We start from the raw sequence: 72,089 nt of genomic DNA on the forward strand, positions 1-72,089 counted from the left end.
CCGCCCGATGAGATCTGGGCAATCGTCTTATGATTCGACAACGGTTGGGACTTTCCGATCCCACCACCACTAACAATGGCAGTGACGGAGTTCTTCGTTGGCAAGATCATGACGGAGCTCTTGAAAAATTTAATCGTCATCTCCCGCAAGTCATGCAACAGTAGAGGAACCGCCAAGGAACTCAAAACCTCAGTTGAGCAGCTCCTCCCCATAATCCAAGAAATCAAGTACTTCGGCGTCGGGCTACCGGCTGAACGGCAGTTCCAGCTCGACCGCATGTCGGAAGTTCTCCAGAACGGCATAGAACTGGTCTGAAAAGTCTTCACGACACCATGTTAGAACTTTTACAGGCACGTTCGATTGGCGAAAAATATGGAGGCTTTGGAGAAGACAGTGTCCAGATTTCTTCAGGGCCCATTACAGGTCCATATCTTGGCCGACGTCCACCACATTGGGCGGAGGTGGATTAGCTGTTCGAACGGCTTGATTGGTCGAACCGGATGCTGGAACAGCGACTTGGGACCTTAAAGATTGGAACTTGCGGGGGTGGGGGTGTTGGTGGCGGGTGGATGGAGGAGGTTGTGATGAGGGTGGAGGAGGAAGGGCATATGAAGTGGGAGGTGAGTAGTTCGGTGGTGTTGGTATTGAGGGTGGGGATGAAGACAGTGAAGGGAATAATTTTTGGGAGGGAGGATCTGAGGCTTTGGGATTTGTGGGATTGGTGGCTTTGGAAAAACCACTCTCGCTAGGAAGGGAGGGTTGTTTGGGGGTTGCGGGGGAGGTGGGGGTGGGGTGGGATGGGGTGTTTGGGTTGCGGGGAAAGGGAAGGGCTCGGGAAGAAGATGGGTTTTTTTTTTTTAATAGGATAAATTATTATAATATTTTAAATGCATAAAAAAATATTTTCTTGCCACGTGGCACAAATTTGGTAGCCACGTGACACAAATGTGGCAGCCACGTCAATTCTTAACAGATCAATGGATGGAAAATGTTACAGATGTATTATATTGAAATAAAATAATACTTGAGGTCTGAAAGTGAAATGTTTTCAAGATGTTGTATGAGGTTGCAATAGACCTCAAACCTGAGATGCTAAAGTGTAATTTACCCTTGTTTTATTCACGTTTTAAATATTTGACTATCGCATTGGCTTCCTCTAAATTTCAGCACCAAGCAACCTTCTTGTTTTTGTTATTTTTTTTTGTCTAACGTTTCAAATACTAATTGCCTGCAGATACAATCAGGTACCTATTTAACCATTTGTATTATTTGAAAAATTAAAAAAACAAAAATTGAAAACCCTAAGAGTTTGACCGAGTCCACGACTCGTCGAACTCTCCGAGTGTCATCGACTCGACGGATGAGAGAATGCTAACAATTCAAATTCATAATCTTCCCAAATGCATGCGGAAAAGGAAGAACTGTGAAAAAAAATTCCTTTTGTCATTGTGGATTTCTAATTGTTTGGGACTTGGAAATTTTGAAAGTGGGTGGAGTTAGTTCATCATAATCTGAAAGCATAGTTAAAGTTCAAATCTATAGATTATTTCTTGCATATTTTTTTCTGCAGCCGAAGTTGGGATTTGGATAAATTCCATTGGTTTTTATCCAAAAAGGATTAATCTTTCTTGTTGATCTGAAGTTACTAGTAAATAAGTTGTTCAGGTAGAGTTTCACAAAGGGTTTAGCTGTTTCGTTACTTAAGTAATGAAGATTTTTTATTAGTAACCCAATCAATTCTTAGAATATATATTATATTACTGTTATTGATAATAGCTAAAAATATTGCCCGTATACCATAATTTTAATTTCCGGAATGATGTGAGGACTTAAATTATTGGAATAGAGAAATGCATAATAAATGTACTTATAACTGTGTTCAATTATCAGAAAAAGAAAATTATGACAATTTTATTTTTACTTTCAACTTGTTAAAAAAAATAAAGGGGGCAACCAAAAAGGGTAAACGGGTATACAGTTACGGTTAAATGGGTACGGTTATAGGTATAGGTATACCTGCTTATGCAATTACACAGCGGATAAACTAGGGGTGGGCACGGGCCGGGTCGGGCCCAAATTTGGAGGAATCAGACTCGACCTGTTTTAAATTGCAACGGGCTGGGCCGAGTAATGGAATTTCTGAAATTGGAACCGGACCTAACCTAGCCCGTTTGAAACGGACCGTTCAGGCCGGGTCCACGGGTCCAATTACATTTTTTCAAGAACATATTTGGGTCTACAATTTTTTTATTAGAACAGGCTTGGCCCATTTGAAGACAACAACTTCATTCAATCAGTTTTCCCATTCTTATCATCCAACAATATTTAAAGTGTAAAATATGCAGACAACCATTCCCAAACATCAAATTATAACTGCAAATCATAAAGCGTAGCAATTTAAAGCATATGGAATTTGGTAAGAAAACCAATGAACATGAATAAGTTCAATATTAGTCTATTTCGCCTTACAAGTCCAGCAAGACCCAAAGCTAAACTAAAACCAAAACTAAAATCAAAACCCAAGCAAAACTAATTAAATCCAGAAAATTTAGAAACTACATCCCCAAATTCAGTAACCCAGAAATTTCAAAAATCCTGATTCAAAAGTCCTAAATCCCTAAATTTAGAAACCTAGATAATTCAAAAACCCCAATTTAGAAATCACCTTAATATGAGAGAAGATGATATGATATTTCAAATCACAGGATGATGGTGGTGTTCACAAGATGACTCAACTCGAGTAAGAAAGGGGGAGCAACAACTCTGATCTGGGAGCAGATTGTGTAGGGGAAGCACATATGTACACCGTCGTGGCTTCAACAAGAGGAAGAGCGAACAATGGAGGAGGCGCTGAGGAAGCGGTGGGAGATGAAGTGATGGCTAGACGACCTGCAGGGAGAAGAAACCAAGGTTCTAGAGATGACGGAGGTGGAGGAGGAGGAGAAAAATCAAGCCCTAGAATCTATGAGGATGCAACCTGGAAGTTGAAAGAGGATGGCTCCTGGAAAAATATACTTCCAGGCTTCGAGAGAGAAGACGAGAGTCAGTGACATAGAGGTGGAAATAAGATATGTGGTAGAAATTAATGGTGGAGATTTAATCTCCATATAATGGACGGTGGAAACGGTCCTACTTGGGTACCCTTTTTTTCAGAAATTTGAACCTGACCCGCCCCTCCAATTACATGGACCCACCCCGCCCCGCCCCGTTTTGAGTTTACAAAACTTGGACCCGCCCCAAATCGGTTATACCTGCCCCGCCCCGCGGGTCCTAGACCCGTTTGCGCACCCCTAGGGTAAACGATTATGAGAGTAAGGCATAAATGATTATAAGTAAATAACCGCAGTTACTTGCCCACCATAACCATTGCCTATCCCTACTTAGCACTTAGGAGCTTGAATGTGAAATTGTACATTGGTTTTCTTGTGGAAAATGCTACTTATAATTATTTTTATTTTTTTAATAGAAAAACACATTTTTTGTGTTCATTTTGAAAGTTGGATTGAGGTTACGGGGTCTTTCTTCTCTTTTGTACTGATTTCGGACTCAAAAGAAGAAATTTCGTTCTTGTAATAAAAACTTTATTATAAATATATATTTGTATCAAAATACGATAATAGCGTTATTAAGCAAAATCACCAATGTTCAGATTTTCAAAGCCCCAAATTGTGAAAGGAAAAGCCTTTTCTCAAAGGTTCAAGCCCTATCCATTTTTTAACAATGGGCCTAACTAAATCAAGATAGTCTATTGGGCTTGAGTATATAGATGCCATTCTGCTGGTTACGGAGATTATCAAAGATCCTAATTTCATTTGAGTTAGGCTAAGTGGATTATAATCATCAACTCTTACATTATATTAGGCACTGACAGATATGAAGAATGCAAGGCAATTTTGGTTTTCATTCTGCAAGCAAACAACAATAATGAGAGGAGAGGGTGACCCACATCCACAAGCACAGCCGTCACAAAATTAACTTTCCGATAGATATGATGAAACAAGAGGTCTTAACATCTACAAGTAAGCTCTGAATGTAAACACCAAGGCAATAAAAAACTAAGGGGCGGTACTGGTAGCATCAATAAGGACCTTTGAGTTCCATCCACCTAAAAGGAGGTAAGAGTTATGGCCTCGTCTAAAATAGTTTTTAGGCTTATTTTTAAGTGAAACAAAAGCAGTGGTGGTGCAGCCAGGATTTTCAAATAATTGGGTCATATTTTCAACCAAAAAACCTTTTTTGGGCCATTTGGACAAGTACTTAGTGGGTACCTGTCGAAAGTTTATGCCAACATATGCCGACAATTACTATTATTTGTAGAGGCTTATCGAGGGTGGATGCAATATACTGTGGAGTAATGTTGAAGACTGCCAATACTTTTCAACTAAAGTATTTCATACAAGAAAAGCAAAAGGGAAGACAAATATGAGAGAAGAAAATAGAAGAAGTAGGCGGATGAGGTTATAATTTAGTTTGCCTTAACTATTTATAGGGGTCAAATACAATATACAAACAAATATAAAGAGAGATTTTAAAGTTGTTGAGGTTAAGGACAACCAATGACCCCATACTAGCTTCGCCACCGAACAGAAGAAGCTTATTATAATTCTAAGTGAAACAGAGATGAGCAATAAGCATAAAGTATCGGTCCAAGTTCAACCAATATTTTCTAAAGCTCATTCGCTCTAACCTGCAACAGTTGAATTCACCAAGCTTCAGTACCAGAAGTAGGGATGGGCAGCTGTTATGGCGGGCGGGTAACCACGGTTATTTACCCGTAACCGTTTATACGAACCGTTTATGCTCATACTCGCATAACAGTTTACTTGTTGGGTAATTACCTAAACGATTATACCCATACCCATAACCGTTTATAAACGGTTAACCATACCTATAACTGAGTACCCATTTAACTGTAACCGTTTACCCGTTTACCTGTTTTTTGTGAAATCCCATCCCCGGAATTTTACTATTCATTATGTATCTCATAATTTAAATTCGTATTTCACGTTTACGTTATTTTTATTACTTAATTTTAATTCCGTAAATTTTGGGAATTAAATCAAATAGTTATTGGGTTTGAATTTTCGTAATTAATCTTTAAGATTCGTTGACCTTTCGAGGTCATAAGTAACGTTTTCGAATAGATCTCGAAACCACGAGCACATAGGCGGAAGTCGTTTGGGAGTCCGGGTTTTAATGGTATAGTTACAGACATTTGAAGTTGTTACTAAATTATAGATTTTAAATTTATTTTGAAACTCCCACCTTGTGGGAAAGGGACCAATGAGATAAGAGAGTGAGGGACCAATTAGAAATGGGAGAGAAAAGGATAATGAATCAGGTAGGAAGGGAAAAAAAAGAAAAAAGAAAAAAGAGGGACTGGATGCTGCCAGGTGGCAGGGGGAGAGAGAAGAAGATGAGGGTGCGGGAGAGAAAAGGAAGGGAAGAGTGACCAATGGGAGGAGAGAGTAAGGAGGAGAAAAGAGAGACCCGAAACGGGTCATTTTTGACCCGCTAATCACCATTTTGACCCGACCATATCTCCTTCATCCGACTTCCGTTTTGGGTGATTTTGGTGTCCATGGAAAGCTCTTGACGAGTCCTACATCTACGTAGTGTTAGATTTCCATTTTTCTTTTCCATTTTTCTAGGTCGAAGCCACAAAGTGCCGAGGGTTTTCCGGCGAGTTTTCTCATTTTACGGTGATTCCGACAACGACTACTGTCAATCACCACTACCAATAGACTCCCCTCAACCCCTGGAGCAAGGCCCAAGCATTGAATGAGGCGTCGGAGTTCGTTTTGGCGATGAATCAAGGAACACCCATGTCTAGGGTTTCTGGCGAGTTTGGGTGAAATTGGGACACTTCTCGACCGAATTGGACTTGACCACAGGTATGAAAATTGCTTCCCTCACTGAGATATACTTTCTTATAAAATTTGGTCATTTTTTTAATAGTTGAATTTTCCGGCGAGTCGAGACGGGCGACCGCCACCCACATCGGCGCGTGGCCAGTGGGCCGATGATGTCTTACTAAGTTCAATTAAATGCCCTGATTCCATAATTGATGTCCATATGACGTAATTTGATTGTTTGAAGTTAGTTTCATTACAATACATTACTTGATCAAAATATGAATCGACAATCCAACCGTTGGATCGTCACCATACCTTAATGCGCTATAGAACATAATATTTGAGGATAAATGGAACTGACGGATCAGGAATCCGACGTACGGATTTTCCTAAATTAGATTTCTAAGTTAGTAAAATTAATTGCTAACCGCCACCTAATTCTAGCAATTGGCGGAGATCTGACCGTCGGATCTCGATGAAATTTTAGTATGTTGTTCTAGAAGCATAATGTGTATTTTAAAAGGTTATGGATCTGAAATCCAATATGCGGATCTTCCAGATTGATCGAGAGTTGACTTTTGGTCAAACATGTCTCGAATCATTTATAAGGTTAAAATTAGTATTAATAGAGGCTCTGCAGATTTGCGGCTTATCTCGATGAGTGACTTTAATATATATGATATGGTGATTACCCGATTCTTTATATTAACATCCTTTGTGGATATGACTTAGTTTTATAAATGTGTTTTCTGTTAAAATGTGATTCTTTTATAATTGGCCATCGATCTATTTTTATTAAATGTGATTTGATTCATGGATTGGTAATATTTGTGAAAACGTGATTCGAATTGCGTATTGAAATGTTTTGTAAATTGAGGGCTAATAGGGGACTATGACCCTGCTTGGTTAATCTGTATTAGGGGGTCACTAGTGGTCCTGCTTGGTTAATCCGCAATGGGGGAAATAATATATATGGATCGTGCTTGGTTAATCCGCGTTGGGCTATCCTTATGGCCATTTATACTTAGGGGTGATCATGCTTGGTTAATCCGCATTGGGTGATCACTGCCTAATAGTTCCGTAGGTGTGACTCTGCTTGGTTAACAGTTCCGTAGGTGTGACTCTACTTAGGGGTGACTCTGCTTTAGCAGCTTGGTATTTTAGTTTCGTTGAGTGGTTCGGAACCCAACATTGTTGGATTCCGTTGAGTGGTTTGGAATCCTTGCTCTTGTTCATTTCCATAAGGTTATCTTAGAATCCTAGATTCGAGTGAATGAGAATTACCCGCAATAGATCTTGTAAATACAAATTGGAATTACCATGTTATTATTCATAATCCAAGTAGGGAGTTATATAGAGTTCCTTGGTTAAATTCGTGAAATGATATGTTATCGCATTGTTTGATTAACGTAATTAAATGCTATGATCGTGCATCTTGATTCATGAATTGATTAATTGAAGGGATTGTGGCATGACGCTGGATATGAGTGTTGTTATTATGATTATTTTAGTTGATCAATGTTTCTAGAGAATAATATTGTGCATTGTTAATTCTTTAATATGTTACACGCTATGAATTGTGATTTTATGTGGGAAACATGATGATTTATGTGATGGATGATGTGGAAATGTTAATCGTCATGTGGGATTGTTATGATTAGACTTGTTGATAAATATGGCTAGAGAATATGATTGTGCTTCGTCGTTTGTACTTTGAAATATTGCATGATATGCATTGTGGTATATTGTTGGGACATAACAATTTATGCGATGAATATTCGAGTGTAGTGAAATAATGAACTATGAATGACTTGATCCCTATTTAGGGTACGTATGCAGTCTAACGAGGAGGTTAGATGTAGCCATAAAGTCTATGAAGAATTATTGCGCAGTTGTATCATAAGTTGTGTTTTGCCATTTTCCGTAGGCGGGGTATGTTAAAGATACGGGTATTTGGTGACTTCACGTGTCGATCCTGGATGTATGTTGGGATCGGGGTGTGACATTTTTTAACCTGTTTATCCCTTTTTTTTTTAACCGTTTACCCCTTTTTTCACCCGTCTACAAGTTTTTTTTTTTTTTTTTTTTTTTTTAACAACTTGAAAATTTAAAAAAAAATTGTCATAATTTTCTTTTTCTGACAATTAAACACCGTTATAGGTACATTTATCATGCATTTCCATATTTAAATCTTTTAAGTCCTCATACCATTTCGATAATTGAAATAATAATTTATGGACGATATTTTTAACTGTTATCAATGAAGGTAACATAAAATATTTGCTAAGTATCAAATTAAATATGTAAATATGTGAGCACAACAACGCATATGTAATAATTCTCTGTTCAACACAAGTGAATTAACATAATATATATAACGGACCATGAAATTGGAAGTTGTTAAGGAGAATTGTATTATAATTAGCTACAAAACCATGCACTATAGTCAATAACATTGATCTATGTTTTGTTCGATAGGGAACATGGTTTGTGTTAGTTTTACATGTATTAAAGTAAACGGGTAAACGGTTACTCGTTATAATCGCGGTTAATACCCATGACTACCCATTTAGATTTCACAGGTAAACGGTTATACCCATAACCGTTTATTTATCTAAATGGTTACTCATCACCATAATCATGAATTTTAAATGGACGAATAACCGCAATTACCCATAACCGCATGTATTTTGCCCATCCCTAACCAGAAGCAAACCGAAATACTAACACGGATAAATTATACATTTTGAATTTCCCGATTACATAATGCACTCCTCACAATGAAACCTTCTACTGGACCAATACTTTTTTTGGAAAGAGGACATGATACTTTATTAACACAACACAACTAATTACACAAATTGAGACCCATATATAATAACCACACAAGCAAAAGAATGGATCTCAATAGTAACCCAAAAGCCCAAAACAACCAAACACAGAAGCTCAACCTAGCAGATTTCCTTCCAAAGACACCGCCAAAAGCACAGGAACTGCACTCCACGACGATTACGAACCGCCACCACCAACTTTCGCCAGGAATCCACACCTCAGAGAAGGAAAAAGGATGAATTTCGCCTTCTAACAAAGAACATCTCACCAAACGCAGCCACAAATGAAGAGAAACCAAAGAAGCCCATGGGATCACCATGAATAACACTGCCAGAACTGGCAGACAACAAAGAGAAGGAGGTGGTGTTGCCACCCGAGCCGGTGAGAATGCCGGAACTCTACGCACCTTCTCAGAAGACCGCATCACTTTGCGGTTAAAATTGATTGCAGAGCGAAACTGAGATGGAGTCGGTGGAAGCCAAAATACGAACATGTATGTGGATGGATGGAGATCTGAGGGCAGCAGGATAAACCTGTGAAAATCGGGGTGTAAAAAGAAAACAAAAAGGAAGGAAAGCAGGGAAACACACCAAAAAGAAGAAGAAAGAGGAAGCAAATAGGAAGAAGGAAGGGCTGCCACCGACCCTAATCAGAATTAGGGCCGGCGACAAGAGGAAAAAACTTTAGCGGGGCTATTGCTCTCACTCACGGAGAGAAAAAGCTCTCACACACGGAGAGAAACCGCCTACCTGACCAATACTTTCATTGGGCTCCAATACTTGTAATCCAGACCAATTCCACAAACCCAGCCAAGTGGCAGTCTTGTAAATAAAACGAAATGTAGGTATTCTTAATGTAGCTTATAAACAGGCTTCCGCCCACCCCAATCCGGGCCCAAAAGAGCAGCCCAAACTCATCATCTTTAATGAAGGAAAGCCCAAAATCGAAAAAACCAATGGCACAAATGTAATTAGCTCGAAATTGAGTGCCCATTCCATACGCAACATGAATAGTGCAATTTTTTTTTCCAACTTTAGACTTACGTAATATGCCAGAATATTCTCATCACACACCATTCCAATTATGTTAGATTAGTCACAAACGAGATTCGAACCCACACCGTCATGTAAAGACTTAACTCTTTTCCACTATTGTAGTAAAGGGCCACTTGCATGGACACTTTCGATATTGAAACATTTGAATGCGGACGGAAAAGTTCATTTGACCAAAAAAAAAAAAAGATGTAGACGAAGGAGTTAGGTGTCATATGGATGCATGCATTTTGGGTGCAACAAACAATGCTTAAACAAGCACGTGTTCTACAAAAAAATTCCCACCAGAAAGGGAGGTGGTGTGGAATTGGTAGTATTGGAGGTAGGAAGTATAAATTTGGTGACTTTGATGGGTTTGCTTTGTTTGGTGTATAAATTAGTTTCCAACATAAAATTTTTGAAATTCAAATTTAAAATTTCTTAATTACAAGTAAATAGGAATACTATTATACCGTAGTACTAAATGACTAATGTATTCTTATTAATTAAACCTTTTAGAAAAAGACTTAATATAAATTTGGTGATTTTGAAGAGTTGCTTTGTTTGGTGTATTCTTATTAATTAAATCTTTTTAGCAAAATATTTAATTAGGAGGCCATATTATGCGCCTTCTGCCTACTGAAAAGGAAAAGGATCATCGCCGGATCCTTTTCCTAGGGATCCCGTGATCGGGATCGTTCATTGTATATCGTGCGATCATTTTTCGTTAGGTACTATTTATATTAAATTTTAAATTTTAAAATGATTTCTGACTGCAGGATGTACGATGGACGGTCCCGATCACGAGATCCTTAAGATCCTTTTCCTACTGAAAAGACAAAAACATTGTTGTCTTATAAATAAAAAAGAAATAGACTAACCCATTTATAATCTGGCTCTTTCAAGTATGACCCTGTTGAGCAAAAATTGTACATAATATGTAAACAAATAATTCACTCGACACAATTTCACCCTCGTTCATTTTTTTGAAGAGGGTTTTATTAGTTTGAGTTCGACCCATTCTAGGCTACGCGCCTATTAATTACAACCTTTCTTTTGGGAAAGGAATACCCTTTGATTCTAATATGAATAAATCGTAACTTGAGGATTTGGGTGTTTATTTTTGCATCTAGGTAGAGCCTTAGATTGCCTACGTACCCTCGTTGAGGGATCAAGTCACTCGTAGTTCCTTGTATGCTTGATACTTATTTGGATTTGATGCCTTGTGCAGTTTTAGCTCATGCGGGTGAGGACTTTGCGCCATTGGAGCGTTTAATGCCTTGTGCAGTTTAGGCTCTTGCAGGCGAGGACTTTAAGCCATTGGAGCTTTTGATGCCTTGTGTAGTTTTAGCTTATGCTGGCGAGGAGCATTTGATGCCTTGTGCAGTTTTAGCTCATGCAGGCGAAGACTTTAAGCCATTGGAGCATTTGATACTGCTTTGTCTCTTTTGGATTTGATGCGGCTTCATGCCATTTGAATTTTGATATGCCTTCGTGCCATTTGTAATTTGAACAGGCTTTATGCCATTTGAAGCGGCTTTGTGCCATTTGTATTTTGACATGGCTTCTTGCCATTTGAGACTTTTCTTCGACTTCGTTGCTACGTGCATCATACATTAATTGGAAATCTAGGATCTGTGCTTCCAGACTTCTCTTTTACTCTTTGTAGAATTTGTAATTACTTGGTCAAAGTAGCATAAGTGAATTTAGTTTATATAAATCAGGGATTCGTCTTGATTTCATGGTTGTGTCTGAAAATTGATATCAGACTGCCTACGTATCCATAACAGAATCAAACCAGCGTAGTTCGTAAATTTTGAGACTCATTGTGGCTTTGTGACATTTGATACTTGATATGGCTTCGTGCCATTTGAAGTTTGAAGGGGCTTTGTGGCATTTGTGTCTTGTAAATTTTAATGAGAATATTTGTGATGAACCTACTTTTACTTTGGTATTTGACTTTGTCTTCCTTTTCATTTATTTTGTCTTGGAACCCATTTTATTTTGCCTACAAGCCCGTCACTCTATTGTCGCCTTTTATCCTTTGCATGGCAGCACAAAAAATCCTTGCTTTCATATGGAAATATAAAAGCAAGTGTCAGGGCTCATTTTTCTTTTACCAATGCCTTTTCCGGCTTTAAGTCCCTTGCTTTTCTTCTTTCTCTATTTTTTGCTTTGACTTGCTTTTGTCCTTGCCGTGTGTCTCCCTTTTTTTTGCTTTGATTTGCTGTCCTTGCCATGTATCCCCTTGGTGGTTTGAAGAGGATGAGATCCAATTGGAAACGGCATAAGTTAAATCACCATAAAGAAATTGTCCTTTGTGACCACATAAAATCCCATAGCTCCATTGATCTCCACGTGATCTTTCCCATTTGATTTGGAGAGTTGTTAAGCAGCTAGCAAGTTTTGTTTTCTTATCTGTGGGGCCAAGTTTTGAATTGGCATGCCTACTTATAGATTTGGACCACCAGTCCCTTAGTTTATTACCATAAATATGGCAAGTCATATTTATAAAAATTTCTCTCTTGATCTTTGCATTCCTTCGACAGCAGCAGAGCTGCAGAAACTTGGACTTTTGTGGCTAACATGTAGACTTGCCCCGAGATTTGTACTTTTGCTGGGACTTTTCTAATTGTAGGAAGACATCTTTTTTCTTTTTGCCTTCACCACTGAAGCTTGCTGACACCCATGTGATGAACAATACGTTTCCTTCTTTTCCCTCTTTATTTTCCATTTTTTTCTGATACAAAAGACTTTGGGGTGGAACTCTTGAACAATACATTTTCTTCTTTTCTCTTTGTCTTGAAGTATCTGTCAATTTTACTCACTTTTCCTCTACAAACCTTCTTGTCCATTTTTCTTATCTTTTGAATTCTTAACACAAAGACTTTGGGTGGAACTCTTGAACAACACATTCTTTTCCTTTTCCCTTTTGTCTTATAGCCCTTTGTGTTTTCTCATCTTACTCTCCTTGCTCTCTAATAGCTCTTTGTCGAGGAGCGGAACATCACCACTGGGCAGAGAGGGAGACAGAATTGTTGCAGTCGTGGGTGCTACACTGTTGGAGATTGGCGGTTTGGGGTGCGAGTCTTAACGGCTTGGAGGTCCCTGAAAAGGTGTATGCAATATGGCAGCGGTGGCTGTTGATCCCTTCCTCCATTGACGCGCATTCCTTCAGGTTCTTCTGGCTTTATGCAACACGACATCACCAAACCCGTCTCCTTCAAGCCCCATAATGTACGGACTCCATCTAGAAAACCACCGGGAACGACGGTTGGAGACATGGCACGACTGCTACTTCCGTTTGGGCTTCCGTCTGACGTCGGCGGTTGCTGCAACGTTATGCAAAGAAGGAAAGGCTATTGTGGGAGCGAACTCGCGGATCGGAGAACGGTTACGGGAATGGCGTGGATGCTGCAATGTTGCCGTTGGTATTGTGGATGTGTTGGTGTTTGACGGCTGTTGCAGCGTGTTGCAAGGAATGAAGGTCGGTCATGTTCTCAGAACTTCTCTTGACTATTTGTTGTTGCTGCCATGGTGAGCCAGTAGGCTTAGTCTCCATTTTTTGCTTTGGTAAAAGATGAAGAAGCAAGAAAATTTGCTTCTTTCTCTCCTGCAAAAGTCGAGAGGAAACAAAACAACAAAGAACAATTTTAAAATAAATTTATACCTTGCTGCTCTTTGCTGTTTCTTCTTCTTTATGTTTCTCCCTTGTTTTTTCATTTGCTTTGTTCTTTTTTGCCGTCCGTTCTTCTGCGTGTACTTCTAAATTTCTGCAGCGTTTTATTGTCACTTCCCCCTTCTTTCTGTCTCTTTTCCCCTTTTATAGACTTAGGATGACGGGAAGAGTGGGGTGAGAAAGTGGGTAGTTTTTTTCATCAACTTCTTTTGCACGTCCAGGGAAATGGAGAAACTGTTTCTCATTTTAAAATTAAAATTTATTTTTATTTTACAATGGATGGTGTAGATTTCCTTAAAATAATATGTACCATTGATTTGTTTGCCACTCACATTCCCACTTTCCTTGAATTAAGGAAACGCCTCTTTTTTTATTTATTTTTACCTCAACAGACCCCATGAAAGTTAAACCCTCTAGTGGTAGATGAGGCCAACCTAAATTGGCCAATCCTACAAATAACATGATGCCATATAGAAACCAGGATCCTCGCCGGATCCATTCCCTAGGGATCCTGCAATCGTGTCATTTTATCGTATATCGTGCGGTCAGTTTTCATTAGGTACTATTTATATTTGAATTTTAAATTTTAAATTTTAAATGATTTCTGACCGCACAATATACGATGAATGAACACAATTGCAGGATTCCTAGGGAATGGATCCAGCGAGGATCCTGGTTCGCCAAATAAAACAATCTACCACTCTTTTTTTTTAGTTAATAATTCAAACAGTCCTTTATGATATTTGACCTCGAAAGTACGAACCTACGTTACCTACGTTACCTAGGTGTTTAGGGTTACTAAACTAAATGATGAAAAAAAACACCGTTAATTTCTTTACACAAAAAGAAAAACACTACTGTTTTTTATAGGGAACTTTAACAAAAAGTTCCTGATACTTTTCATTAGTTTTCTTTTTTTTGGGAACTTTAACGAAAAGCTCATGGTACTGTTCACTTTAACGAAAAACCATATTTTTACACTAAAAAGTCAATTATGGTATTATTCACTTTACCCTTTATTTTGTCCTTATCGTTAAAACTCAAAGTTTTCAAGCCCTTTTCATTAGTTTTTCTTTTTTTTTATATGGATGCAGTGCAATGCGTTCAACATCAATGCATGCTCTTACCAATTCACTATTAACAATAAACCCATAGAGTTTTGTTAATGTCGAACTTATAAGCTAATGTATCTAGAAAATCTTGCTACAAGCTTGTTAGTTAACTTGTAATTTATCAATTAAATTCTTTGATCAATAATCCTCACCACCTGTAACTAACTCTTTTATCTAAATTATTACCCAAATCTTCTTATCCAAGTAAAAAATAAAGCAACAAACACACATACATTAACACAAGGATAGCAGTTACCCATTACTTATCCTCTCATTAACCATGTAAGATCATCTTCAACCCTTGAAGTAAGTCTCAAAATTTAGATTATATCCCCCCCCCCCACCAAAAAAATTTCATTCCAACCCTTGGGCCAAATTGGAGTTATGGGTTAGAATCGAAAATTGGGCTAAATACCGGCCAGAAAATGAGACTGGGTTAGTGGGGGAGCCCACTTATGCGAGTGGAACAAAGGGAGTTGGATAACAAGTGCCCAAAACCACTCGCGCCACATGAAGGACACACTCTAGCATTTATCATTGCTGCAATGTACAGCCCCACCCACGTGGGTGTGTCCAACACATGTCGGCCAAGAAAAGTGAGCCCAACGGCTCTTTTAGTTGATCATGGTTGAAATTCAAATGGGCCATTGGTTATCCTACGGTGTGACAACCCGTCCCAAATTTTACATTTTTATTAATTTTAAAAGTGTTACGAAAATGCCCTTAGAGGCGAGGGTATTGACTTTCGTTGATCAGTGTATAGTGAGGTGTATGAATTAATCCTTTAGTGTTTTCCTGAAGTACTCGACATTACGGACTCGTAGGCGCAAGCAGAAGAGGATTTGGGGTTACAGTTAAAGTTTTACGGAACTGTAAACTCGAGAAGTACTTTTGTTTTAGTCACTATTTATATATTTTTATAATGTTTATATTTAATTATCATTTAGTTATTTTTAAAGAGGAAGAAGAAAAGAAAGAAAAAGGGAAGAAAAAGATGAAGGCTGCTTGATGGCAGCGAATGAGAGGGAGAGAAAGAAGATGGGCACTGCCCAATCAGGAAATAAGGAGAGAGAGAGTGACGAATGGGAGAGAAGAACTAGGAGGGAAAGGAGGGAGGTGTGGAGCACCCAACCCATCTGACCCGTGCACCCACAGCAAAACCGGTTTCGACCCGGTTCTACTTCCGGCTAGATTCCACCACTTTTTCTGACGAAAGTCACCCATTCTTCACCTAGAAATCATCCCTTAACCTCCCCTCTTCCATTTCCACCTAAATTTGGAAGGGATTTGGGTGTAAATCATTGAATAACCCACGGGGGTGCCGTGAGACCCTTGCTCGGGATCCATCAATTGTGAAACCATCTCCTTCAATTACCACCACTAAACCACTCCTCTAGAACCTAGGAACAAAGCCCAGGCAGTGGTGGAGGCGTCGAAGCAAGTTTGGAGGTCGAATCGAGTACACCTAAGTATAGGGTTTTCGACGGGTTTTAATGAAATTGAAGCTCTTCCCGGCCTATTTGGCCTTGGTCATAGGTATGAAAGTTACTCTACTCATTGAGATCTTCATTCTTGTAAATTTTGGTAATTTTTGGAAATAGTTGGATTTTCCGGCGAGTCGGGGTGACCGACCGCCACCCGCGGCGGCGCGTGGCCAGGGGACCGTCGATGTTCTTCTTAGGCTAAATTAGATGTCTTGAGTTCAGTTTTGGTAATTGTATAACATAAGTTGATCGTTTGGACTTAAATTCATTAAGATACGTTACTTGGTAAAGATGTGAATCGACCATCCGACCGTTGGATCATCACCAAACTTTAATACGTTATAGTACGTAACATTTGAGGACCATAGGAACTTACGGATCAGGAATCCGAGATACGGATATTCCTGAATTGGATTTGTAAGTTCTTAAAATAAAATGTTAACCGCCACTTGGTTTTGGCAATTGGCGGAGATCCGACCGTTGGATTGTAATGGAACTTTAGGATGTTGTTATAGAAGTATAATGTGGATCTTTGGAAGTAAGGGATCAGAAATCCGTGATGCGGATCTTCCGAATCGAACTACGTAGGGATGTGTTTTATATAAATTATGTATTCTATCGGTAAGAACTCTGAGACGTGATTTGATAATTGTTCTAGGCGACGATGGTTCATGACGTCTCGATATTCATGCTAGGGAGTCATAGCGCAGACCTCAGGTGAGTGGGTCTTTTCCTTTCTATCGTGTATATATATATATATAATTGATATTTCCACAAACGGTTATAAATTGATTATTGCATATAATTACTGTGAATGCTTTGAAGTACTAATGTGAACTACAAATGGCTTGATTCCTGTTTAAGGTATGTAGGCAGTCTAATGAGACGTTAGTTGCAGCCATACAAGAAGTGAGATTAAATAACTGAGACAATAGCCTTGTTTGGGAAATTGTGCAATGTGAGGGACATTGGTGGAAAATATGAGATTTAACCTTATGTTTTGGTGGTTAAATGTTGGTCATAAATCAATGTGTGATGAATTAAGAATTTGAAGTAAGGAAACGTAAGTAATGATAGTTAATTAAACTAGTGTCTAGTTGGGCTTATCACCGATAATTATTCCCGAAAATACATAGTTTGGGAGTAGGGTGTTACAGTTTATGCATTTTTATGCCATATTATATAGATTAATTGAAAATTCTATAACATGGTTGAGTATTAGATTGCATCATGGTTTATCTATATGTATTTTACCTGCACATAATTATTGTGAACGCTTGAAGTGCAAAGGTGAACGCAGGACACCCATGTTAGTTCAGGTGAGTTTATGGTATTAGTTGAAATGATGGAGTTATGGCATGACTACATGTATGTTTTAGGCAACTCCGACCTTGTCGTACATGTTGCAATGATAGGCAACTCCGACACTGTCGTACAGGTTGCCCATGAGTCGTACATGTTATAAAAGATGCAATTAGAGCTCATAAACCTACACCCCAGTGTTAGTGCTCCTGCCCATGGCCAGGGCACAGTCCTTCACGTGATGTTCACCTTCTGCACCTTACGCTCACCTTGGATCCAAGGTAGGTGCACAGTCCTGTCGTACATACCACTATAGGTGGTTCCGACTCGTAGGTGACCCGCGATTATTCGCACAGTCTTCACGTGATCGTAGCACTTAAGTGTACTTATTTACATCCAGTCATGTCGTACATACCACTAGAGGTGGTTCCTACTCGTGTGTAGGGATATGTGATGAGCTATGGGTTCAGTCGTACAGGTCACTATAGGTGACTCCGACTTATGAGTTAGCATTGATTGATAAGATATGGATAAGTCGTACAGGTCACTATAGGTGACTCCAACTTATGAGCTAGCATTGATTGATGAGATATGGATAAGTTGTACAGGTCATATTAGGTGACTCCGACTTGAGTGCTAATATAGATTATTGAGCGTATGATTATTTATATTACTGATGAGTTGCTGTGTCGTGGTATATTTATGAAATTATTGTTGATATATTTTGATTTCACATTGATACGTGATATGATTTTTTGGAAACTATACAGGTGATGCATCAAGGGGTTATAACGTTTTAGAAGGCTTCTATTAAAATTTTTATTTCTAGGGCCACCCACCCTTGTTTTGTTTTCACCATCCAGGTTTTATTAGCTGAGCTTTCTTATCGTCGAGGATTCGTGGCAAATCTTAGTATTGGAGATTTCTTTCGAGTGTATGATTTTTAATCCACTTTACTGTACTTACTTATATTCTAACGTCACGTGTGAAGTGGGTTCATTCCTGCTCACCAGTGCACTCTGGTTTTTAGGCACTCTTAGGTTTAAATTTATTCACATTTTTCCACATCATCATACTTTATGGTTTCGTCACCTTCCTGGTGTCAGCTAGCACAGCTCGATTCGGAGTCCTAGTGGACATCCCGGGTCGGGGTGTGTCATACGGTCCACATTTAATTTAGTTATATTTTTGTTTTATATTTATAAATTTATTGAATCAAACGGATGAGATCGAATATGATCAAATCTAATAGTAAAAAAAAAAAAAAAACTAACGGCCCAAATTTAAATCCAACGGCTAAAATGATTTTTGTATGTGTTTCATATGTGTCGGTTTAGTGATTTTTCAATATTTATCGGAATCTAAATATTTTTAGGTTAAAATGTTCATAAAATTAAATTAGGATAGTTTGCATAATTTTTTTTAAAGTTAAATTAGCTTAAATTCATTCTTTAATAATTTAAGGCTAAAAATTTAACCCAGAAGGGTTGGAGCAAAAGCAATTTCTAGGTCAAAACCAAAATTTTCTGGGCTAAAATTTTAGGTTTTAACCCAAGGGTTGGAGATGGTCTAATCAACTTCTATCATCCGCATCAACATTTTGTACTAAAAAGAAAAAATATATTAAACTTGTACTATTATTAGAGGAAAAAAAAATAAGAGCAAAAGAATTGAAGCCAAATTAACATTCTTATTTCATGCTTGCGTGTTCCTTTGTGTGCCTGTTGCCTTTCTCTACAATTTGTCCATGAACATTTGTTGTTGTTTTCATCAGTTTTCCTAGGGTTGTTTTATTCACACCCTACATATTGTTGACTATACCTACTTATTTAATACACTCCACATCTATTTTTTTAATTGCAATTCATCTTAAAATACCCCACTTATTTTCCAATCCTACCATCACACCTCACACTTTTCACCCTACACCAACCTCTATGTTGGTTAAAAAAAAAAAACAAAAAAAAGCGTGTTCGTCCCACAAACTCATTTTCTTTCTTCTTGGGTCTCTAACTAAATATATAATAATTAGAGTTCAGTTCAATTCCTTGTCTGCTATGTATAAATGTATAAAGTATAGTTCTTGAGGGGTTTGGATCCCTCCTCTCTCGCAATTGGCCAAAAAAGGGAAGGACCTTTCCCTTTGGGGGTAGGAAAATCTTGCCAAAAACAGTTTTTCTTGTTTCTCAATTAAGTTATTCACTGATTTCCCCCTTGAACTTGTAACTTGCTATCAATTTACACCTTAAACTTTTATTTTAGCCCATTACCCCTTAAACTTTTGTTAATAGCTAATTACCACCTTGCCTTTAGATTTCCAAACTTTCAATTTGTTTTTCTGTTTAAAATTTGTCATGTGCCATGCACATGAACAAAAAATTTATCACGTGCCATGCACATGCTGCATAAATAAGAGTAAAAGGGTAATATCATCATCATCTTTCCCTCTGTAACGTTTCCAACTTCATTCCTTGAGTTGTTGGCTCCATGTCTTGCTTTAAGGTCATCTCTAACCGAAGGCTGGCCAGATGGCTCGTTTTAGCCCTCTAGCCCTCAAAGATATTAATATTTTAATGAACAGTATATGGCCATATTTACCTCCATCTCCAACCAAGGGCCAAATGGCTCATTTTAGCCCTATGACAAAAAAAACCGTCTCCAATCGAGGGCTAAAGGGTCATAGGGCCAAACATAATTTATCATTTAAATTTAAAAACTACAACAACTTAAATTTAAAAACTACAACAACTTAAATTTAAATAGAGTGAAAATTATGTGAAAAATGGTGTAAGAATGACTTAGGTATTTATATGAAAAAAAGAGGAATTTTTTTTTAAAAAATTTAAAAAATTTGGCCCAAAAAAAAAGGGAGGACAATACCGTCGGATATATCCGATAGAAAATGTATTAATAATGAAAAGTCCAGCTCGGCATGGGGCTAGCTGGATTGGGCCAGCCGGTAGGCCTTTTGGCCCTTTCTTTTCTCATAGGGCCTAGGAGTCCTTTGGCCTAACCCTTGGTTGGAGACGGTTCTCGAGCTATTTTCAGCCCTCTCCCCCTCTGGACTCTTTGGTTAGAGATGGCCTAACTTCCCCAAATTGGTCTGCTACGGAGAAATGAGAAAGGAGAAATTCAAGAGAAGTCGGACTCGAGATCGATCTGATAGTCTCAATTTGCAAGATCAGCCGTAGATTCAATTGGCAAGATCATCACTACACCAACTCTCAACCTCTCCAATCAATTTTAGGGTCTAATATTCAACCTGTTCCCTATATATCTCTCTAAATTTCCAAATTTTGACTGTTTCCTATAAATAGGCTAGATTTTGTAGTTGGTTCACTTTGTTTCTTGTTTTCATCAATGAGCGAGAAAGAGAATTGGAAATGATTCGGGGTCGCCTGCGGTAAAGTTTGGTTTTAGTGATTGGGGAGCCAATCTGGGGAAAATGTTTGGGATGGATTATGAGGAAATTGAGAGATTTGATGGAATTTGTGCTAAATTGAAGAGAATGGAAGAAGGTGGTGGCAAGAGCAGCTACTGCGTAGGTCGGGTAGCAGCGCAATGAACCCAGTTCCAGGCAAGAAGGTGGTGTCAATACGACCTTTTTACCCTCATTCGTGGAGCATGTGATTGGCACATGATAAATTTTGACGAAAAACAGATAGAAAAGTTTGAAATCTAACAGCATGGTGGCAATTGACTATTAATAAATGTTTAAGGAGTAATTGACCAAAACAAAAGTTTAGGGGATAAATTGATAGCGGGGTACAGTTCGAGAGAAAAATTGGCAAATACCTCTTCTTAATTACCCTACTTAAGGCTGGGCAATGGCCGGGTCTGGCCCAAAATTAGAGAGATCGAACCAGACTCGTTTGAAAAATGCAACAAGGCGAGATAGGGCTAGTGGTGGGTTTTTCAAAATTGGAACCGTACCTAACCTGACCCGTTTAAAACAGTCCAAAACGGGCCGGTTCCTACGAGTACATGGGTTTTTTATTTTATTTTTTTCCTGTTAATAACCATTCTAAGTTTCAAGCATTTCTCAGGCCCCAACCCAGAAGAAATCCAACAGGTGAAATGAAATGCATAAGTCCAAAACAAATCCAACACTTTTCAAGCATTTCTCAAGGCCCCAACCAAATACCAATTGAAAACAAAATCAACAGAAAATAAAATCATACAAAAATCAAAGAAAACAAAATGTCCACTTGATAATCCACAAAGCCACAACACACAAATAGCAATATTATATCCCTTAATCAAATAATTTAGCAAATTAACCTCTAATTCCTAAATCCCAAATTCGAATTCTGAAAATAATACTAAAATTGGGTGGCGAGAAGAAGAGAAGCAGGGGCCTAATTGAAAACTAAAGGTCCACTTCATAATCCACAAAGCCGCAACACACATATAGCAATATTGAATCCCTTAATCGAAATAATTTAGCAAATTAACCCTTAATTCTTAAATCTTCAAATTCGAATTCAGAAAATAAAACTGAAATTGGGTGGCGAGAAGAAGAAAAGCAGGGGCCTAGAAGGTGGTGAGGGCACATGTTCGGTGGAGTACTGAGATTGAAGTAGAAGGAGGAGGAGGTGGTGGTGGCTACGGAGGACTTAGTACTTACAATTAGAGATCATATTAGACGATATAAGGTTAGAAACTCGGCGCATGGATCCATGGACCGGCAGAAGCACTTGACTGTCGACTGTTGAGATTCGAGATTGACATTCGAAAGGGAGGGTTGAGGAGATTCAGTCTAGGTTCATGAGATAGATTGTGGAAGTGAGGACTGAGTTAGTGAGAAGACCCGTGTGAACTTGTATGTGTGTGTGATACGGTCTGGGCTGAGGGCCCGTGTATTCAAAAATTTGGATCTGCCTCGCCCCATTATTTACTTGAACCTGCCCCGCCCCCCCCCATTTTCTCTATAAACTATTTGGACCCACCCCGAATCGGCCTCGACCAGCGAGTCTAGGCCCGTTTGCCCACCTCTAACCCTACTATATAAGTTTGTTGCATAATCAGTTTCTCGACCTGTTCTAAACAATATCAAGTATCCAAACCTTCAACGATCCGAACCTTAGATTTTGTAAGTCTCGATTTATAGATCATTCTTACAAAAATTCAATTCAATCCAAAATCATTTGCCTATTTAATTCTCAAGATAAAATTTCATTGTTTCTTATATAACAAATTATTCGTTAATTTTTTTAAACCCAATAGATATCTTATATATTTCCAATTTGGCTAATATTTTGCAAGGATGATCTATAAGGTGCAACTTGAAAAATAGACGGTTTGGATCGTTAAATTTCGATGTGGTGTGGACCCCACAACTAATCCCCATTTTTATAAAAAAAATAGGGATCCATTCCCTTAAAGAATATATATATATATATATATATATATATATATATCTTTTAGGGTAAAAGACTGTTTACTACTCTCATGTTTCGTGGTTTTCAACATTTAGTACATCAAGTTTTGTTCGTCTCAGAGTCATACCTAAAGTGTAAATTTTGGGACAGTCTCATACATCCGTTAGTCAAACTGTTAAGTTTTCCGTTAACTGTGACGTGGCGCACTGACTGGGCGCCACGTGTCATCCACGTTTTTTTTTTCTTTCTTTCTTTTCTTTTCTTCTTCCTTCTTCTTCCTCCGACTGCAACTTTCTATTTTTTTTTCTTCCTCCTTCTCCTTCTTCTTTCCTTCCTCCTTCCTTCTCTTTCTTCCCCTTCTTCCTTCTTCTTCCTTCTCATTCTCCTTCTTCTTCCTCCGAAATCTGGGGAAGTTTGTTTGTTTGTTTTTTTTTTTTCTTTCTTCTTCTTCCTCCTTCTTCCTTCCCCTTCTTCCTTCTCCTTCATTCTCCTTCCTTCTCCGAAATCTGGGGAAGTTTGTTTTTTTTTTCTTTCTTTCTTCTTCTTTCTCCTTCTTTCTTCTTCTTCTTCTTCTTCTTCCTCAAAAAAAAAAAAAAAAAAAAAAAAACTTTCATCTTCCCCCAAATTCGGAGGAAGAAGAAGAAGAACGAAGAAGGGGAAGGAAGAAGGAGAAGAAGGAGGAAGAAAAAAAAAAACTGAATCTGGGCAGATTTAGAGGAAGAAGAAGAAGAAGAAGAAGAAGAAGAAGAAGAAGAAGAAGAAGAAGAAGAAGAAGAAGAAGAAGAAGAAGAAGAAGAAGAAGAAGAAGAAGAAGAAGAAGAAGAAGAAGAAAGAAGAAAAAAAAAGAAATAAAAAAGAAAAAACTGAATCTGGGTAGATTCGGAGGAAGAAGAAGAAGAAGAAGAAGGAAGGAAGGAGGAAAGAGAAAGAAGAAGAAGAAGAAAAAAAAAAAGCTTCCCCAGATTCGGAGGAAGAAGAAGGAGAATGAGAAGGAAGAAGAAGGAAGAAGGGGAAGAAAGGGAAGGAAGGAGGAAGGAAGGAAGAAGGAGAAGGAGGAAGAAAAAAAAAGAAAAAAAAAGAAAAGAAAGTTGCAGTCGGAGGAAGAAGAAGAAGAAGAAGGAAGAAGAAAAGAAAAGAAAGAAAAAAGCAAAAAAAAAAAAATGTGGATGACACGTGGCGCCCAGTCAGTGTGCCACGTCACAGTTAACGGAAAACTTAACAGTTTGACTAACGGATGTATGAGACTGTCTCAAAATTTACACTTTCGGTATGAATCTGAGACGAAAAAAACTTGATGTACTAAATGTTGAAAACCACAAAACATGAGGGTAGTAAACAGTCTTTTACCCTATCTTTTATATATAAAACCAGAGGCTCAATTTGGTGTCACTGGCTTCAACAAAAAGAATAGGACGAAACTACCCCTCAACCAAAAAAATTTCAAAGCAGCAAAAAAGAATGCATAAAGTAAAGCAAGGTAATTTTATAAATTTATTTTTAAATATTCATTGTCTTCGGATTGTAACTGCAATGATTGTAACTTATGGACCCTAAATATTCATTTTATATTATATATTTTTTGTGGGTTGTATTCAATTTTGGGTGCATTTTTTCTCACCATCATAACTATGGTGTATCTTATCATACACCTAATCATTTGCTTGTCTCATTTCACTTAACTCTTGTTAATTTTCACATTAAATGTTACATTTTCAATTTTGAAAAAAAATTAACCAAGATTAAGTGAAAAGACACGTGTCAGATGATTAGGCGTATGGTGAGTATACACCAAAGTTTAGGATGGTGAGCAAAAATGTTTCCATTCAACAATGTGGGATGCTAATAAAAAAACTCTAAATCCAATTGAAAAAGAAACTATTGCAGAGGTGTGCGTGTTTTATGTTAATAGTTTGTACATGTTTGGCAAAAAACAAACCCAATGAATATCTTATACACGTTTTATGAGATTGGAAATGCACCTAAATTTGACAGTGCAAAATATAATTCACCCTATATAATATAATATGTTGAAAAAGTTATACTCTAGCAGCTTTACCTTGCGGAATTCCCCAGTTGTGTGATGCGCAACATCCTCCTCGAGGGATTTCTTGTAGAGGGAGTGATAAGCCTGCCTTGCCACAAGCGGTTCATGAGTAGGTCTATTTCGGTCACAGAACCCGATTGCTTCTGGTCCACTTCTTTGTTGCTTCTGTCTATATGACTCTATGTCAGTCCGTATACATATATAGAAATAGTAATATAAAGTGTGTCCATTGCATTCTCATCTTCGCTAGTCATTGTCCCTATGCATGAAAACCAAATCTTTGTTTTATAAACTTCTGTTTCTTCATCACAAGGGTAAACACAATTTTAACTGAAAAAAAAATTGATCTACATAAAGTGAATAGAGCCCCAACAAACAAGTGCATAAAATAAATTACAATACAGGAAATATCTATGAAAAATCTTTCTTCTAAAAGGAAGGCTCAAAACTTATTTATTGAAAACAAGCACATTATCTGTTTCTCAGGCCGTCAAAGGATCTAGAGTAAGCAATTCACCGCAAGTTATCATACGCATTGGCTTTGACAAATGGAGCTTCGAAGTTGAGAGGAGTTGAGAAACTTTTTTCATTGTAGGGCGAGAATGCGGACTCGGATTCAAGCATGAAAATGCAATCTTCACAAGAGAGAGTAATTCCCCTGCTTCTTGATGTGTTGGAGGCAAAATGCGTTGGTCTAGAACATCCACAACTGACATTTGATGGGGTGGTAATGTTAATGCTAATGACGACATGGACGAAGAAGACATTGATAAGAATGATGAGAAAAAATCACCAGGATGCCTTCCCATGATTGTTTCCATAGAAACCACTCCAAAGCTATAAACATCGCATTTTTCGTTCACTTCCATGGTATATGCAAGTTCTGCACAGAATAAGATTATAGAAATATTGGGACTTTTAGTTTGTATATATAATACCTGAACTAAAGATAAATAGTGAAAAGTTTGAACAAAACTGGACAACTAATTTACAATCAACTTTAACAAAAAATATATGACAATGGAGCTGGCAAAATGGACCCAAACAAATGACCCAATTTACTCTGCCGACTCACTGCCCTATTCTCTCACTCAGCTCGAGTTCTCTTTGCATTGAATCAATGGCAGTCATCTCGAGGTGATTTTTCTTTGCCTTTTTTGTTGTGTTAGTGGATTATTAACTTAATTTGGGTAGTGAACGTTTCGTTTTGGCTGAATTTTGATTTTCAACTATAATTGAATATTGGGTTTTAGGGATTTTCTTCTTAGTGATCATCTTCATGTTCGATTGGTGATTTTTCTTCAAGATTTTAGAATGTTACTTATCATGTATATGTTGCTGGCCCGTTACTCTGAAGCTACAAACTAACTTGCTAAAAGTTGCTGATAAATGCATCAGAATACAATTTTCATTTTGATAAAAGTGAAGGCATATGTGTTAAGTAAAACTTTTAGATAAAAGTGGCCTCATCATTCAAATCCAATGAATTAGACCTCTGTGAGACTAAATTTGTCAGGTAATATTGATCTATATTGTATGATGTTATATATATATATATATATTTTTTATGAACAATGTATGATGTTATATGATTGGTCTATTCTGTCAATTGATGTTCGATATGTGGCTGATGAGGGCTCAATTTTTAGTGCGAAAACCGAATTACGAAAGTATCTTGATGAAGAAAGACTTGAGAGAAAACAACAGTTGGATATTCTTTCTTGGTGGAAAATGGAACAATATCATCATCCTGTCTTTTCTCGTTTGGCTTGTGATGAATTCCTGTTTCTACTGTCACCTCAGAATCAGTATTTAGTATTGGTGGTAGAGTGATTGATCAATATCGTAGTTATTTATTGCCTGAAACCGTTCATTATGCACCGTTCAAGTGGTATTACGCACCAGGGATTGGTTTTTTGGCTAAAGAGGTATATTTTACGTGGTATTCTTACTGCAGTTTGCATGTTTATTGCATGTTGTTTTAATTAGTTAGTTTTTAGTAGTTCATTAACATCTCCATTGGTATTACTTATTAAATTAGATGCTTATTGCAATTTGCATGTTTATAATTGTTTTTTTTTCTAATTTTTTTTTATTTATTTATTTTTATGTTTTAGCTTTAAGGAAAGAGAGTGTTGACTTGGAAGAACTTACAATGAACCGAACTATCGCTATATTTTATGTGAATGTTCTCAAAAACCAAAGCATGTAACGTGGTAGGTTTAATATGTCCTAACGTTGAAAAGAAGTAATATTTGGCAAAAAAAAAAAAAACTAATCATAAACAACACTCAATTAATAAGGTTAAAAGGAAGAGAACATATTACCTGGTGCGACATACCCATATGTGCCTGCAATGGCAGTCCAAGTCGTTGAGTCTGGATTCAAAAACTTAGCAGTGCCAAAGTCTGAAACAAAGGCCTTATATTCAGAATCCAACAAAATGTTCTTGCTTGATATGTCTTGGTGCACAATTGGTGGCACGCAATCATGGTGCATGTATGCCAAGGCATGAGCTACACCGTTAATAATATTCACCCTTTTTCTCCACCCCATTTCTTTAGCTTCTTCATCTTTGCTCAAAATTGCAATCAAGCTACCTCTTTCAACAAACTCATACACCAAAAATGAGTGTCGATGGTGTGAACAGAAACCATAAAGCTTCACAATATTCCGGTGTCTTATCTCTGTTAGTGCCCTTATTTCATTCAAGAATGTCTTTTCAAAATTCTTCTCACCATCCCACAATTGATGTAGTTTCTTCACAGCAACTATGTTGTTACTAGACAAATTTGCTATATAGACGCTTCCTTGTCCTCCGCTCCCGATGCAATTTGTGGAATCAAAATTTTCTGTTGCCCTTATGATTTCCTCATACATTGACTTTCCATCAAAATTTAAAACTGAAAATGATATTTCTTCATGCAAGTTTTTTTCTGCTTTATTTGGATGTTTCTTTTTTCTTTCCACTATGAATTTAATTGTAAAAAAAGCAGAAAGAAGTATAATTGCTGCTATAAGGAAGAATGTGATTCCAAATACCCGGTTGCGGTTATTTCTCGAGCCATGTGTGCAAGGTTGTAAACCTTCAACGCTGCCGCACAGTCCTTTGTTCCCTTTTAAAGCTTCGGGCAGAGCTTGTTGAAATGCTTTGTTGTTGGGAAGGGGACCTTCCAATTCATTGTAAGATACATCCACATACAACAAGCCGTGCATGCCTTCAATACTTGATGGTATGAAACCCGAAAGATTGTTGTGAGAAAGATTGAGTGTTTGCAAACTCTCCATATTGCTGATTGCTGGTGGTATGCTACCTTCAAGTGAGTTGTGACTTAAATCAAGTTCGTTCAACTGAACTAACTTTTCCAATTTAAATGGAATTCCTTGGGAAAAATGATTATTGCTCAAATTCAGATGGTACATTTTGGGAAAATCACCTAAAGTGCTCACAATTGACCCATTGAATCTGTTCGACGACAAGTCGAGATATTCTAGATCAACAAGTAATCCAAATTCCGAAGGTATAGAGCTTGAAAGTTGATTTCCATTCAACATCAACTTTTGCAAAGAAGTCATTCTCCCGAATCCCTTCGGAATCGCCCCAACTAAGTGATTTGAAGAAAGGTCAAGTTCATGAATTTTATCTGCATTGACAATCTCGGGAGGTATGCTACCAGTAAGGTTGTTTCCCGCAATTATTAAGGTTTTTAATTGTGAGCATTGTCCCCATTTTTGTGAGATTTCACCATATAGCATATTGTGGCTTATATCTATGAAATCAAGATTTGGATAGACACCAATGTCTTCTGATATGTTGCCTGTCAATTGGTTCCCATTAAGATGAACTCTAAATAAGCTCTTGCACGTTTTCAAGCTTTTGGGGATTGGACCAGTCAAATGGTTATTGCTCACTGAAAGGTTTTGGAGTTGTCCATTATAGCAAATATTTTGGGGTATATAACCTATTAAGTGGTTATTACCCAATTGCAGTGTAGCCAACTTCTTCAAATTCTCTATCTCTTCGGGGATGGAGCCAGAAAGATTATTAGCCCGGAGATAGAGAGCAGTAAGGTTTGTGAGATCACCTAGAGATGTTGGGATTGAACCGCTGAGTTGATTCTCAGACAAATCTAGGTCCACAAGAGATTTTAATTTCCCTATCTCTTTGGGAATTGTGCTAGAAAGATTATTATGGTAGAGATAGAGAGTGGTAAGGTTTGTGAGATCACATAGGGATGTTGGGATTGAACCGCTGAGCTGATTATAAGACAATTCTAGGTCCACAAGAGATTTCAATTTCCCTATCTCTTTAGGAATAGTGTCAGAAAGATTATTACTATCGAGATAGAGAGTGGTAAGGTTTGTGAGCTGACCTAAGTATGATGGGATTGAACCACTGAGCTGATTCTCAGACAATTCTAGGTCCACAAGAGATTTCAATTTCCCTATCTCTTTAGGAATAGTGCCAGAAAGATTATTGCTATAAAGATAGAGAGTGTTAAGGTTTGTGAGCTGACCTAGGGATGATGGGATTGAACCGTTGAGCTGATTCTCATACAAAATGAGCACCTCAAGAGATTTTAATTTCCCCATCTCTTAGGAATGGTGCCAGAAAGATTATTACTCTGGAGATAGAGAGTGGTAAGGTTTGTGAGATCATCGAGGGATGTTGGGATTGAACCACTGAGCCAATTGTTAGAAAGATCAAGAGAGATGAGTTTGGAAAGGGAACTGATCTGAGCTGGAATGACATCAAAGAGATTATTGTAGCTGAGATTAAGGTATTGAAGATTGGGGAAAGACAAGAATGAAAACTCATGTAGCGTACCTTGTATACCGGAATTGGTAAGGTTTATCACACTGACACTTCCAACAGCATTGCATGAAATACCAGTCCAGAAGCATGGGGCTACTTTTGTATGAGCGGGTAGGTAAGCCCACGAGGTGAGATTTTGCAGGTGGGTATGGTTTTGAAAGGTGGCTTTCCATTTGAGAAGCGCTTCTGCTTCAGTAGTAGAAGTAGCATAAGCAAAAGCAACACAACTTGGCGGTGAAATAAGTTGTACGAATAAGACAAGGCAATAAGCCAGAGGGCATAGTTTATGAAAATCTAAGGATGTCATGGCCACTAGTGTTTAATTTCGTGTGCGTATTAGAATCTACTCCTAGGACTTATTTATAATGACATTCATGAGCTATTGTAATTAATTCAATTCAATCCGCACTGAAAAAGGGGGTGGGAGAGAAGAAAGATACAGGACTTGCAAATTGTTTTGTACGTACAAGATAAGTCAAAGTCTTTGTCCCAAATGCGGTAATTGTTTTATGGGGCCCACCCCACTCCTAAGTTCTAACGGTTGTTTCCTATAATATACAATGTACTTAGTCCCAAATGTGTGTAATTATCAATCTTTCCTCTCAAAATATCACCATCCCAGCCTTGCCCTCTTGTTCACGTCTCATTTATTTCTATTTTTTTTCTTCTCATTAAAGTTATTCCGTTTGGTGTCATAAGTTCAGACTTATCAAATAAAAGAAAATTTGGGAAATGCTAGTGGACTTTATGTTTTATCTCTTTGGGGCAACCATCTAAAGATTATTAAGAATAAGTTGTAACACGTATTGTGTAGTGATATTTATTTCTTTATTTATAAATAAAAGGTATTATGTTCAACTTTTATGAGCATTAATAATTTTGAAAACTTAATTGTGGTTAGTTTGGGCTGCTTAATTTTTTTAAAAGTAGCTTTCTTAAAAAAATTGGGTCCTTAATTGTGTTTGGTAATTAAAAAAAGTTTTTTTTTCCCCCCAAATCATAGGTCTAAAACAGCTAAAAACATAAGCAACTCTATGCATGCTTCTCAAAAAAGCGTTTTTTTTCTTTCAAAGGAGGCAAGTCAACAATACCAATTAATGAAACTTTCATATTGACAATCATATCCCATCTTTTTTTGTATTTCGCTAAAAGCACTTTTAGTACTATAGTTTACCATTACATTTACCTGCTTTTTTCATAGTTGTTTATTCTCACAGTAAAGCAGAAGGAGTTTTGAAAAAAAAAAAACAGGTTTTAACTCAAAAATAACTTTTCTCCTCCAATAATTTGAGTTTAATTTCGTGTACATATTATAATCCACTTCTAGGGCTTATTTATAACGGCATTCATGACCTATTGTAGTCAATTCAATTAGACCCACAAAGAAAAAAATACAAAGTGATCAAAGGAAAGATGAGCATAAAGTGCAAAACTCATAGTGGTAGACTGGCAGTGGTGCACTTTCAGCAGACCATATTTATCGTCTACTTTAGAAAGAAAGAAACGATGTGCTTCCCAGTTTCCCATCGAACCATTCAAAACCTCATCATGCTATAATTAACAAATTCGCAGAATTGTGTTTAGTAGTATTGCATTAATTATCGACTTTGACTTGTCATTTTTGAAGACCCAAGTGGAAGACACTGTTGGGATAATCTTAGAGATAAGGTGCATGCTGAGGAATTGGAGTTTCAATATGATTATATCACACGACAGGCTTTGGCCATCAAGAAATTTATCCCTATAAATACAAGAGGATTTGAAATGTAGAAAGAATATTCGACGCAACACACAAATCAACGTTTTACGCGAACCTAAATAAAATGAGTGGGAGAGAAGAAAAATATAGGGCTTGCAAATCAACGTTTTACACGAACCTAAATAAAATGAGTGGGAGAGAAGAAAAATATAGGGCTTGCAGAATGTTATTGCGTTAGAGTCTTCCATAAATGCAGTTTGGCATAAATGCAATTTGGCTAAAGTCAAAGTTTTTCATGACTTTGGAGTGCTCCATAAATGTAATTTGGCTAAAGTCAAAGTTTTTCATGACTTTGGAGTGCTCCATAAATGTAATTTGCCAAGTTGTCTTCAATATGTATTGACTTAGGATAAAGGAGCATGCTGCATGCATGCTTGTGATTAAATTACTCCATGTATCTGTACTAATAAACTTATGTATTGATTTAGGAATTTAGAGGTGGGCAAAATACATGCAGGTATGAGTAATTCACTTATTTAAATTTAACGATTACGGTTATAGGTAATCGTTTAAGTAAATATAAGGCTATGAATGTAATCGTTTATTAGTGAAATACAAATAGGTGATCATCGATATTACTCGCGGACACAAGCATGATCCATTTAACTATTTGTATTATTTGTAAAATTTTAAAAATAAAAATTGAAAACCCCAAGAGATCGACGAGTCGACAAACTCTCCGGGTGTCATTGGTTTTCTTGTGGCAAAAGCTACTTCTAATTATTTTATTTGTTTTTATAGAGAAACACATTTTTGGTTTTATTTGTGTTAATTTTGAAAGTTGGATTGAGGTTACGAGGTATTTCTTCTCTTTCTTCTCTTTTGTACTGTTTTTGGACCCGAAAGAAGAATTTTTATTCTTGTAATAATAACCCTAGTATAAATATATCATTGTATTAAAATAAAAGAATAGCGTTATTAAGCAAAGTCATCAATGTGCAGATTTTATCGTGAAGGTGCTGAAATAAAGTCACCTAAATTAGGAGAAGTTCTTCTATCTGAAATTGGACTAGAGTTAAAAAGAAAAAGGATATGACCAGTTGGGTAGGTGTGGATCTGGGAATCAAGGGCGCGGGGTAGGTGTGAATTTATGTGTCTTGAGGATATAATTTCTCCTAAATTAGAGCCGTTGAGGATCACATTTGTGGAGCAAAAAATAATTGAGAAAAATGTGGAGGCGACAAGTGGATTCTAGGATAAAAAGGACAAAATTATCCTCCAGGAATAGTAGAACTCCTACGCGCGAGCAATGGACAATCATGACTCAATCAAGGTCAAAAATGCTCAAAATAGGTAATTATTCAAAACCTATTTCATCCATCCTCATCAAATCTTCTCCACAAGGTAACCCCCAAATCATTCCTTTCAAATTATATTCATTAGATAATTAATTGATTTATTACTCAATTAATTTATTAATTTTTTTTCCCCAAAGATAAAGATATATTAAAGACGAATAGAAAGGTTTACATCCATAGCAAGGAAATTAAACAGAAAATCAGGGCTGATACAATCCCAAGTGAAAGATCGTCCCTCCTTAAAGGCATACTTAGCCACCAAGTGAGCAGCACGATTGCCCTCTCTAGGCACAAAAGCAAAAGAGACAGACCTCAACTTTTGCGCTAGAACCTCAATGTCACCGAGAATGCATTCGATACTAAAGTCAACCATCACTTCCTTCTTCAGCATCATAATAATCATTCTTGCATCAGATTCGATGACAATATCATCAAATCCGTGGTCAATACATGCCAGTAAGGCATTCCTGATGGCTAGAGCTTCCGCAGCAGCTGCACTATGGCAGAATCCGAAGCCAGAGCCACCAGCAGCTTGGAGTAGTCCAGCAAAATCACGTCCCAGCCAACCCACCCCCATGCGCATAGTACTCTTACACCAAGCCGCGTCAGTATTAATCTTGATAGTTCCGAACCTTGGTTTCTGCCACTTAGCACAAGTAATTTCTGTGTCCTTTATTGTCTTTGGCAGCCGCGGGCTGTAGTCAACAAAATCCCGAGCCAAGGAGTCTTTATACTCACTAATACTCTTTCTCCAGGCCTCCAAGATCTCCAAAGGCTGACGATGGATCCCATTGAACACTACCTCGTTTCTGTTTTTCCACAATCTCCACAGGCCAAAGGCAAAATCTTGACAGATCTCATCCGCATTGTTCTTGTCCTTCACCTGGGCACAAAGGTTACTCCAGCTCTATAAGAAATCACTTCCTTCCAGTACATGGGAATTAAGGTGCAGAGGAGAACAGAACCAGAAGACATGACTGATGTGAAAAATAAGTTAACACACAAATTAACCCTCTTGTTGACAATTGTAGTATGGATAAGTAGGGATCGTTCTTAAACCGGGGATTAGGAGGGATTGCTAAAACACTCTAAACTGACTCAAATCTGTGAAACAAAGTTTAAAAATACGAAACTAGACTCAAAGAATGCAAAACTAAACTCTAAAACACTAAAACGAACCAAAAGAATCAAAACAGCAACCAAACACTCAAAACTGCCTAAAAACCACTTTCTGGGTAGTTTTGAACACAAAGCATCAAATTGGACGAATTTGGGTTTTAACTTGTACCAAAACACTTAAAAACATAAACCAACACACTTTCCAATTAATCTTGGAATTCAAAATAATTGGGGATTTGATTTGGACGAAAATAAACTTATATGGCAGATTGTAAGAGAAACAGATTGTAATACAAAGTTATGAAGAATCAATGGATGATGGAATGGCTAAGGGGTTCTTCTCCACACATGAAATATATGCAACGTAAATCAATTTCCAGTTATCAATTCAATAAGTTATGAACCTCAACACTCCAAGTTAATTAGGTCCGCTTAAATTAACCTTCAGATTTCCCTAGGATCATTGAATTGGATGAATATGCATCGCAAACATATTATTCCTAACAAGTTCTTTATATGAACAGCATGATAAAGACACAAGTTAGAATCATTACGTTCTTTGGAAATCATAAGCATCGACAAGGCATTCGTAACTATGAAAAGCATGATACTCTTGCCAGGAATCTACTTAACACAATCGTGACTAGCGACCTTCACTACTTACGAATATAAATTCATAACGATTAGGTGAAACAAATTTATATCCTAGCATCAAATTCAAGCATGCAAATTAAGCGTGCACTCTCAATCAACATACAAGAATAAGTTCTAAATCAAATGGTTAAGCAAATTGTATTCACGACTTATGTAACAATAACTGGAAGTAATCAACTCATTTCACATATATAATCATGGTTTTGAATACACCCTTAGCCAAAAACGAAATTAGCCAATCATACTTAAAGCAAAACAAAGATTACATGAATTAGACATTAAAATCCAAAGAAAGAAAACACCTAGAATGCTCCAACTTGGCAGCAAGTGCATCCAAGATTCCTCCTTTCCCTTGCTTGTGGCAGATTGGGTTATGGACAGGTTTTGGGTAGTTTTATGGTGTAGAATGGATAGGGAATGGTATGGAAAGGTTTAGGGTGAGTGTGGAGGAGTGTTTGATGGTTGGAGGGTGGTAGAGAACTCGGCAAAGATGGTGGAATAAGGTGGAGTGGCTGTTATGTTTTCTGGGCACTAGAATGGTGTTTTTGGGGTGTTTTGCTGCCTAGGGTGAGTATGGACGAATTTTCTGCATGAATGATGAATATGGGAGGTTCAACCCTTTGCCAAGGGTTGTAAACATGTATATATAGGCCCTAAAAACCCTAGAGAATCAGATTAGGCAGTGGGGAAATGCACAGCAAGGAGGGTGAATTTGTGGTGTGCAATGGTCCAAGGATGAAAATGGAGCAATGATGCAAAGTATGGAGGGTAAAATGGAGTGGTATTTCAGCTAGGGAGCATGAATGATTGTGTTCATTGCATGGAAATGAAAAGGGGAGGTGAAATGTTTCAGAAATTAGTTAAAGGTGCAGCAACATGTGTTGCACAAGGCATTGGATCCCAAATGTGGATGATGGAGCATCAATTGGTGCATGGAATGGTTGTGAAATCTGATGGGTGAAGGGAACAAGAGGTATGCAGCAATTGAGTGTGATAATTGAGTGTATTGAGGCATGAAATCAGAAATATTTTAGGGGACAAGGATGATTAAGCATGCATGGGAATCCAAAGGGAATGCTATGTGGATTGCATGGCAAGGATGTGTGTCCTTTTGTGGCTGAGTTCATGATCCTTTGTACACTAATTCTTCACATTCTTAGCCTCTTTAAGTCTTCAATTTCGTCCAAACCTTGGTTCCAAATATGTGACATGCATTCCAAGCTCCAAAATGCTCCAAAATGCTCCAAAATGCATCTTCTTGCCTACTTTGTCCTTAAAATCTGAAAACACACGAAAATGACTTTAAACATTAAAATAACTAAGGAAACACGACATAAATGCACAAGAACAAGCCAACTAAGTCGCATAAATATGCTCCTATCAAATTCCCCCACACTTAGCTTTTGCTAGTCCTCGAGCAAACAAAGAAATAAAACGAAACGAAACAAATACAACACAACCTAAACCTTCCAACATTTGCCTCAGGGATTTCCAATGCACATGACATGTTAAAGATTATCATCCCCACAGATTTGAGTCATCTCTACACTTAAGCACATACTTAATCATCGTCACTACTTAGTTGTTCACGTTAATCAATTAAAACAATGTTTTGAATGTAGTAACATGCCTTAGAGAGTTCGCTCAAGTCCTTACAAAGTATGCACTCAATTTTCACACAGATTTCCAACTACACACCCTATACTAGTCATATGTGAGAAGATTGATGTAAACATGAAAACGAACGCTCACATATATGTATTACAAAGAAAGCGATTTCTGGAGCATGTTTAGATATGATCTCATGAATGGAATGCTACTACTTAGATGCGAGAACCAGTGACACCATATGCTCATATCAATTTCAAACTCCACATATTTAAACGCATGACACTCAAGATGAAGTTAAGGGTTGTAACGGGGCTTGGGGTGATGGCTAACAAATGAAGGTAAGGGAAAACAAACGTTCTTAAAGCAATAGCAAATAAAATAATGAACTTGAACTTAGAATTCACTTAGATTGCAGAAATCAACTTTTAGACGTAAGGGAAAGATTTAAACAACTCTTCGGGTCAAATTCAACTTTTTTTTTTCTTTCCACCCGTGCCTATGGCCTACTACTTACATGAGAAACACTTCCCCCACACTTATTTTCTGCCATACATAATCACAAGGAATTCAATTTGAATCATGCTTTACTATGCTTTAAGAACAAGGGTATGGATGGTCCTAATCTAGGCTAGGTGAGGATAACGGGGTTAACAAAGAACGTAGGCTAACAAGGCTCAATGGGGTTAACTTAAACAAATCATGAAGTAGGATACACGGCAATTTGGCTTTGGTGGTGGTAACTACACAACTTCATCTTGAATATGTGTTATGCAAATCAATATCATGCTTTGAATGAAATGGGCATGAGTTCTAGCATTTGGAACTAAATGATGAAACGCCTTCTAAGTAGTAACCAAGCAAAGAAAAATGAGATCATGCAACGACTTTAGAAAACAATAATGCACAGATTATCAACTCTCCAAATAACGTTTAGGCTCAAGTCTCACAAGGTTGTAGCTTTTGTTTGAGTTCCTTTCTTCAAGCATGTTACAAAAACTAATTTTTCCTTTATGATTGCATGTGAATTCATAAATTATAACTACAACCAAGTATAAACCAAAGAGCATATCAAACTTTCATCCATGTTTATAATTCTCTTTAACAGTCATGTAATTAAAGACCAAATCCTCATCATTGTGTTGGAAGGTACCCTAAGACACAAAATAAACAAACAAAAACAACTCCTTTTGGGTTTTTCAAAACAATTTTTTCAAATTTTTATGAAATTTTCGGATTTTTATGTCAAAACATACTGAAACACTCCAAAACAGCTTAAAAACACTTAAACAGCAAGGAACAACACTAGAAGTAATGGGTGATAATTTTCTACGAATTTTCATGCAAAACAATAGTTACCAATTCCCCCACACTTAAATCGAACATTGTCCTCAATGTTTCAAGCATATACTCACACAAAAAACAAGCAAATAACAAACGACAAATAAACATGACAAATATGGCAAAGTAAAAACCAGACAAAGTAGAGTTTAAGAACGCAAATCTGGTTTTGGAGATAGTTGATCTTGTTGACTTTCCACAGCTTTGATCTTGAACTGGATTGGAATTGTACGGCGAAGCTTTGCTCTTTGGTGATGTTGCAATTCCTTATTTGTTCTCCAAGCAGATGTGGCAGCTTCTCTAGTTCTTCATCTCAGACTCATTCTGCTGGGTTGATTGTGCAAGCTGCATTCTTCTCTGCTTGTTTCTTCTGCACGACGGGCAGACACGAGGTAAAGGTGTTGGTCTGTTTCTTTCTTCAATCTTTCCAAGTGCCCACCTCTTGCTTTCTTTCTCCTTGTCCCTAGTTGAGGATGAATCAGCACGTTGTCTCCACATGCTTCGAGGTATCATCTTCACTTCCCTTATACGTGAGAGACGAAGAGGAAGCACAAGATGATGAGTACTCGAGAGCAGGTGCTGGCCGGAGAAAGGACAGGGAGAAAGCATGATATGAGATACTCGTGCTCTCAACCTTTATGATATGAAATACTTGTGCTCTGGATGGGTTGTTTGCAGGGGTATCCCAGGGGATGAGAAATACAGAGTGACTCGAGAGGGTTTGTTGGAAAGCCATTTCAGAGAGGATGAAGGGTTAAGTGAGGCTGAAAGTTGGGTGAGGCTGCTTCACTTTGAAGTTCAACATTTATAGAATTTTCTTAATGGCTAGGAAGGCATTGTTCCATTACTCGCGTCGGCCAGCCTGGGATAATTTAACAGTAGCTTTCACGTGCATTCTGCTTTTCCAGAAATTTTCGACAGATTGTGCGTGATTTACGCAACGCAGATGTGCAATTTGACAGATACTGACACGTCTCGATAAAGCAGAGGCCTCTTTAATATCCGGAATTTGCGCTTCGAGTTCTGAGCTTCGTTGAGGGCAGAGATTGCATGTGACAAGTGCTGACGAGGCTAAGAGAGACAGATGGTTGGAATCGGTGCTTCGACAGACTGCCCGTGATTTTCGCAAAGCTGAGTTGCGTGTGATGGGTGCTGACGAGGCTGAGAAAGTTGACACTCTTCGATATCTGGAATTGGTGGTTTGTGAGCAAGCCCAACTTTTGAGAAAGCTGGCGCCTCTTCGATTTTTGAATGGCTTCTTCGATTTCTGAGCTCTTCTATTCGATTTCTGAAATCCCATCGCGTGCTGATTTTTATAGAGGTATGCAGGACGTTCAAAGCACACTTGAACTTCTGCCTGTAAAAACTCCCGTTTTGCACTTCTACGATCTTGACTTGTCCGATCTCTTCTTTCTTTAACTCCTCTGAAAAATGTCTGGCCCTTCCGACCGTCGTTTTGACTTGAACCTTGGTGAAGGAGCAGCCCCTCCTTCTCCAGACAACATATGGCGCCCGTCCTTCATATCCCCTACTGGTCCTCTTACCGTTGGGGATTCGGTGATGAAAAATGACATGACCGCTGCGGTGGTGGCCCGGAACCTTGTCACCCCCAGAGATAACAAACTGCTCTCTAGACGGTCTGATGAATTGGTTGTTAAGGAGTTTCTGGCTCTTAGCGTGCAGTGTACGGGTTCTGTGTCCAACATGGCCCAACGCCTATTTGCTCGAACCCGTCACGTTGAATCGTTGGCGGCTGAAATACTGAGTCTCAAAGAGGAGATTAGAGGACTCAAGCATGAAAATAAACAATTGCACAAGCTTGCACACAATTATGCCACAAACATGAAGAGGAAAATTGACCAGCTGCATGAATCTGATGGTCATATTTTACTTGATCATCGGAGGTTTGTAGGTTTGTTCCAACAGCATTTGCCGTCGTCTTCTGAGGCTGTACCGCGTAGTGAAGCTCCAAATGATCAACCTTCGGTACCTCCTCCATCTGTGGCTCCACCGACTGCTGAGATTCCGCCGACTACTGAGACTTCTCCCAAGCAGCCATTGTGAAGGCTCCCTCTTGTCTTATGCTGTGTTTCTTTATTTCCCAGTTTCCTGTTCATTTCCATGAAGTTTAATGTTAAAATCCTTTGCATATTTGTTAATGTTTCAAAAATAGAAAGTCATACCCCAAAAATAATTAAACAAGAAAAAATATTAACAATCAAGCAAAATAAATGGGTTGCCTCCCTTGAAGCGCTTGCTTTAACGTCTTCCAGCCGGACGATGCCACATTGATCAACCTTCATGGGAACCCACGGCATGCAGTGGGATATCCTCCACAACATGCTCCACAAAGTGCTCGTAGTACGGCTTCAAGCGATGTCCATTCACCTTGAATTCTTGCCCAGTTCTCAAGCTCTTAATTTGGACTGCACCATGCACAAAAAGATTAGTAACAACAAACGGGCCAACCCACTTGGAACGTAACTTACCAGGGAATAGACGAAGACGGGAGTTGAACAACAACACTTTCTGCCCAATTTCGAAAGTCTTGCCTCGAAGCATCTTATCATGGAATGCCGTGGTCTTCTCTTTGTAAATTCTAGCATTCTCATAAGCTTCATGCCTTATCTCATCAAGTTCACTCAATTGAAGCTTTCGATGAATTCCAGCTTGGTCCACATTCAAATTGAAGGTCTTGATGGCCCAATGAGCTCGATGTTCTAATTCCACGGGAAGATGGCAAGGCTTGCCATACACAAGTCGAAAAGGAGACATACCAATAGGGGTCTTGTAAGCCGTTCGATACGCCCATAGTGCATCATCCAACCGTAAGCTCCAATCTTTTCTATTTGGCCCAACGGTCTTCTCCAAAATCTGTTTGATCTCACGATTAGACACCTCGGCTTGGCCATTGGTTTGGAGGTGGTAAGGTGTGGAAACCTTATGCGTCACATGGTACTTCTTGAGTAATGCCCCAATGGTACGGTTGCAAAAATGAGACCCTCCATCACTGATTATAACCCTAGGCATCCCAAATCTAGAAAAGATATTAGTTTTCACAAAATCTGCCACAACTTTAGAATCGTTAGTTCGAGTGGCTTTCGCTTCCACCCACTTTGAAACATAATCAACGGCAAGTAATATGTAGGTGAAACCAAAAGATGAAGGAAAATGACCCATAAAATTGATACCCCAAACATCAAAGATTTCAACAACAAAGATGGGTACCTGCGGCATTTGATCTCTTTGGCTAATATTACCTGTCCTTTGGCAGCGATCACATGTTAAACAAAAGGTTCTAGCATCTTTAAACAAAGTAGGCCAATAAAAACCACATTCAAGAACCTTAAAAGCTGTCCTTTGGGTGCCAAAGTGACCCCCACATGCATATGTGTGACAAAAACTTAAAATTGAGTGAAAATCTGATTCATGCACACATCTTCTTATAACCTGATCTGAACAATATTTCCACAAGTATGGGTCATCCCAAACATAAAATCTAGCATCTTTTTTAAGTTTATCACGTTGGAATTTGTTTAGGGTGCTAGGAACTTGTTTAGTCACCAAATAATTCACCAAATCTGCGTACCAAGGAGCACTTACCTGAACGGACAAGAGTTGTTCATCCGGAAATGTTTCGGAGATGGGAAGATCCTCTTCTTCACGCACCAACCTGCTTAGGTGGTCAGCAACAACATTATCACTCCCCTTCTTGTCCTTGATTTCGATGTCAAACTCTTGAAGTAGAAGCATCCAACGAATGAGTCTAGGTTTAGCTTATTTCTTGGTGAACAAGTACTTCAAGGCTGCATGGTCAGTGAAAACAATAACTTTAGTACCAATTATATATGATCTAAATTTATCTAAAGCAAATACAACCGCCAAAAGTTCTTTTTCGGTTGTAGAATAATTCAACTGAGCATCATTCAAAGTGTGTGAAGCATAATAAATAACATGTGGCTGTTTATTCTTTCTTTGACCCAAAACAGCTCCAAGTGCATAATCCAATGCATCACACATCAATTCAAAGGGAATGGACCAATCCGGGGGAGTTATGATGGGTGCCGTGGTGAGAAGGTCCTTGAGATGCTTGAATGCCTTCTCACATGCCTCGTTGAACTCAAATGACACATCCTTTTGTAGGAGACGGCATAGGGGCTGTGCAATCTTGGAAAAGTCCTTGATAAATCGTCGGTAGAATCCTGCATGACCAAGGAAAAAACGAACCCCTCTCACCGAAGTGGGAGAGGGGAAGTAGCGTACAAGATCTATTTTAGACTTATCAACTTCAATTCCACGTTCAGAGATTATATGACCCAAAACAATACCTTGTTTAACCATAAAATGGCATTTCTCCCAATTTAACACAAGGTTTGTTTCAACACAACGTTTCAAGATTAAAGTGAGATTATCCAAGCAATTATCAAAGGAATTACCAAACACACTAAAATCATCCATGAATATCTCAATAATCCTCTCAACATAATCAGAAAAGATGCTAACCATACACCTTTGAAATGTGGCAGGAGCATTGCACAAACCGAATGGCATGCGTCGATATGCAAACGTTCCAAAGGGATAAGTAAAAGTGGTCTTTTCTTGATCATCCGGGGCAATAACAATTTGATTATAACCGGAGTATCCATCAAGAAAGCAATAAAAGGAATGACCTGCTAACCTTTCTAGCATTTGATCTAGGAACGGCAATGGGAAGTGATCTTTCCTTGTGGTTGCATTTAGCTTCCTATAATCAATGCACACTCGCCAACCGGTTTGAATTCGGGTGGGCACAAGCTCATTCTCCGCATTCTCGACAACCGTCACTCCAGATTTCTTGGGCACACATTGGATAGGTGAAACCCAACGGCTATCGGAGATGGGATAAATCACCCCACAATCTAGAAGTTTGATTATCTCATTTTTCACAACTTCCATCATCGGAGGGTTAAGACGGCGTTGAGCCTCTCTAGTTGGTTTGGCCCCCTCCTCAAGAAATATGTGATGCATACAAGTCATAGGGCTTATACCTTTAATATCGGCCAATGTCCAACCTAGGGCAGATTTGAATTCCTTCAAGACACGCACTAGCTTCTCCTCCTCTTGTGCCGTGAGGGATGAGGAGATGATGGCAAGTAGTGTCTCATTTCCCCCCAAAAAGATGTACTTCAAATGGCTTGGTAGGGGTTTGAGATCAAGTATGGGTGCCTGAACGATGGATGGAAGCAACTTGTTAGTCGAAATTGGAATGGAATCAAAGTTAGGAGACTTACCACCATGCTTAGGTAGTGACTCAAGGGCAGCAACCAACTCAAAAATTTCATCACTAGGAGGCACAGCATGGCCTAGTCCATGTATGCCGTGGGTTACACTAGAATCTGCCCCCTTGGTTGTGAGTTCCATTCCTCGTGTAATGACTTTTTCAAGCGCATCGTCATTCAAATCTTCAAGATATCCCTGCGCCAAAGAGTCAAATATATCAATAGAGAAACATGAATGGTCCTCACTAGGGTACTTAATGGAATCAGAAAGATTAAAATTAACAACTTCCCCATCAAATTCCATGGATAACGTTCCACTATACACGTCAATCTTCGTCCGGGCCGTCTTCATGAATGGCCTTCCAAGGAGGATGGGCAATGAAGGAGCATGATCCGATTCATCCATTTCGAGCACATAAAAATCTGCTGGGAAGACTAAATGATCAACCTGCACCAAAACGTCTTCCAACACTCCCTTTGGATAAGCGTTAGATCTATCGGCCAATTGTATGATTACACCATCATGTTTCAACTCACCTAAGTTCATAGATACATAAATGGAGTATGGCATAACATTTATAGAGGCTCCTAAATCTAGCATGGCAGATTTGAAACGAGTGTTACCAATGACGCACGGAATTGTAAAGCTACCCGGATCTTTGCATTTGGGGGGTAGTTTACGTTGCAAGATGGCGGAGACATTTTTACCTACCTTCACAACCTCCTTGGTTGAAATCCTCTTCCTAGTGGTGCATAGCTCCTTTAAAAACTTAGCGTATCTCGGGACTTGCTTAATGGCATCCAACAAGGGTATGTTGACTTGAACTTTCCTAAGTGTCTCAAGGATGTCCTTTTCAGCTTCTTCCTTCTTTGTTTGCACAAACCTGCTAGGAAAAGGAGCATTCGAAGGCACAACATTAGTAGAAACCGAATTTGACACATTCTTACCTTTATTGGATGAATTGGACGAATTTGGAGCCATGGGGGCTTGCGGCATAGGTGTGTCCACCCTTGCCGTGGGTGGGCATGCTTCCTCCTCCTCAAATTGAAGTTTTTCATCCTCTTTGTGACCTGTTTTTGATGAAGAACTTGCCCCAACCTCCTTACCACTTCTTAGGGTGATTGCCTTGGCTGATTCAAACCCTCATTTTGGATTTGGAATGGTAGAACTAGGAAGCCTTCCTTGGTCTCGAATCTGCCCAACAACCTCGACAATCTGTCCCATTTGTTTCTCTAGTTGGTCCACCCTTTTGTTTTGATTTTCCTGCCCATTAGTCAAAGTGGTTAGTAACTTAACAAGTGTATCATTATCCAAAGCATTACCTGAAGTATTTGGGGCAGATTGTGGTTGGACTTGAGGGGGTGCGTATGGTTTGTTGTAGAAGCCCGGGGGTTGTTGCCTAAAGCCTCCTTGTGGTTGGGCTTGTTGTGGCTCTCTCCATTTGAAGTTTGGATGGTCTCTCCACCCCGGATTATACGTGTTGGAATATGGATCATGTCTTGGCTGATTTTGGCTTTGAAACCCAATGGCATTAGCGCTCTCCCATCCACCATTCTCAATGAGTTGAGGACACTTTTCGGATGCATGTCCTTGGATAGAACATACGCCACACACCATGGGTCCTTGAATCTTCATTCCCTCGGCCATCTGTGAAACAAGAGAAGTAAGATTAGCTAACTGAGATTGAATATTGGAAGTGGAACTTACCGCATGCACTTGTTGCCGTGGGGGTCCTCTTTGGCCTACACCTTCGTATTGTTGAGCGTTTAACGCTCGATTAGCAATAAAGATTTTTGCAGCCATGGGCGTTTTGTCTACCAATGCTCCACCCGCCGAGGCATCGAGCATTTGACGTTCTAGTGGTAGGAGCCATTCGTAGAAGTATTGCAAAAGCAATTCCTCCTTCATTTGATGCTGTGGACAAGAAGCAACAAGTGATTTAAATCGTTCATAATATGTAGGAAAAGACTCACCTTCATCTTGTTGAATTCCACTTATTTTTTTACGAAGAAGAATGATGCGAGAAGTTGGGAAAAACTTCTCCAGAAATGCCCTCTTCATACTCTCCCAAGATGTAACTGTACCGGGAGCCAACTCGTACAACCAATCCTTGGCTTTGTCCATTAAAGAGAACGGAAAAGCCTTCATCTTTAAAATACTTCCGTCAACGGTAACCGGAGTCATACTTGAGCACACCACTTCAAATTCTTTCAAATGTTTGTTCGGATCCTCCATGGACAACCCATGGAACTTTGGAATGTGGTGGAGCAAACTTGACTTTAACTCGAACTCTTCGGTTTTACCTTGGGCAGCCATGGGATATTGGATACACAATGGTGCGGCATTATCCAAACCCGAGGCGGCAAGCTCCTTGAGCGTACGGTTGTCCATGGCTATACCTTGCGCTTCTCCACCCACTTGTGCCGTGGGATCCTCTTTGTGCTGTTGTTTCCTCCTTCTTCTCAAAATTCTCTCGAAGTCGTCGTCAAAGTCCAAAATATGCTCACGAACAGGTCGGGAACTTCGAGTCATGCACTAGTACCTAAAAACAAAGAAAACAAAACAAATAAGCAACTTAAACAGAAACTTAAACAAAATACAATAATTCGAAAGAAAACAATCCAAGAGATTAGCAAAGTTGCTAATCCCCGGCAACGGCACCAAAATTTGATGTGAAAAATAACACACAAATTAACCCTCTTGTTGACAATTGTAGTATGGATAAGTAGGGATCGTTCTTAAACCAGGGATTAGGAGGGATTGTTAAAACACTCTAAACTGACTCAAATCTGTGAAACAAAGTTTAAAAATACGAAACTAGACTCAAAGAATGCAAAACTAAACTCTAAAACACTAAAACGAACCAAAAGAATCAAAACAGCAACCAAACACTCAAAACTGCCTAAAAACCACTTTCTGGGCAGTTTTGAACACAAAGCATCAAATTGGACGAATTTGGGTTTTAACTTGTACCAAAACACTTAAAAACATAAACCAACACACTTTCCAATTAATCTAGGAATTCAAAATAATTGGGGATTTGATTTGGACGAAAATAAACTTATATGGCAGATTGTAAGAGAAACAGATTGTAATACAAAGTTATGAAGAATCAATGGATGATGGAATGGCTAAGGGGTTCTTCTCCACACATGAAATATATGCAACGTAAATCAATTTCCAGTTATCAATTCAATAAGTTATGAACCTCAAAACTCCAAGTTAATTAGGTCTGCTTAAATTAACCTTCAGATTTCCCTAGGATCATTGAATTGGATGAATATGCATCGCAAACAAATTATTCCTAACAAGTTCTTTATATGAACAACATGATAAAGACACAAGTTAGAATCATTACGTTCTTTGGAAATCATAAGCATCGACAAGGCATTCGTAACTATGAAAAGCATGATACTCTTGCCAGGAATCTACTTAACACAATCGTGACTAGCGACCTTCACTACTTACGAATATAAATTCATAACGATTAGGTGAAACAAATTTATATCCTAGCATCAAATTCAAGCATGCAAATTAAGCGTGCACTCTCAATCAACATACAAGAATAAGTTCTAAATCAAATGGTTAAGCAAATTGTATTCACGACTTATGTAACAATAACTGGAAGTAATCAACTCATTTCACATATATAATCATGGTTTTGAATACACCCTTAGCCAAAAACGAAATTAGCCAATCATACTTAAAGCAAAACAAAGATTACATGAATTAGACATTAAAATCCAAAGAAAGAAAACACCTAGAATGCTCCAACTTGGCAGCAAGTGCATCCAAGATTCCTCATTTCCCTTGCTTGTGGCAGATTGGGTTATGGACAGGTTTTGGGTAGTTTTATGGTGTAGAATGGATAGGGAATGGTATGGAAAGGTTTAGGGTGAGTGTGGAGGAGTGTTTGATGGTTGGAGGGTGGTAGAGAACTCGGCAAAGATGGTGGAATAAGGTGGAGTGGCTGTTATGTTTTCTGGGCACTAGAATGGTGTTTTTGGGGTGTTTTGCTGCCTAGGGTGAGTATGGACGAATTTTCTGCATGAATGATGAATATGGGAGGTTCAACCCTTTGCCAAGGTTGTAAACATGTATATATAGGCCCTAAAAACCCTAGAGAATCAGATTAGGCAGTGGGGAAATGCACAGCAAGGAGGGTGAATTTGTGGTGTGCAATGGTCCAAGGATGAAAATTGAGCAATGATGCAAAGTATGGAGGGTAAAATAGAGTGGTATTTCAGCTAGGGAGCATGAATGATTGTGTTCATTGCATGGAAATGAAAAGGGGAGGTGAAATGTTTCAGAAATTAGTTAAAGGTGCAGCAACATGTGTTGCACAAGGCATTGGATCCCAAATGTGGATGATGGAGCATCAATTGGTGCATGGAATGGTTGTGAAATCTGATGGGTGAAGGGAACAAGAGGTATGCAGCAATTGAGTGTGATAATTGAGTGTATTGAGGCATGAAATCAGAAATATTTTAGGGGACAAGGATGATTAAGCATGCATGGGAATCCAAAGGGAATGCTATGTGGATTGCATGGCAAGGATGTGTGTCCTTTTGTGGCTGAGTTCATGATCCTTTGTACACTAATTCTTCACATTCTTAGCCTCTTTAAGTCTTCAATTTCGTCCAAACCTTGGTTCCAAATATGTGACATGCATTCCAAGCTCCAAAATGCTCCAAAATGCTCCAAAATGCATCTTCTTGCCTACTTTGTCCTTAAAATCTGAAAACACACGAAAATGACTTTAAACATTAAAATAACTAAGGAAACACGACATAAATGCACAAGAACAAGCCAACTAAGTCGCATAAATATGCTCCTATCGATGACTGATTTCACATTGGAAAAACAGATGGTTTTCAGTTTCATTGAGGGTGTTGCATACACCACAAACATTGTCAATTCTCATGTGACGTCTTTTAAGATTACGTCGGACCGCCAGAGCATTATTGCAGCACCGCCAAATGAAAATTTTAATCTTATTTGGAACCTGCAGACTCCAGATGTTGTTCCATACCAGATTTAGCTTATTGGTCTTACTGGGGGCGCCTCGACCTTTCCTTCCTAAGGCTTTATCTTCCATCAGTTTTATAGCCAGACCATACCCAGATTTGATTGAATAGACCTCGTTAGTAGTATAGTGCCACACCAGACGATCATCAATGCCAGCTTGGCTTAAAGGGATACTTAAGATCAGTAGTACATCGTCTCGATTGAATCCGTTCGAGATCATATCAGTCCTCCAAGAGTTAGTAGCCGGATCAATTAAGTCACTGACCTTCGTTCCTTCCAGATTTACCTTCGGCTTGGCTTTAAAGGTTGAGGGTTTAGGGAACCACGGGTCCTTCCTGATATTAATATTGTACCCGTTTCCCACCCGCCATCTGAGCCCAAGTTGCAGCACTTTCCGAGCTTCGAATAAGCATTTCCAACCCCACGAGGTGAACTTCCCTTTAGGAGCTTCTCCAAAGGTTTTCCCCGGGAAGTATTTGTCTCTCAAAACCGAAGCAAGGAGGGACGAAGGATTTTGGGTGATTCGCCAACCAATCTTGGCAAGAAAGGCAAGGTTGACACATTGGATATCCTTAAATCCTAACCCTCCAGCCTTTTTCTGTTTCATGAGCCAATCCCAGGAGATCCAGTGTATCCCTTTATGTTGCTCATTACCTCGCCACCAGTAATTTCGAATGGCCATTTCAACGTCCCGACACATGCCAATAGGGAGTTTAAAGCAACTCATGGCGAAATTTGGCAAGGCCATAGCCACCGTTTTCACAAGGATCTTTTTTCCCGCCTGGGACAGGTACTGCTCAGCCCAACCTGACATACGAGCTTCAATCTTATCCCTGATCTCGGCAAAAACAACTTTTTTTGAATGCCCAAAATCAGCTTGCAAGCCTAGATATTTCCCAAAACCCTGTTTGCATTGAATCCCCAGGGTGTCCACAATTTTGGCTTTCAAACACTTCGGGGAATTAGCCCCGAAGAAGACCGAACTTTTGGTCAGGTTAATCTCCTGACCAAAGCCCCGAGCGTAGGTCTTTAAAACTTCCACAATACTCTTCGCCTCCTCCACAGAAGCATTTCCAAAAACCACGGAATCATCCGCAAAGAAAAGATGCGTTAACGGTACTCCAATAGGGGAAATCTTGAACCCGTGAAGGGCACCCCGTTCCAGGCTCCTCGTAATTAGCATTGAGAACCTTCAGTACAGAGAAGGAATAGGAAGGGAGAGAGAGGATCTCCTTGCCTAAGCCCCCGTTCTGGCCGAAAGTACCCCGTTGGGGAACCATTTATAAGAACACTAAAAGATACGGTAGAAATGCATTCCTTAATCCAGCTGCAGAAAAGAGGTGCAAATCCCAAATTAACCATCATACCCATGAGGAAATCCCATTCAACACGGTCATAAGCCTTGGCCATATCAAGCTTGATAGCCATACCAGGGTGGTCTCATTTTCTCTGGTGAAGTAGGGAGTGGAGGACTTCGTGCACCACTAGGATATTATCTTGGATTTGTTTCCCCGCCACGAAGGCAGATTGGTTTTCACCAATCACTTTTGGCATCACCTTCTTAAGCCTGTTAGTGAGAACCTTTGCAATGATCTTGTAGATGACGTTACATAATGCAATTGGCCGGTATTACGTCATATTTTTAGGGCACTTCACCTTCGGAATAAGCACTAAGTTGGTATGGTTGAGTTTATGAAGAAGAGATCCCGAGTGCCAGAAGGCCTTAACAATCTTCACTACGTCCGTCCCGACCGTGCCCCAGTGGTCTTGGTAAAAGCAGCCAGAGAAACCATCAGGTCCCAGAGATCTCGTAGGGGGAATTTGATATACAGCCTCAATAATTTTGCCTTCTGCAACCATTGTAGTTAAACCACGGTTATCCTCAGGAGAGAGCCTGCCCTCCATACACCCCTGAACTTCCTCCACGAGAGTGGGCTTACAGGACTGAAAAAGTTCTGTAAAGTATTCGATAGCCGTATCACCAATTCCCTCAATCTCCTGCCAAACCCCACGGGCATTATCTATCCCGCGGATCATATTGAACCTTCGCCTTTTGAGAGTTTGAGCATGGAAGAACTTAGTGTTCTTGTCACCCTCACGAAGCCATTGATTCTTAGATTTGACTTTCCAATAAGCCTCCTCCTGCTTATGAGCAGCCTTAAGCTCCCACTCTTTTTGCTTGACATCATTTGAGGTGAATTCGTTAGAATTATAGGCCGCCCTTATCTCTTCCTTCAGTTGCTGGATCATTTTCAACGAGTTCCTGCCTCTCCCTTTGTACCAGACTTTTAATCTTCTTCTGAGATGCTTCATTTTTTCGCAAAAACGGAAAGCATGAGACCCATTGATCTTATCACTCCATTCTTCAACGACCAGATCACGACATTCCTCCAACCTGCTCCAACGCCCATCGAATGAGAATTGCCTTCCCCTCCGATCCGGGACCTTGTCAGTCGAAAGGAACAAAAGAGCATGATCAGATCCTTCCAAGATCACGTGCTTAATTTTTGTGTTAGGATACATTTCAAACCACCCTAAAGTTGCCAGCCCACAGTCAAGGCGTTGCTGGATAGGCAGAGACTCTCTGTTGTTCCTCCAGGTGAAGGGGTAGCCTTCATAACCCAAGTCCATGAGCTCATCTCGGGCCACAAAATCTCTGAAGTCACGCAGACTAGCAGCCGGTCTATGATTCTCACCCTCCTTCTCATCGTTGCAAAGGATGTCGTTGAAGTCGCCTATGAGAAGGCAACGGTCCCTATCTTGGGCAATACGCTTCGATAATTCCTGCCATTGCTCCCTTCTCTTATTTTCATCAGTGCTGGCGTAAATGGCGAATAACCACCAGTTACAATTCATCTTTTCATCCCACAGCTTGAGCTCCACCAAAAAATCCTCCGATTTCATTAATACCACAGGAAACTCCTCTCTCCAGAAAACACATAAACTGCCTCCAATGCCCCGAGGCTCAACAGCGAACCAATGTTCCATACCAAGACTCATTTTTAGATGGATAAAACTCATACTCTTATTCTTAGTTTCCAGCAGAATAACCATGTCAGGGGTGTGAAGCCGGTTCTGCTCCAGCAAGTTGTCAACTGTCAGGTCACCCCCGATACCCTGACAGTTCCACGTGATTATCTTCATGGAGCCGTGGGATACCCCTTACGGCTGGTCTCCTCCGCCACATTAGTAAAGCCTTTCCTTGGTCTGGTAGCTATTGACTCATCAAAGGGAGTGGACGATGAAAGCTCTATTTCCTAAATGCTACGTTTTCTCCCTTTTTGTTCCTTCATTACTGCCTCAATTATAGGAGCCAGTTTAAATGGGTCAACCTCCGTACCCATTCCATCCACTTCAGTGCCGTCTGCGCTCACCGGCCTGTCAGCCTCCTCTCCTCTGACAACTGATCCACTACCAGTGCCATCAATATTAATTGGTTCACTGTTCAAATCAAAGCTTTGACCAGTTTCAGATGACACGCCCGGAAGGTTCCCATGAATGTCCTGTTCAGAGATTTCATGAAGAATAACATGTTCCGCACCTTCTGCAATCACTCTTCCTGGTCCAATTAATCCTGCATCGAAAGCAATTTCTCTAGCCTTTCTTGCCTCTTCTTCCTCCTGACGTTGTTGACGAATTTTACCAGCAAGGTTGAGGCCCCCTTTGGCCAGTTTACTTGACGACCAACGAGGTTTATTTGGGGATATGGCAGTATCAGCCTCTTCCACATTGACCTTGTCTGTATAGCCACTTCCACTGAACGATCTCGAGGCCCAAAATTGCGTATGACTGCCCATACCCGAGCCTGTGGATGAACGGCCAGATCGTTTACCTCCATCCTGTTCTTCACTGCGTTCATCTTTCCATCTTCCAGAATCCATGCGTCCTCCACTAGACCCACGAGGAGTTCTATTGATAACCCCTGTCACTATTGGTTTGCCCCTCAGATCCGTCAGAGCGCCCAATCCCTTAAACGCAAACCCCTCCCCCAATACCTCAGAGTTTTCCTCGTCTTCCTTTCCAAAGGTCTGGGGTCCTTTACAGACTCTTGTAGCATGTCCCAGTAGTCCACAAATGAGGCAATATTTAGGAAGCCCTTCATACTTAAAATCAACCCACACTCTACCTTCATCAGGGAAATTTACAAATGTACCTCGCATAAGAGGTTCCCAAACATTGAATTTAATTTTCACCCGGAGAAACCTTCCGATGCAATCTTTGCTACCTGTTTTGTCCATCGATTTGACCGTCCCCAAAAGGCCTCCAATGGTTTCCGCCACCGCTTGAGTCATGCTCAGGACGGGAACGTTGTGCATCTGAACCCAGAACACACCTAGAGAAAGAGAAGCCCATCTATTTGGACCACTATCCGTCCGATCCTCAACCATAACTAAATCATTTTTGAAATGCCAAGGTTGGTCTGCATCCACTACTCGTTGTAGATCCCTTTGACCCGCAAAACGCGTCAGAAATCTCCGGTCACCAATGTCTCTGATAGAAACTCCTTCCCTTCCATGCCACAGAGACATAAAACAATCTATGAAAGCTTCCCCATTTACCTCTTTAGAGGTGAGGACTTCTGCAATCAGAGTATATTGGAGTCCCACTAAAGCACCCTCTACATCTTTCCTTTGAATGCTTATTCCACCGAGTTCTTTCTCAGACAGTTTCAACTTAGCCCCAAAGCGGGAACCTAGATCCTCCAGGTCCTTCTTAGGTTTATCCTCTCCCATAGCCGGAACGACCACTCCCTTCAAGGAACGATAGATCCCCACCCAAGATTCCCAGATCCTAAACCCCAAGGACAGGAAACACACCCAGCTCTAATCCTCCGCCGAGCACCCTGAAACCCTAGACCCAGCCAAAGAGTCCCAAAAAACACATGCCTAGTCTGCCTAAACTCTCCTCCCACTTGCCCACCGAACAAGGACACCGAGAGATTCTCCGATTCAGCACGAGATGGAGCAGACCCTCGACAGGCGGACCCCCTCCTTCGGTTTAGACGGAACCCCTCCTTTCGAGGAACTTTTTTTTTAATTAATTAGCTAACAAATTATGAATCACACCAAAAAAACCATCAAAGTGGCTGGTCCCCATCCTCCCAAAGGGGCCAGACATACCCTTATAAATACCACCTCATTTTCTCCAAAACTCAACTCCATCTCTCTTACAAAATTATCTAAATTCTCCATACACTTTTCCCTCAAAATTCTAACTTTGGCATAGGAGGTTCTTCGGCCAACTAATCATAACTATGTTGTATCTCAAATTTCTCCAAACACTTTTCCCTCAAATTTCACCATCATAACTATGTTGTATCTCACCATACACCTAATCATTTGCATGTCTCTACACCTAATCATTTGCATATCTCATTTCACTTAACTCTAGTTAACTTTCACATTAAATGTTACTTTTTAAATTTTGAAAAAAAAAATTAACCAAGATTAAATGAAAATACACGTATCAGATAATTAGGTGTTTAGTAAGCATATACCAAAGTGTAACGTGGTGAGCAAAAATATTCCCATTCAACAATGTGGGGTGGTAATAAAATAACTCTAAATCCAATTGAAAAGGAAACTATTGCAGAGGTGTGTATTTTATCTAAATAGTTTGTACATGTTTTGGCCAAAAACAAACCCAATGAATATCTTAAAAATTCTGTCAAATTATATTTTTCAAGTCAAATCGGACCCTTCAAAACCTTCAGAAATCTATATATACTTCTCTTTTCTCTTCTTCTTTGTAGATAAATAATTTCATACAAATTATCCTTTAAAGATACAAATTTAACACTACAATTTTTTTTCACAAAAGCGGGAATTGCATTCATACAAACCTTTCATCAATCCACCAAATTCACGTAAATAAACACTGTCTAGATTTAGTGGCCCACTATTAATCACATGTATATTGTTCCTTAACTTATATCTTATAATGTACACAACTCAGACATGTGTGAGAATTTTATCACAAAAGATCTCGGTCTAATTAAAAGTGAAATCGCACAACAAATCATATTTAGTTTTTCAATCCTCCAATGCGGGATTCTCACATTCTTCAACAGACACCGATCACAGACACCGATCTGAATTAGCATCTTTGATCATTGAGAGAGACAAAGAGAATTACCAGAACAAAATAACAAAAACAACCATTTTTTAGTTACCAGTTCATTACCATCATGTTTAACACTAACAATCGGATCGGTCAAATGAGATTGGGCGATCATCTTAGCTAGTCATTGTCACTATGCATGAAAACCAAGTCTTTGTTTTATTAACTTCCGTTTGTTCCTCACAAGGGTAAACACAATTTTAACTGAAAAACATTAAGCATTATGCATAAAGTGAACAAAGCCCACGCATACAAGTGCATAACATAAATTACAATAAATGGAACATCTATGAAGAATCTTTCTTCTAAAAGGAAGACTCGGAAAATTATTTATTGGAAAATAGCACATTCTCTGCTTCTCAGGTAGTCAAAGGATCAAGAGCAAGCAATTCATCGCAGGTTATCATACATAATGTCTTCGACAAATGCAGCTTTTGAGTTGAGAGGAGTTGAGAAACTTTTTTCATTGTAGGGTGAGAATGCGGACTGGGATTCAAGCATGAAAATGCAATCTTCATGAGAGGGAGTTCCCTTGCTTCTTGATGCGTTGGAGGCAAAATGCGTTGGTCCAAAATATCCACAATTGACATTTGATGGGGTGGTAATGTAGATGTCGATGATAATGTGGACGAAGAAGGCATTGATGATAAAGATGAGAAAAAATATCTAGGATGCCTTCCCATGATTGTTTCCATAGCAACCACTCCAAAGCTATAAACATCGCATTTTTCGTTCACTTCCATGGTGTAAGCAAGTTCTGCTCAGAAAAAGATCATAGCAATATTGGGACTTTTAGTTTGTATATATAACATCTGAACTGAAGATAAAGAGTGAAACTTTTGAACAAAACTGGACAACTAATTTAAAATCAACTTTCACAAAATGAAATGGAAAATTTCAACTAATAGGCAAAGACTTAAAAGGGTTAGTTTCGTAATTTTGTAAATCTATTTAAGAGATACTAAGTGGTTTTCGATCTGTCTCTCTTATTCCGCCAACTCACTGCCCTATTCTCACTCTGCCCTCTCCCGATCTCACTCTGCCACTCAGTGGCGTAGTCAAGATTTATTATGAGGAGGGACCTCACACAAGTATAGAAGAAAACTAAACCAATAGTGATTACAAACTTACTAATGCAAAACATCGTAACATATATCCAAATAATTAAATAGTCATAATCAACATATGCATAGATAATTTTATCTATTTATAGTAATTATAATTATTCTCGATCATATTTTGAAACCATTGTCTGATGTCATCTATACTAGTTGAAGTATTATTAAACTCAATAGAGAACATTACTAAAAATTTTGCAAACCCTAAAACTCAAGGAAGAGGTAGGATAGAATAGAAACAAATATTTTATAGAGAATAATAGAGTTTCACAAACCTTATTGTTCTTTATTCAATAAATTTGGGATTTGGAATGGCTAACTATATGAAATTCAAGAAGAATAGGGGGAATAGCTCTACCAGTGCATGAGTGAAAGACGATTTTTTTTAATTAAAAGTGAATAATGGGTTTTAATTTAATGTCATTGGTTTGTGATATTGACCATTTGATATATTATACTTAATTTTGGGATGAGATTGGATGAAAAGATAGATAAATGATTGGATTTTTGTGTTTAAGTGTTGAGAAGGGTTGCAAAGCAATAGATGAGTGTAATAATAATCTTGTTTTTTAAAGTTAGGGTAGGCATAGGACTACTCTAGTCCTCATGTGCCTCCGCCAGTGCTGCCACTCTGCCATTCGGCCCTACGTCCTCTCACAATCTCTCCCACCATTCGGCCCTTCGTCCTCTCACAATCTCTCACTCTCTCTCTCTAATTTCAGAACAACATAAAGCAGCTCGAGCTATCTCTGCATTGAATCAATGGCAGTCATCTAGAGGTGATTTTACTTTGTCTTTTTTGTTAAGTTAGTGGATTATTAGCTTAATTTGGGTAGTGATGGTTTCGTTTTGGCTTAATTTCGATATTTAACTATAATTGAATATTGGATTTTAGAGATTTCTTCTTAGTGATCATCTTCATATTCGATTGGTGATTTTTCTTCAAAATTTGAGAATTTTACTTATCATATATATGTTGCTGGCCCGTAGCTCTGAAGCTACAAATTTGAGAATTGTATGATGTTATATGATTGGTCCATTCTGTCAATTGATGTTCGATATGTTATCATATATATGTTGCTGGCCCGTAGCCTCTAATTGAAAACAATGCAAGACACGTTTTTTCTTCAGAAACTTTTGTTTGAATTTCTTAGATCAGAGTTATCTTACATCACAATAATCTTTACTAGTCTTATAGTTTGTGTTTTTGTACTTTTCATATGCAGGATTTCGATAAAAGTTACAAAAATGCTCAATTTTAAGCGCGAAATCTGAATTATGTAAATATCTTGATGAAAAAAAGATTTGAGAGAAAACAAGAGTTAGATATTCTTTCTTGGTGGAAAATAGAACAATTTGAGGCTACGGGCCAGCAACATATATATGATATGTTATCATATATATGTTATCATACATATGTTATATGTTGTTGCGACTACGGGACAGAGGTTCAGGGCCGAAGGGGTAGAAGAAGACCTAGGAAAACTTTGGAAGAGACTCTAAGAAAAGACTTAGAGTACTTGGATCTAACGGAGGACATGACACAGGATCGAGCACAATGGCGTTCTAAGATTCATATAGCCGACCCGACTCAGTGACTTGGATTTTTTAAGTCTCCAATCGAGAAAATTTCCCCACTCGGGAAATTAAGGGAACACTACCTCAACCTACATGCTCCACTCACAAAGCTTCAACATACAAGCTTCAACAAAAGAAAAATTCAAAGAACTTAGTGAAGAAGGCTTTGGTGTATTTAACACAATACGTTGAAATGAAACAAAGCTTATTTATTGATATCTCTAAGAAGTTACAAATATGTACATATACACGAGTCAAAATAAACAAACAAGAGGGAGCCTTCACAAAGGTTGCTTAGGAGAAGTCTCAGCAGTCGGCAGAGCCCCAGAAAGAGAAGGCACCAGAGGGGGATCATTCGGAGCCTCAGTACTGGACAGCATCCTAGAAGGAGGAGGCATTGAAGGTTGATCATTTGGAGCTTCATTACGCGGTATAGCCCCAGAAGACGAAGGCAATAAATGCCTTTGGAACAAACCCACAAACCTCTGATGATCATGTAAAATCTGACCATCAGATTCCTTCATCTGTTCAAGCTTCCTCTTCATGTTTGTAGCATAGTCATGAGCGAGCCGGTGCAACTGTTTATTCTCATGCTTGAGCCCTCTAATCTCCTGTTTGAGACTCATCACTTCAGCCGCCAATGATTCAACTTGGCGGGTTCGAGCAAATAGGCGTTGGGCCATATTAGACACAGAACCTGCACACTGAACATTGAGAGCCAGAGAATCCTTAACAGCCAACTCATCAGACCGTTTGGAAAGTAGTCTGTTATCTTTGGGAGTGAGAAGGTTCCTGGCCACCACCGCAGCGGTCATATCATTCTTCATCACGGAATCCCCAACGGTAAGAGGACCAGTAGGGGATAAGAAGGATGGGCGCCATATGTTGTCTGGAGAAGGCATGACTGCCTCTTCAACAAGGTTCAAGTCAAAACGACAGTCGGAGGGGCCAGACATTTTCAAAGGTGTTGAAGAGAAAAGAGGTCGGACAAATCAAGATCTTAGAAATGCAAGAAGGGAGCTTCTACTGGTGGAGATTCAAGTGTGCTTTGGAACTTAATACCAGCCTCTATAAAAATCCGTACTCGATGGAGCTTCAGAAATCGAAGAGGCGCCTGCTCAGAAATCGAAAAGGCGTTTGCTTTCTCAAAAGCTGGGCTGCTCAGAGACCACGAGGGCCGATCTCAGGAATCGAAGAGGCGTTTGCTTTCTCAAAAGCTGGGCTGCTCAAAGACCACGAAGGTCGATCGCAGAAATCGAAGAGGCGCTTGCTTTCTCAAAAGCTGGGCTGCTCAGAGACCACGAGGGCCGATCTCAGAAATCGAAGAGGCACCTGCTTTTTCAGCCTTGTCAGCACCTGTCACATGCACACTCAACTTTGCGGAAAATTATGGGCATTCTGTCGAAGATTTCTAGTGAAGTAGAAAGCACGTGAATGTTACTGTTCAATCATTCACTTTCCACACGCAACATCAGCTCACGGGTACCACAGATAACTTTGCCAAAAATCTCTGACAAAGTTTAGACACGTGAAGGTTGCAGCTCCCATTACATCGCTATGACCAAGAAGGGTAAAAGAATAGCAAAGAAACAGCACTAACAAAGTTTAGACACATAAATTTTGAAGGTCTAGCTACCGTATTATTACCCACAAGGGTAAAGGAACAGGACCATTGCTGGATAATTGGAAAGTCCCTGTGGGTCAACCTATGTGCTCCGTGGCAAGGTAGACTAGCAAACAGGCCTAACCTTTACTCACATTCGAGAAAACACTCCCAACAAGATTGCTTGCTTCAAGATCGAAGAGGCACCGTCCTCCGAATCTCAAGAGCCAGACTCCCAACATGATTACTTTCTCAAAAAGCGACGAGACGCCGCTCTCCAAATCTCGAGAGCCAGACTCCTAGCAGGATTGCTTTCTCAAAAATCGAAGAGGCACCGTTCTCCGAATCTCGAGAGACAGATCCCCGACAGGATTGCTTGTTCGAAAACCGAAGAGGCACCGCTTTCTCAACTTCGAGAGCCCCTTAGATAAAGCTTGTCTGTAATCCTCACACCGTTTTCTCAACTTCGAGAGCCAGATCTCCTTGGATAAAGCTCGTCTGTAATCTTCACACGTAACATCAGCTTTCCAGATACCACAGACCACTTTTTCAAAGTGCTCTGACAGAGTTAAAACACGTGAAGCTGGCAGCTCCCACTACCATGCTATGACCAAGCAGGGTAAAAGAATAGTATTACTCCTTGTTAGGGAGACTCCTATATATGTCGACCTCCATCCTCAACGGACAGGCAGACCTGCAAAAATGCTCAACCCTTCCTCATATCTGAGAGGGCACTCCCAACGAAGCCTCTCGAAATACTCAGCTTTCTTTCCCCCCGAGAATACCTCTGCAAACAAGCTACACTAGAGCAAGAATATCTCATATCATCAGGGTTAAAAGCAAGAGTATCTCATATCATGCTTTTTTCCTGTCTTTTCCTTTGGCCTTGTTCTTACCTGCAAGACAAGGAGAAAGAGAGCAATCAGTCAGCACTTGGAATCAAGCTTCCAGTCCGGAACTGACTGCCTGGAACCCCATTGCTCTCGAGTACTCATCTTCAACATCTTATGCTTCCCGAGAAGATACCACATCTGCCTGAGGAACAAATAGGGCAAGTGAGAAGGATACAAGGAAGCATGTGGAGACAAGCGCAACAGAACACGTGCCGATACATCCACTACTTTGTCAACAGCAAAAGTATCCCATATCAGCAGGGTCGAACGTACTCTAGATTTGATGGACTTGTTTTGACCCTCAAATTCTTCAGTCGGCCTTATACTCTGGTGGAAACAAGAAAACCCTCCAGCCCAGTTCAAGAATAAGCCTGTGGAAAATTACTTCTTCAAAAGCAAAAGTATCTCATATCACCTTTTCTCCTTTTCTTCTCTTTATCCTTCATGCTACCTGCAAGATAAGGAGAAGGATAACAATCAGCCGGAACTCGAAATCAAACTTCTGATCTGGGACTGATTGCTTAGAGCTCTGATTGCTTACCTTGTCTGTCACCTCTTTCAGCAGATCCCCTAGCTCGGCGACTTGGGGGACTCCTACTACATGGTTTGTATCGCGCTTGACCAAGCCTGAAACTACAAGTAAGCGTCAAGTGAAATTGATACATTACCTTGTGCATCTCCACCAGTTAAAGATACCACCCCTAGAGGGAGGAAGAGTACTTCCAAAGAAGATGCCACATCTACCTATGAGACAGATAAGGCAAGTGAAGATGATACCACACTTCGGTACTTAAAAGTTTCGTGATTACGAGATCATTCTTCCACAATATTTCCTAATGTCATTTGTACTAAATCATTCACTTGTACTCACTAAAGGAGAGCTTGAACCTATATACTGTGTAAACCCTTCACAATTAATGAGAACTCCTTTACGCCGTGGACGTAGCCAATCTGGGTGAACCACGTACATCTTGTGTTTGCTTCCTATCTCTATCCATTTACATACTTATCCACACTAATGATCGGAGCAATCTAGCGAAGATCACAAACTTAATATTTAAGATGATATTCTTTGGTGTATGCTTTTCGCAAACGATATAGTGTTGATAGATGAAACGCAGGAAGGGGTAAACGCGAAGCTTAACCTTTGGAGAGAAGTGTTGGAATCTAAAGGTCCTCGCCTAAGCCGATCAAAGACAGAATATATGGAGTGTAAGTTCAGTGCAAACGGAGGCCAAAATGAGTTAGGGGTGAGGATCGGAGATCAGGAAATACCAAAGAGCGACCGTTTTCGCTACCTAGGATCTATCTTGCAAAAGAACGGAGAATTTGATGGAGATCTCACCCATAGAATACAAGTTGGATGGATGAAGTGGAAGAGTGCATTCGGCGTGTTGTGTGACCGTCGTAGGCCACTGAAGCTCAAAGGAAAATTTTATAGGACGGCAATAAGGCCGGCAATGCTGTATGGCATAGAATGTTGGGCGGTGAAGCATCAACACGTAGGTGTAGTGGAGATGAGGATGCTTCGTTGGATGTGTGGGCACACGAGAAAGGATAAGATTAGGAATGAGGATATCCGAGGTAAAGTAGGAGTAGCCGAAATTGAAGGAAAGAGGAGATAAAATCGGTTACGGTGGTTTGGACATGTGCAAAGAAGGCCTACTGACGCTCCGGTTCGAAGATGTGACCACGGGACAGAGGTTCAGGGCCGAAGGGGTAGAGGAAGACCTAGGAAAACTTTGGAAGAGACCCTAAGAAAAGACTTAGAGTACTTGGATCTAACGGAGGACATGACACAAAACCGAGCGCAATGGCGTTCTAGGATTCATATAGCCGACCCCACTTAGTGGGAAAAGGCTTTGTTGTTGTTGTTGTTGTTGTCCTTTCTCGTTTGGCTTGTGATGTATTAACAATAGTTGGTTCTACTGTCACCCCAGAATTAGTATTTAGTATTGGTGGTAGAGTGATCGATCAATATCGTAGTTGTTTATTGCCTGAAACTGTTCAAGCGTTGTTATGTCCTAGAGATTGGCTTTTTGGCAAAAGAGGTAAATCTTACATGGTATTTGTATTCTTACTGCAGTTCCCATGTTTACTGCATGTTTTTTAAATTAGTTAGTTTTTAGTAGTTCATTAACATCTCGATTGGTATTACTTATTAAATTAGATGATTACTGCAGTTTGCATGTTATAATTGTTGTTTTTTCTAATTTATTTTTATGTTTTAGCTTTAAGGAAAGAGAGTGCTAACTTGGAAGAACTTACCATGAACCCAAGTATCTCTTATATGTGAATCACTTAATGTTCTCTTCAAAATCAAAGCCTGTAACGTGGTATGTTTAATCTGTCCTAACGTTGAAAAGAAGTAATAGTTGGCAAAAAAAAAAAAAAAATCATAAACAACACTCAATTAATAAGGTTAAAAGGAAGAAAACATATTACCTGGTGCGACATACCCATATGTGCCTGCAACGGCATTCCAAGTAGTTGAGTCCAGATTCAAAAACTTAGCAGTGCTAAAGTATGAAACAGAGGCCTCATATTCAGAATCCAACAAAATGTTCTTGCTTGATATGTTCCAGTGCACAATTGGTGGCACACAATTGTGGTGCATGTATACCAAGGTATGAGCTACACTGTTAACAATAGTCACCCTTTTTCTCCACCCCATTTCTTTAGCTTCCTCATCTTTGCTCAAAATTGCAGCCAAGCTACCTCTTTCAACAAACTTGTACACCAAGAACGAGTGTTGATGGTGTGAACAGAAACCATAAAGCTTCACAATGTTCCGTGGTCTTATCTCTGTTAGTGCCCTTATTTCCTTCAAGAATGACTTCTCCAAATTCTTCTCGCCATCCCACAATTGATGTAGTTTCTTCATAACCACTATGTTATCACTTGACAAGTTTGCTTTGTAGACGTTTCCTTGTCCTCCGTTTGCGATGCAATATGTGGAATCAAAATTTTATGTCGCCCTTATGATTTCCTCATACATTGACTTTCCATCAAAATTTAAAACTGAAAACGATAGGATGTTTCTTCTTTCTTTCCACTAGAAATTTAATTGTAAAGAAAACAGAAAGAAGTATAATTGTTGCTATAAGGGAGAATGTGATTCCAAATACCCGTTTGCGATCCTTTCTCGAGCCACGTGTGCAAGGTTGCAAACCTTCAACGTTGCCGCACAATCCTTTATTCCCTTGTAAAGCTTCGGGTAGAGCTTGTCGAAATGCTCTGATGTTGGGAAGGGGACCTTCCAATTCATTGTAAGATACATCCACGTATGACAAGCTGTGCATGCCCTCAAGACTTGATGGTATGAAACCCAGAAGATTGTTATTAGAAAGATTGAGTGTCTGCAAACTCTCCATATTGCTGTTTTCTGGTGGTATGCTACCTTCTAGTGAGTTGTGACTTAAATCAAGTTCGTTCAACTGAACTAACTTTTCCAACTTAAATGGAATTCCTTGGGAAAAATGAATGTTGCTCAAATTTAGATGGTACAATTTGAGAAAGTCGCCTAAACTGCTCGCAATTGACGCATTGAATTTGTTTGATGACAAGTCGAGATGGTACAATCTGAAGGTACAGAGCCTGAAAGTTGATTTCCAACAACATCAACTTTTGTAAAGAAGTCATTCTCCTGAATCCCTTCGGAATCACCCCAACTAAGTGATTTGAAGAAAGGTCGAGTTCATGAATTTTATCTGAATTGACAATCTCAGGATGTATGCTACCAGTAAGGTTGTTTCTCGCAATTAGTAAGGTTTTTAATTGTGAGCATTGTACCCATTTTTGTATGATTTCTCCGTAAAGCTTATCGTGGCTCATATCTATGAAATCAAGATTTGGATAGACACCAAAGTCTTTTGATATATTGCCTGTCAATTGGTTCCCTTCAAGACGAACCCTAAATAAGCTCTTGCATGTTTTCAAGCTTTTGTGGATTGGACCAGTCAAATGGTTATCGCTCACTGAAAGGTTTTTGAGTTGCCCACTATAGCAAATATGTTGGGGCAAATAACCTATTTAGTGGTTAACTCCACATACAATTCAATCAACTTCTTTAGATTCTCTATCTCTTGGGGGATGGAGCCAGAAAGTTGGTTCATTTGTAAGCCTAAGTGTTCCAAGTTGAATAGGTTACCTATTGAAGTAGGAATTGAACCTTTGAACTTATTATGAGCCAAATCTAGACTCACAAGAGATTTCAAGTTCCCTCTATCTTTTGGAAATGTGCTAAAAAGATTATTACCCTAGAGATAGAGAATGGTAAGGTTTGTGAGATCACCTAGGGATGTTGGGATTGAACTATTGAGTTGATTCTTTGACAAAATGAGCTCCACAAGAGATTTCAATTTCCCTATCTCTTTCGGAATTGTGCTAGAAAGATTCTTATTGCAGAGATATAGACTGGTAAGGTTTGTGAGCTCACCTAGGGATGTTGGGATTGAACCACTGAGCTGCTTATTTGACAAATCGAGCTTCATAAGAGAATTCAATTTCCCTATCTCTATAGGAATTGGACCAGAAAGATTATTAGTGTTGAGATAAGGTTTGTGAGATCACCAACGGATGTTGGGATTGAACCACTGAGTTGATTGTTTGAAAATTCAAGGTGGATGAGTTTGGAGAGGGAATTGATTCGAGCTGGAATGACATTGAAGAGATTATTGTAGCTGAGGTTGAGGTGTTGAAGATTGGGGAAGGAGAAGAATGAAAATTCATGTAGCGTACCTTGTATACCGAAATTAATAAGGTTTATCATAGTGACGCTTCCAACAGCATTGCATGAAATACCAGAAGCATGGGGCTGCTTTTGTATTCATGGGTAGGTAAGTCCACGATGTGAGATTTTGCGGTTGGGTATGGTTTTGAAAGGTGGCTTTCCATTTGAGAAGTGCTTCTGCCTCAGTAGTAGAAGTAGCAGAAGCTGAAGCAAAAGCAGCGTAACTTGGCAATGAAAGAAGTTGTACGTACAAGATAAGGCAATAAGCCAGATGGCATAGTCTATGAAAATCTAAGGATGTCATGGCCACTAGTATTTAATTTCGTGTACATATTAGAATCTACTTCTAGGGTTTATTTATAATGGCATTCATGAGCTATTTTTATTAATTCGAATTGCACAAAAAAAAAAAAGGTGGGAGAGAAGAACAAAGATAAGGGACTTGCATAATGTTTCGTTTTCCACAAGAAAATGACATCTTCATGGCTCAGAGTCCCAGACCATCAAAAAAATCTTTCCAATTAATGATTTTGTTCACGACTTAGGAGTCTTCTATAAATTTTACTTGCTCCAAGTCAAAGTCTTCCTATTATATCCAATGTTCTTTGTCCCAAATGCGTCTAATTGTCAATCTTTCTTCTTCTCAAATATCACTATCTCAACCCTGCCCTCTTGTTTGTTTCACATTTAGGGCAATCATCTAAAGATTATTAAGAATAGGTTGTAACAAGTACTGTCTCAATTTAGTGATATTCATCTTTTTCTTTGTAAATAAAAGGGATTATGTACGACTTTGATGAGCATTAATAATTTTGAAAACTTAATATGGTTAGGTCATTATGTGTTTAGACCAACTCCACCTCCCCGATTGTGTTGTATAAAAAATTTAGATTTTAATCTAGAAATAACTTTTCTTTGTCAATAATTTTGGCTTAAAATTTCAGGCCGAGACAATTAAAGAATGACTTTAGTGTAACTTTTCTTTGTACCTTTTTGAAAAGGAAATATATGTAGATTATTTTAATTTATTTATATGAAGATTTAACCTAAAAATATTTAAATTCTAAAAAAATAAAAAAATAACTAAATCTATCCCATGAAACATGAAGGTCACAGAACAACAATTACCTTTTTTTTTTTTTTTATAAAGATAAAGATTTGAAATTTGAAACTTGAAATAGTTCTACATAAGATGGTTCAATCTTACAACAATTAGTAATACACACGATAATTAAAATACTACATAAAAATTACAACAACTATTGTCGGGAAAATTACAAGGAAATTATGATGTTCTTCTTAGAAGCATGTAGACAATTAGGCTAAGGTGCTGTAATCTCGCTCTCTTTAAGGAGATTCAAGCACATTGTGATTTGACAAAAGCCCACGAATCGGTACAATAGTATATCTCTTGACTTGTCCCTTGCAGTGTACAACAACCCAACTGAATCGTTGTATAACTTAAACCTATCTGCACAAAAGGAAGAGTCTAAAGCTCCACCACACGAAACACCCTTCTTTGGCCAATATGTAAAAAATGGAAAAGATAGAGGAATGAAGATAATTATTGTAGAAGAAATTGCTAGTGGGATAATCAATAATAGGATGATGGAGAAATAGCTACTAATTGTAGGTTTATTATCACCCTTAGACGCTTCATTCTCCTCCGCTCCCAATGCAATATATGGAATCAAAATTTTCTGTTGCCTTTATGATTTCCTCATACATTGCCTTCCATCAAAATTTAAAATTGAAAGCAATATGTTTCTTCTTTCTTTCCACTACGAATTTAATTATAAAGAAAGCAGAAAGAAGTAAAATTGCTGCTAGAAGGGAGAATGTGATTCCAAGTACTTGTTTGCGGTCCTTTCTCGAGCCATGTGTGCAAGGTTGCAAACCTTCGACGTTGCCGCACCATCCTTTGTTCCCTTGTAAAGCTTCTAGCAAAGCTTGTCAAAATGCTTTGTTGTTGGGATGGGACCTTCCAATTCATTGTAAGATATATCCCCATACGACAAGTTGTGCATGCCTTCAAAACTTGATGGTATGGAACCCGAAAGATTGTTGTGAGAAAGATTGAGTGTATGCAAACTCTCCGTATTGCTGATTTCTAGTGGTATGCTACCTTCAAGTGAGTTGTGACTTAAATCTAGATCATTCAACTGAACTAACTTTTCCAACTTAAATGGAATTCCTTGAGAAAAATGATTGTTGCTCAAATTTAGTTGGTACAGTTTGAGAAAGTCGCCAAGAGTGCTCGCAATTGGCCCATTGAATTTGTTCTATGACAAGTCAAGATATTCAAGAGCGATAAGTGATACAAATTCCGAAGGTCTACAACCTGAAAGTGGATTTCCATTCAACATCAACTTCTGCAAAGAATTCATTCTCCTGAATCCCTTCAGAATCGCCCCAACTAAGTGATTTGAAGAAAGGTCTAGTTTATGAATTTTATTTGCATTGACAATCTTAGGAGTTATGCTACCAGTAAGGTTGTTTTCTGCAATTAGTAAGGCTTTTAATTGTGAGCAGCACAACCACTGAAGCCACTGTAGAAAACATGGAGATCCCCATTTTTGTGAGATTTCACCATAAAGCTTATTATGTCTCATATCTATGAAATCAAGATTTGGATAGACACCAAAGTCTTTTGATATATTGTTTGTCAATTGGTTCCCATCAAGACGAACTCTAACTAAGCTCTTGCATGTTTTCAAGCCTTTAGGGATTGGACCAGTCAAATGGTTATAGCTCACTGAAAGATTTTTGAGTTGTCCACTATAGCAAATGAGTTGGGGCCAATAACCTATTAAGTGGTTAAACTCCAAATACAATTTAGTCAACTTCTTCAGATTCTCTATCTCTTGGGGGATGGGGCCAGAATGATGGTTATTGAACCCTTGAGCTTCACAGAAAAATTTACTCACAAGAGATTTCAAGTTACCTATCTTTTAGGACTTGTGCTGTTGTAATTAGAAAGTGAAATGCTTTCAAGTTGGCCACTCACTTTGCTTTTGTCCTCAGCGCAGCCCATGAAATTAATAAATAAGCTATGTAAATAGTATTTTCCAAAACCATAATTTCATATATTTGAAGTCTGACAAATTAATTCTAGAAGCAAAGTTGACAAAGGGAAAAGGTAAATCCAACGAAGCAAAATTGGTCAAAGGAAAGATGAGCATAAAGTGCAAAACTCATAGTGGTAGACTGGTAGTGGTGCACTTTCACTTAAACATGATATTTTGCTGCTCCTTTCAATCAAAACTCATAGTGGTAGACTGGTAGTGGTACACTTTCACTTAAACATGTTGATGCAGGAAGACCAAGGGTCTCGAAAAAACGAGGGATAGATAACCTGGGAATCACTCAACCAGGGGCAACGGAGCTCACTCACGTCGCTAATCGTGGATTCACTCACACGACCAAGCCAAATGCTTGATTTTAGAAGGAGAAATCACTCACTTCAATTGCACAAAGCAAAATATATTTTAATTCATTCAAGTCCCCCATTCAAGACTTTCTAGTACAATATTTATAAGGATTTACAAATTAATTGCCCTCAGATTTTTATAACACCCTTACAACTTCCAAAATAACTTAACAAATTCCCAAATAATTAAAATACAAAACCTTTGTTATTCCAAGGCATATTAATGGCTTCAAATTGTTTTCTTCAAGGCATGCCACCTGCATCATTCTCCTCTTCTCAGAAAAAACTCATCCTCGAGTTTGCATCTTTTTACTCTTATTTTGGTTCTCCTTTCAATCAAAACTCATAGTGGCAGACTGGTAGTGGTGCACTTTCAGCAGATTATATTTATGGTCTACTTTAGAAAGAAAGAAACTAATATGCATGATGTGCTTCCCAGTTTCTCATCGAACCATTCAAAACCTAATCATACTATAATTAACAAACTCGCAGAATTGGTAGTATTACAATAACTATCGACTTTTACTTGTTATTTTTTAAGACCCAAGTGGAAGACTTTGTTGGGATAATCCTAGAGATTATCTTGGTGCATGCTGACAAATTAGAGTTTCAATTGGATTCTGTCACTCAACAAACTTGGTCATCAAGTAATTTATGCACAAGAGAATTTGCAATGTAGAAAAGTAATTTGTGTACAAGAGAATTTGCAACGTAGAAAAGACCAACTCAACACGCAAATCAACGGTCTAATGAAAAGGGTTGGGAGACAAGAACAAATTAAAATATAGAACTTGCAGAATATTATTTCTTCCACAAGAAAATGATCTCTTCATGGTGCAGACCATGGAAATTTTTTTCCAATTAATATTTTCTTTCATGACTTTCGATTGTTCCATAAATTAACATATTCCAAGTCAAAGTCAAAGTCTTTCATGACTTTTTCTTAGACCTGACAATTTCTTACACGACCCGCTAACACGACACGAAAATAAAGGGTTTCAGGTCAACACGATAATTAATCGGGTCATTATCGGGTCATACGATAATAACCTGTTAATAACGGGTCCTTAACAGGTTTACACGAGAGTGAAACGTGGGTAACCTGTTTCGACACGATAAGAAAAAAGTTATTTTGATGATTTTAATTTTTTAAACTACTAAAAAAAAAAACTTACTATAAAATACAATAGATATAATGAATATGTATATATTGTTTATTAATTATTATTCTATATAAATTTTAAAATTTAAGTTTTATATATTTTTTTTATAGTATATTATAGGCAAAGATTGAGATTAAAAATAATAAAACACATTAAAAATAAAAATATCAAGTAATTTAAAAATACCAAACACATTAAAAAAATTATAACAATTAATTTACATGTGCGAAAAATATAGAAAAAATATGCAAACGCTTGTAGTCGCATCTACGCTTTGAGAATGGGTATATGATCGTTTAAATTTTTAAAACCATACAAACTCTCATGAATAGTATTTTTAAGGGAGTTCAAAATAAACAAAATTCATAATCATTTATGTATAAGTCTGAAAGATGTGAAAGCATAATAAACGTTTGTAATTGCATCCTCAATGCTTAGACGATAGTTACATGGTTGTTTAGATTTTTAAAACCCTCCAAATCTCATGAACATTGTTTTTTATTTGAGTGCAAAATTAATAATAATTATTGTAGAAATGTGAAAAATGTAATCACTCGTAATAAAAAGCTTTACAACTTTCATGAAGGGTTAACTCCGAAATTTAGTATGTATATATTAATTTAGTATTATGTTTTACATTTTTTTAGGTCAAATTATGTTTTTCATTTTCATCTTTATTGATTTAAAATATATTTTTCTTAACGGGTAACGAGTTGGGTCATATTACCTGATAATATTAACGGGTTGATTTCGGGTCAGGTCATATTACCCGTTTACTTTAACGGGTATTACACGACACGACCCGTTAAGCTATTGGGTATGATACAAAAACGACACGAACACGAGAAACACAACACGAATGCCAGGTTTACTTTTTCTAAAGTCCAAGTCAAGGTCTTTCTTGGTGTCTTCCATAAATACAACTTGGTAAGTTGTCGTCAAATTTTTTCTTCAAAGACTAAGAAACTTATGTATTGACTTAGGCCTAGAAGCATGCTTGTAATTAACTTACCCCATGTATCTGTACTAATAATAAATTTATGTATTGACATAGGACTAGCGATGGGTAAAATACCTGCTGAGTATGGTAACTGTGGCTATTTGTTTATTTAAACTTAACGGTTACAGTTATGGGTAACCATTTAAATAAATATACAGTTATAGATATAGCCGTTTACCCATGAAATATAAAGGGTAAGCATGAATATTACTTGCAGATACAAACACGTACCTATTATTTGTATTATTTGTTAAAATTTAAAAACAAAAATTGAAAACCCTAAGAGTTTGACCGAGTTGACGACTCGTCGAACTCTCCGGGTGTCATCGACTCGTGGGATGAGAGAATGCCAACAATTCAAATTCGTAATCTTCCCAGATGCATGCGGAAGAGGAATAACTGAGAAAAAAAAGTTGTTTTTGTCATTGGGGATTTCTAATTGTTTGGGACTTGGAAATTTTGAAAGTGGGTGGAGTTAGTTCATCATAATCTGAAAGCATAAGTCTTAAAGTTCAAATCGATGGATTATTTCTTGTATATTTTTTTCTGCAGCCAAAGTTGGGATTACGATTTGGATTGTTAAACTTAAAAGTGAAGTCAGAATGGTTTGCCTTGCCATTGGTTTTTATCCAAAATGGATTGGTCTTTGTTGTTGATCTGCAGTTACTAGTAAACAAGTTGTTCGGGTTGAGTTTCATAAAGGGTTTAGCTGTTTCGTGATACTTAAGTAATAAGAGGTTTTTTTATTAGTAACCCAATCAATTCTTAAAAAATATATTATATTACCTTTATTGGTAATAGCTAAAAATATCGTTTGCGTACTATTATTTTAATTTCCAGAGTGATGTGAGGACTTAAAGGATTGAAATAAAGAAATGCATAATAAATGTGCTTATAACTACATTCAATTATCAAAAAAAAGAAAATTATGACAATTTTTTTTTTTTACTTTCAACTTGTTAAAAAAAAATGGAAAAAAGGGTAAATGGTTTAACAGGTATATGTTACAGTTAAATAGGTACGGTTAACCGTTTATAAATGGTTATAGGTATGTATATACCCGTTTAAGCAATTACATAACGGGTAAACGCTTATGTGGGTAAGTCATAAATGGTTATGGGTAAATAACCACGGTTACCCCCCACCCACCATAATCATTGCCCATCCGTACTTAGGATTAGGAGCAGGAATGTGAAATTGTACGTTGGTTTTCTTGTGGAAAACGCTACATCTAATTATTTTTATCTTTTTGTAGAAAAACACGTTGTTTGTGTTATTTGTGTTCATTTTGAAAGTTGGATTGAGGTTACGAGGTCTTTCTTCTCTTTTGTACTGTTTTCGGACCTGAAAGAAGAATTTTCGTTCTTGTAGTCAAAACATTAGTATAAATATATCAAACCCCCAAATTGTGAAAGGGAAAGCCTTTTCTCAAAGCTTCAAGCCCTGACAATTTTATAACAACTGGCCGAACCAAATCAAGACAATCCAAGGGGCTTGAGTTATGTATGGATGCCACTCTGCTGGTTGCAGAGGTTTTCAAAGATCCTAATCTCAATTGAGTTAGGTTGAGTGGATTATAATCATCAACTCTCACATCATATATTAAGGATTGACAGATATGAAGAAGACAAGGCAATTTTGGTTTTCATTCTGAAATGTATAACCACGTTGATATTGCCTCATTAGCTAGGGTCTGCACGCAAACAACAATAGTGAGAGAAGCGTGACCCACATTCGCAAGCACATCCGTCACAAAATTAGCTTTCCGACAAATATGACGAAGTAAGATGTCTTAAAATCTACAAGTAAGCTTTTGAATGTAGACACCATGGTGCTCAAATACTACGGGGTGGTAATGGTCTTATTAGAAGCATCAATAAGGACCTTTGAGTTCCCTCCACCTAAAAGGAGATTAGAGTTATGACCTTGCCTAAAATAATTTTTAAGTATATTTCTATTATTCGACAAAAAAAAAAGTACATTTCTTTTACAAAAAGATATTTTATTCTAAATTATAATTAATTTATGGGGTTTTTTTTTATAATTTTAATCCTTTAAGAATATTGAAATTTAAAATAAACCTGGTGTTAAATTACATATTGATTATAGTCCCTTGATGTGTCATTAATTCAAAATAATTAATGTGCATTTTATTTAATGTCTTCCATTAAATATATAAATTTATTAATATACAAATTTTATTTTTATTTTTTGACCAAAAAACGTTTTTTTTTTAATTTATTAATTTTATTTAACATTCTTCAAACTTGGAAGATTCAATTAACGTACCTAAATGTTAGTACCGAAATGTATTATATTGAACTAAAGTATTTAAATGTTAGTACCGAAATGTATGTATTGAAATATATGTATCGAAATATATTATATTAAATTAATGTACCTAAATGTGCGTACCAAAATGTATGCACCGAGATGGATGTACCGAAATGTATTATATTGAATTAATGTACCTAAATGTTTGTATCGAAATGTATGTACCGAAATACGTGTACCTAAATGTATGCACTGAAATGTATTATAATGAATTTAATGTACCTAAATAAAGAAGATAAAGTACATCGAAATATATTGTATAACAAAAATTAGTTTATCTAAATGTTTACAACAAAATATACTACGACAAATGAAGTGAAAATTATAATTATAATGAAATAAAATTAATACATTAAAATTAGGAAGAAAAAATAATTAAAAAAATCAAAATGTAATTAATAAATGAGGTTATTAATGTATCAAGGGACTAAAATTATATTTTGATCTTACTCATGGTTTTAGTCTAAAAGTCATCTTTGCCAAGGATTAGAATGAAGTTTTCTATTAATTTATTGT

At 38.4% G+C, this 72,089-nt stretch overlaps 3 protein-coding genes across 3 annotated transcripts; all 3 read right to left on the reverse strand.

The window, feature by feature from the left end:
- Window positions 1–24,986: 24,986 nt before the first annotated feature.
- Window positions 24,987–29,444, reverse strand: LOC108173900 (probable leucine-rich repeat receptor-like protein kinase At1g35710). Its single transcript, XM_029107136.2, has 2 exons — window positions 27,048–29,444; window positions 24,987–25,603 (listed from the first exon to the last, which is right to left on the reverse strand). Exons 1-2 carry the CDS (start codon window positions 29,311–29,313, stop codon window positions 25,203–25,205), a joined length of 2,667 nt encoding a protein of 888 aa, XP_028962969.2. The 5' UTR covers window positions 29,314–29,444; the 3' UTR covers window positions 24,987–25,202.
- Window positions 29,445–32,741: 3,297 nt separating this feature from the next.
- On the reverse strand, window positions 32,742–48,785 carry LOC139198095 (uncharacterized). Its single transcript, XM_070826353.1, has 2 exons — window positions 47,889–48,785; window positions 32,742–33,476 (listed from the first exon to the last, which is right to left on the reverse strand). Exons 1-2 carry the CDS (start codon window positions 48,783–48,785, stop codon window positions 32,742–32,744), a joined length of 1,632 nt encoding a protein of 543 aa, XP_070682454.1.
- A 12,426-nt stretch (window positions 48,786–61,211) lies between these two features.
- LOC103441624 (probable leucine-rich repeat receptor-like protein kinase At1g35710) lies at window positions 61,212–61,798 on the reverse strand. The gene is made up of 2 exons (XM_070826354.1): window positions 61,360–61,798; window positions 61,212–61,240 (listed from the first exon to the last, which is right to left on the reverse strand). The coding sequence occupies exons 1-2, from the start codon at window positions 61,796–61,798 to the stop codon at window positions 61,212–61,214; spliced, it is 468 nt and encodes a 155-aa protein (XP_070682455.1).
- Between the last annotated feature and the right edge of the window lie 10,291 nt (window positions 61,799–72,089).

The sequence above is a fragment of the Malus domestica genome, chromosome 08, assembly GCF_042453785.1.
Source record: "Malus domestica chromosome 08, GDT2T_hap1".
Taxonomy (NCBI): domain Eukaryota; kingdom Viridiplantae; phylum Streptophyta; class Magnoliopsida; order Rosales; family Rosaceae; genus Malus; species Malus domestica.

What these genes read in the sequence shown, in the direction of transcription:
- LOC139198095 (XM_070826353.1), bottom strand. Translation starts at nt 48,785, where the DNA reads ATGCTAATTACGAGGAGCCTGGAACGGGGTGCCCTTCACGGGTTCAAG. An exon ending in CCTTTAAAGCCAAGCCGAAG is followed by an intron (nt 33,477 to 47,888) that starts GTAAATCTGGAA and finishes CTTTGTGCCCAG; the next exon opens with GTGAAGGACAAGAACAATGC.
- LOC103441624 (XM_070826354.1), bottom strand. Translation starts at nt 61,798, where the DNA reads ATGAAGAAACTACATCAATTGTGGGATGGCGAGAAGAATTTGGAGAAG. An exon ending in ATATGGGTATGTCGCACCAG is followed by an intron (nt 61,241 to 61,359) that starts GTAATATGTTTT and finishes ACCACGTTACAG; the next exon opens with GCTTTGATTTTGAAGAGAAC.
- LOC108173900 (XM_029107136.2), bottom strand. Translation starts at nt 29,313, where the DNA reads ATGGGGAAATTAAAATCTCTTGAGGTGCTCATTTTGTATGAGAATCAG. An exon ending in ATATGGGTATGTCGCACCAG is followed by an intron (nt 25,604 to 27,047) that starts GTAATATGTTCT and finishes TATTCTGTGCAG; the next exon opens with AACTTGCATATACCATGGAA.